This window comes from Oncorhynchus masou, chromosome 32 (genome assembly GCF_036934945.1).
Source record: "Oncorhynchus masou masou isolate Uvic2021 chromosome 32, UVic_Omas_1.1, whole genome shotgun sequence".
NCBI lineage: Eukaryota > Metazoa > Chordata > Actinopteri > Salmoniformes > Salmonidae > Oncorhynchus > Oncorhynchus masou.
In genome coordinates, this window is record NC_088243.1 from 22,430,722 (window position 1) to 22,502,810 (window position 72,089).

At 43.0% G+C, this 72,089-nt stretch overlaps 3 protein-coding genes and 1 pseudogene across 5 annotated transcripts in view; 2 read left to right on the forward strand and 2 right to left on the reverse strand.

The window, feature by feature from the left end:
• Nucleotides 1-232: 232 nt before the first annotated feature.
• On the forward strand, nucleotides 233-8,160 carry spata7 (spermatogenesis associated 7). Its single transcript, XM_064953513.1, has 12 exons — nucleotides 233-444; nucleotides 4,152-4,223; nucleotides 4,356-4,445; nucleotides 4,553-4,600; nucleotides 4,697-4,833; nucleotides 5,008-5,462; nucleotides 5,704-5,752; nucleotides 6,387-6,514; nucleotides 6,618-6,668; nucleotides 6,851-6,928; nucleotides 7,352-7,409; nucleotides 7,573-8,160. Exons 1-12 carry the CDS (start codon nucleotides 405-407, stop codon nucleotides 8,158-8,160), a joined length of 1,794 nt encoding a protein of 597 aa, XP_064809585.1. The 5' UTR covers nucleotides 233-404.
• A 689-nt stretch (nucleotides 8,161-8,849) lies between these two features.
• Nucleotides 8,850-32,463, forward strand: LOC135525716 (tyrosine-protein phosphatase non-receptor type 21-like; annotated as a pseudogene).
• A 4,987-nt stretch (nucleotides 32,464-37,450) lies between these two features.
• LOC135525718 (protein FAM98B-like) lies at nucleotides 37,451-44,478 on the reverse strand. The gene is made up of 8 exons (XM_064953514.1): nucleotides 44,275-44,478; nucleotides 42,055-42,203; nucleotides 41,822-41,950; nucleotides 40,911-41,077; nucleotides 39,734-39,814; nucleotides 39,037-39,153; nucleotides 38,724-38,891; nucleotides 37,451-38,021 (listed from the first exon to the last, which is right to left on the reverse strand). Exons 1-8 carry the CDS (start codon nucleotides 44,310-44,312, stop codon nucleotides 37,836-37,838), a joined length of 1,035 nt encoding a protein of 344 aa, XP_064809586.1. The 5' UTR covers nucleotides 44,313-44,478; the 3' UTR covers nucleotides 37,451-37,835.
• Nucleotides 44,479-52,231: 7,753 nt separating this feature from the next.
• Nucleotides 52,232-72,089, reverse strand: part of LOC135525719 (sprouty-related, EVH1 domain-containing protein 1-like) — an 88,649-nt gene continuing 68,791 nt past the window's right edge. For all 3 annotated transcript variants that reach the window (XM_064953516.1, XM_064953517.1, XM_064953515.1), the window contains exons 5-7: nucleotides 67,420-67,466; nucleotides 61,035-61,199; nucleotides 52,232-56,831 (exon numbers count right to left, since the gene is read on the reverse strand). In XM_064953516.1, coding sequence (XP_064809588.1) covers nucleotides 56,133-56,831; nucleotides 61,035-61,199; nucleotides 67,420-67,466 — 911 coding nt within the window. In that variant the 3' untranslated portion in view covers nucleotides 52,232-56,132. The remainder of the gene's footprint in view (nucleotides 56,832-61,034; nucleotides 61,200-67,419; nucleotides 67,467-72,089) is intronic.

The window sequence follows — 72,089 nt, forward strand, 5'->3', positions numbered from 1 at the left end:
AGGTCCCATCCCTCCATAGGTTGCTACTGATCAAACAAGCCACAATTAAAAACAGGTCAATGTTGCACATTCCAAACATCAATCATGCCTGTTTTCAAGAGACAACTACACACCAAGACAGCTAAACATAAAAAAAATGTGTTCCAGAGAAATGTATAGTGCGCATGCTTTAGAGTTTTTACAAGTGAAAAACTTTACGCATGTTCTATGTATAGCGTAATGACGCAGTCATAGCAACCGGCATGGAGACAAAGAAGCTTCCTAACCTAATCTTGCGGAGTCAGCGGCAGTTCAGGGATTTGTTAGCTCGACTCCAGAAATGTGAGGGTTTAAAATATGTAAATCCATAACCTAGCACTTGGTAAATCAACCTATACACAATTGATCTATCTGAAGAACATGGTATGAGCATGGGATACACCGAGTATATGGATCCAAAAAGAGGTTGGTAGATACGGTTTGCTAGCTAACGTTAGTTTACTAACCGTTAGCTAACCACATGTTAGCCAAGGTTCTCTGAAATGTGCTCATGTTTATTTCAACAAGTCACAAGTTTACGGTTAGACAAGGCAAGTAACGTTAGTCATGTCACAAGTGTATGGCAAAACTGTAACTATCAAATTGTGTTGGCTACTTTTAGCTGCATGGGGATTTATTATGTAAAGCTGGCTAGTTAGCTCGATAGCTAACTTAACAAGGCAAATGAAATTGGATGCGCTAGCTAGCTAACCAGGTTAGATAGGGCATGATCAGTAACGTTAACTGTTAGCTAAATATTTTAACTACAGTGCCATAGTGTGCTTAGGTTACACGATTACATTTTTTTTTTTTTTTTTATCTAGGTAAATATAGACCTGAACTGGGTAGGCTACATACACTCCAAACAGAGATACCCCCAAAAAATATAGCTTAGTTTTATTACAAATAAACTAGCTAGTTAAAATTTACAAGCTTAGCTGTATGCTGGCAGGCTTGGACTGCCACAAAAAGTTGTTTACATGTTTAGTCTCAAAACTCTCAGTACAACAGGTCTGCTACAATAATTTAGTGGTTACATGCTATATTAATTTATCATCCAGCAGATCTGCCTTGTTTCCCTTTCTGTCCTCTGGCAGGAAATGCACCACCATAGGAAACCGGAGGTGGAGGAGGTGTACCTGCTGCAACCAATCCGAGCATACAAACTATTATTTCAAACGGACCAATAACCTCACAGTTCCAAATCACTGAATACCATCATTCACTTAATTGAGGCTCCTCCACCCTCTTACCCTAAACTAGCTAGATCTTATTTATTTTATAAAAGTCACCTTGTCCGAGAGAGATTTACATGGTTATGAAGGCGTCACACCAGGGGGGTTTCTAAAATCCTGTACGGGATTCTTTTTTATTTTTTACAATTTTCCCTGTTTGACGGCTAGGTTTTATGGGTATTATCACACCTCCACTGTGGGGCTCTATAGCAGGTGCAGTGAAAATCATTAATTTAAATATTTTAATTTAACCTTTATTTACCTAGACAAGTCAGTTAAGAACAAGTTCTTATTTACAATGATGGCCTATCAAAAGGCCTCCTGTGGGGACGGGGGCTGGGATTAAAAAATATAAGACAAAACACACATGACAAGAGACACCACAACACTACTAAAAGAGAGACCTAAGACAACAACACAGCATGGTAACAACACCACATGACAACAACAGGGTAGCTACACAACATGGCAGAAGGACAAAACATGGTAGAAATATTGGGCACAGACAACAGCACAAAGGGCAAGAAGGTAGAGACAACAATACATCACACGAAGCAGCCACAAGTGTCAGTAAAAGTGTCCATGATTGAGTCTTTGAATGAAGAGATGGAGATAAAACTGTCCAGTTTGAGTGTTTTTTGCAGCTGCTGCAAACTGAAAAGAGGAGCGACCCAGGGATGTGGGCACTTTGGGGACCTTTAACAGAATGTGACAGACAGAATGAGTGTTGTATGTAGAGGATGAGGGCTGCAGTAGGTATCTCAGATAGGGTGGAGTGAGGCCTAAGAGGGTTTTATCAACCAGTGGGTCTTGCGATGTGTATACAGAGATTACCAGGTTACAGAGGATTATACAGTGCGGTGATGCGTCCTATAAGAAGCATTGGTGGCAAATGTGATGGCCGAATGGTAAAGAACATCTAGCCGCTTGAGAGCACCCTTACCTGCTGATCTTTAAATTACGTCTCCGTAATCTAGCATGGGTAGGATGGTCATCTGAATCAGGATTATTTTGGCAGCTGGGGTGAAAGAAGAGCGATTACGATAGAGGAAACCAAGTCTAGATTTAGCCTAAGCCTGCAGCTTTGATATGTGCTGAGAGAAGGACAGTGTACCGTCTAGCCATACTCCCAAATACTTGTATGAGGTGACTACCTCAACCTCTAAACCCTCAGAAGTAGTAATCACACCGGTGGGGAGAGGGACATTCTTCTTACCATACCACATGACCTTTGTTTCAAAGGTGTTCAGAACATGGTTACGGGTAGAGAAAGCTTGTTGGACACTAAGAAAGCTTTGTCGTAGAGCGTTTAACACAAAACCCGGGGAGGGGCCAGCTGAGTAGAAGACTATCATCTGCATATACATGGATGAGAGAGCTTCCTACTGCCTGATATGCTTACCTTACTAGCTCCTACAGTGCAGTAAAATGTCTAGCGAATACACAAATAATTAAAGAAATCAAGAAATTTCAGAACGAGTCCAATTAACAACCCAAGTAGATACATTCTAAAGAAAGCAGTGTTAGAATCCAGAATAGAAATATGTGTGTGATGTGTATAGATGACAGTATATCATTTGGAAAACAAAATGGTATATACAATGGGACTGTAACTGTAAGCGTTTTTGAACACCTGTATCTGCCATTTCCTTTTACATAGTGGCGCAACCAATACACAAGGTGGCGCAGAGCCCCTCTTACATTCTTTGGGGAGAAACCTGCACATTGAGTGAACAACACTATGTGAAGTGAGAAGTGTTCAATGTCTCTCTATACATGGGGCATCAGTCTCAAGGTGCAGGTAGCTGGCTAGTGATGGCTGTTCAACAGTCTGATTGAGAAGACTCATGAGACCATAGGCTTACTGGTAAAAATGCACGAGGGGGTACTTCAGGGGTACTCCAGGCAGGGCAAAATTCAGTTGTTGGTACCGTAATCGAAAAAAGGTAGGGAGCCACAGATGGGAGCAAAGTGAACAGACAGTGGCTTGGGTGGCGGAGGTCCCTAATGATTTTCTTGGCTTTCCTTTGACACTGAGTGCTGTAAATGTCCTGGAGGGCAGGCAACGTGCCCCCGGTGATACGTTGGGCTGACCGCACCACCCTCTGGAGAGACATTCATGCTGACGTAATGCTCTCAATAGGGAACCTGTAGAAGTTTGTGAGGGTCTCAGGGGCCATGCTGAATTCTTTCAGCCGCTTGCGCGGGTGTAGAAAAATGCTTGTGTTTCTAGCTCCAACAGTGCAGTAATATCTAACAAGTACTATCTAACAATTTCACAACAATACACACAACACACACAAATCCAAAGTAAAGGAATGGAATTAAAAATATATACATATTTGGAGGAGCAATGTCGGAGCGGCGTAGAATAGAATACAGTAAATACTTATGAGATGAGTAATGCAAAATATCTAAACATTATTAAAGTGACCAGTGTTCCATTACTAAAGTGGCCAGTTATTTCAAGTCTATGTATATAGGGCAGCAGCCTCTAAGGTGCTACAGCATTGTCACATAGGTATTCATCTTGTCCAGGTGGGATAGGGAGGTGTGCAGTGCCACAGCAATTGCGTTGTTTGTGGATCTGTTGGGGCAGTATGCAAATTGTAGTGTGTCTAGGGTTTCGTGTAAGGTGGAGGTGATATGGTCCTTGACTAGCCTCTCAAAGGACTTCATGATGACAGATGTGAATGCTACTGGGCGATAGTCATTTAGTTAATTTACCTTAGCTTGCTTGGGTACGGGAACAATGGTGGACCTCTTGAAGCAGGTGGGGACACCAGACTAGGATAGGAAGAGGTTGAATATTGCATTACTCCTCTCACTGACTGCTAAGCACTCCTTTAACCAATGTTAAGGTAACATTGACTAGCTAACAAACTAATTCACTTTTAGGTAATGCATCGCCTGGCCCAGGCCACAGTCTGACTGGACCGCCCAGAGGACAGATGAGTTTAAAAAGCAGCCGTAAGTATTAGGCTATAACAATGTGTACAATGTAATGTATACCTCAACATACAGCTCCACACCACACGGGGGTGATATGTGTTTACTTGCTTCAATCTCCACATTCCGCTCATGTTTGTCTTGGGTTTACAGCGTTCTGCCCTCGGTCGTCGAGCAGACTAACTCAGTGCATTATTCAAGACCATATGGTGTCCCATTATAAAAAGGTATATTCAGCTAAAGGTAAGGGATACAACCGGTGAAGTAAAATAACTTGTGTGTCCTCTAGAATTTCAATCATATGCTGACTTTGGTTATTGACATAAATATTCTCTTCCAATGTCTTTCAGCTGCCATTGATTCATCAGTACCCAAAAGTATGCTAAGCAGTGTAAAATGTACGTTTTTTACATCTGAAATCAGAAAATCTAAATAAATTGCACATAGGCTATATGATCTGATTTAGTTGATCATTGTTGTGTGTACATTCACAGACAATGACCAGATACGGCGGGAGCAGTTGAGGAAAGATGCGTCTAGGTCTGATAGACGGCCTCAGTCAGCTGGTTCACACTCACAGAGGAGCAGCAGAGCCAACACCAAAGCCTCCTGCCCATCACAAAATACACAAGTAAGAAGGCACTGCAGTGATTTCTGCATGTAGTTTAGTTATCACCTCATTTTAAATCATTCTTGAAGTGTAAACTGGCACTCACACCGTCATTATAAGTGTGTAATATTACATGGAAATAGATGGTAAAGATTATTGTATTGATTTTAATGATGGGTCTCTCTTGCCTTTCAGAGTGGAGCAGGTCAAGAAAGTGCCTATTTCTACCTGGGAAGCTCAATGATTTCTACTCCAAGAATCAACACCTCCTTTCACGCCAAGCAAATAGTTTACCCGTCCCAAATGGTCGGAGGGTCTGGGAGCCCCCCGCACTTCTTCCACTGTGCATCAGAGTACAGCTATAGGAGCCCAAACTCCCAGAGGCAGCAGCTAGCCCGCTCCACCACAGGTACCCAGAGTGGCTACAAGGCCTTTCAGGACCCTGTCCAGAAGACCTACAGTGGGGACCTGATTCAGAAACACGCCCACCGCTTCACCCAGGACAAGCCCTTCACTCCCAGGACTCTGAAGTCAGACAGCAGGTCCTATCTGTCTCAGTATCGCTACTACACACCTCCTCGCTGTAAACCAGCCCTGGACCAGGAGAGGACCATCCCCAGGATGACACGGCAGGAGACCTATCATGGAAGGTAACGTGTTTCCCTGTTTGACAGCACAGGTGTCTTATTTTTCTGTTTGTGTGAATGAGGTGAGAGAAAGAGAGAGATGTAGACAGGATGAGAGGGTGATACCATGGAAACATTGGCTAATTAACATCCTTTCATATAATTGTTTCACCTTTGAACAGGATCTAATAATATGAGCATGCTCATCATTCACACACAGCAGCCAGTCCAGACAGTATCCTGAATCCTGTTTCTTTTCCTGCAGCACACGAACCAAGGAATGCTCATCGGCTGAATGGGATGATCAACCCCTGGCAAGTTCGATTAAACCCTTCATCCCTGGAAGAACATATTGCAGTATTATAGGATATAGTCGGGGAAAAAGTGTGGTAGAATTAGTTGATTATATTTGCTGTTATATTGAGAGACAGTAGTGTGAATAGAGGAAGTAAAAAGAGAAGTCTTTCAAGAGCACCTACCACAAATGAAAGACAATGCAAAATCAGCATCCATTACAATTAGGTCTAAGTGGTGTTCGGAAATGCTAAGGAGATGATAGACAAGAAGTAGGATTGGCTGAGAATTGAGACAAATATGATTGATATGGATGCAGTGCCAAGGTCTTGCCATAATACAGGTGGAGATGACTAAGCCAGCATCCATCATATTGACAGCCTGGTTTGGCTTGGAGTAGCAAGGAACGGCATCCAATAAAATACTCTTTCAAATTGAGAGAGGTGCATTACACTAGCTTTACTGCAAGGTCAATGTTATTGGAGTGACTATAATATTTCAGATGCAGAGTCACCAACTCTGGTCTAAATAAGGAAACAAACTCATAAACAATGATCAAATCCAGAGCAGATTATACTTGTAAATATTATACAGCTTAATTAAACACATGGAGCCTGATTAAAACTGAATGAATTGATCACTCTGTTATTATAGGGACATGGTACAGAGCATGAGTGGTCGGATGCAGACGATGAGTCCCATACACTGAATCTGTCAGCATTTGGACAACGAAGCAAGGGAAACAAGAGCGTAAGCAGCGATCACTTCCATCCCTCATTCAGGTAATGTTTATACTGGTTTCAGACTATGTGCTGTGGTATTGTACCTGTGCTTCTTGTACAATAAAAAAAAAAAACGTATTTAGTCTTGATTGGCTTCTTCCAGGGTTTCACCAGAAGGAATGACATCTCCTATCATGAAGAGGGTGTCTGCAGAGTAAGAACCATGTTTTAACCTTGTCACCTTTAACCACTAGTTTTCTATAAAATATAGAAAAAGATGATAGGCTGATATAATAAATTCATGATTACTGCTGAACCCTAGCAGTTCCAAGCAGTCTCACTTATGTAGTTTCCCTGTAAAGTTACCATTCTGACTTACCATTCCTTTCTCTACAGGGAGGAAGAATTTATGTACCTTGAATTTATTGCTGATGTAACAAATGAAATCTTGTCCAGGGGCCTGTACTCTGACAGGTATGTCACTTTTATATGAACTGTTTTTCTCAGGACATGAGACCTTGTAGCTACAGTGTAGCACCGTGTCTGGTATTTATGCTAGGCTATAAATCACAAGTGATGGCCTCAATGATATTCGTAATAATCCCACCTGATGAAACCAGTAATAGGGGGCATCTTAATGTTGCTGCACTGCTCTCTGGCTGCTTTTTACACAGGCAGCCAATTCTGATATTTTTTTCACTAATTGGTCTATTGACCATTCAGGTCAGTTCTGAAAAAGTGCTGACGTTAAAAGATCTCATGCGATTGGTCAAAAGACCAATTAGTGGGGGACAAATATCAGAATTGGGCTGCCTGTGTAAACGCAGCTTGTGTGTCACTGAATATGAATGTGTTACCACAAGTAGGTATTCATACCAATTCATTCTCCTTCTAAAGGGTCTTAGAGCGGGTGTTTGAACGTCACGTTGACAAGAATAAACATCTATTGGATGAGGTGGGTGTCGAAACTTGACATGGGTATCTGCACTGGCAGCATGTTTTTTACACTAATGCTACATTCAAAATGGCAAAACGAGAACAAAAAAAGCTGATATGTTCTGTACTTAAAATTAGAGATCTGTCAGGGTCATAGTGAACTGTTTTTGTTCTTTTTTAAGGACAAAATGTGCCACCTTCTGGAGACTCTGCGCAATGACTTGCAAAGTCCAGCCAACACACCTACCTTTAGTGCAGAGCCTAAGAATGGTGTGGAGACAGAGCTTGACCTTCTTCATAGTCATCTACAGGGTCTGGAGTCTCTGGACAGAGGAGCACTATCAGAAACCAAAGAGGACAATGACCTTTTTCCCTATGCATTGTTTAACCAGGACAGTGGTGGGCTGGAGAATGTTGTTCCGTTGTCAGTGTCCACACCGTTATATGGTAGCCCTCCTAAGAGGACTGACTCTGACAGTCTGCCTGTTGGTTCACCTGATGCTGATGGAGGTGCAGAGGGCCTGGATGAGCACAATCATGACAGGGAAAATGACTTTCCTCCTTTACTTGGTGAAAATACCCCTCTGACCCTTGAGGAGGACCACAATCAAAACCTAGAAGACAATTATGATGGACTATCCAAAGACCTGGAAGATCTCGAGAGAAATCTTTTCGAGTCGTTGCATGTTTCCAATGCACCTAATTCCGCAGGGCCAGTAGTCACTGAGAATATAAACACAGTAGCCTCTTTCAGTGATGATGAGTTCTGATTTTATTAGTATTTTAGGGATGAGTTTTGTGAGCTTTGTTGTCAAAGGAGACTATTTTCGATAACAACAATTTGATATAGGTTTTTGCATCTTAAATGTGTTTTATAAATGGGAGCTGATAGGTATATTTCATACTTTTTGCCTATTCCTGTTCTGGGCACCACTGCCATGTGTATTTCCAGTACAAAGTATTGACCAATATATATTTGGATTATTGTTACACAATGATGAGAAGGAACTAGACCGTATATTCATATTTTACAGCAACCTGGCATGAAGTAATTAAACTGACAGTTCATAAATTAGTGCAATATGAGCAGAACTATAGATTTGCAGTGATGGTGCTGAATAAGGTAAATCAAGCAGGGAGGCAGCTGTCCCATTTCTGTACTTGGCATTCCGGCTGTGTGATGTCATGGCCTCAATTTGCCGTGTATTACGCTGTTGTTGAGGAACTACTCAAACTTCTATACGGAATACAGCCGATTAAACCATTGCCAGTGGACCTGAATTATTTTATTGTTCGTAGTTTTGTTTGTGCATTTAAATCAACGTAGATCAGCAGATGTAGCTAGAGATTCATACACTTGATGCTCTTTCGGTAGGAAGTGAAGCACGTTAGCTGGCTTAGTCTGATTTTGGCATGATGCAGGTTAAACTTGAAACAAACTACACTTTATTTTATATTGGACATGTGTATCACCTATTATCACCGATAGCCGCTTTGGATATGCACAATTTACAAATGGACTCATTTGGTTTTGGCGGACATCAATAAGGTAACGGTGATAATATCAGCTAGCTAGTTATTTACAGGGATTTTGTTAGGTGACGCCTGGAGAGAAGAGCCCGTTTTGACGCCGACGACGTTCACGTTAGCAATGCTAGTCTGCTTGCTAATTAGCTAGTGTACTTACTAGTTTGTAGCTAGCCAGCTAACTAGATAACGTTACGTAGCCACACGTTTCGGTTGTTTTGGAAGCTTCTCTGATTTATAACAGTATTGGTAACGTGCTGCTTCAACTGAAGTTAGCTTGTTGGCTAACGTTGATAGGGTCAATGAGCTAGCCAACGTGCTAATTTGGCTATAGTTAACGTCAAATAAGATGCTGATATATGATAGAGACTGTCCGTTTCTACCATCTAACCTGTATTAAACGTTGTAATAGAATGTTGGGTATTAGAAAAAGTCGTTGATCTCTTTGTAACAAGCAAAATCTGGAGCTCACTGCATTGTCAAAAATCAATGTTGATCTGTTATTCCACTGTAATGAAAGTGTCCTACTGATAACTTTTGGATGGAGAACCAATGCCATCAAAAAAGGTACAGAGTTATCGCAGCACATTCTGAAATCACTGACTGACTTGTACCAATAAGTCAGATGCTCCCTGTCTAGCTAGTGAGCTAAATGGATTAACACTACCAATAAACTATTATCTCGAGGACAGATTCAATTTTGCGAGAATCTTACTTCTGGGTAACCGAGATTACAAATAAACTGTGTTCTTTAAAGGGCATATGTTTAATGTGAAGGGACCGTACATACATACAGTGCCTTGCGAAAGTATTCAGCCCTCTTGAACTTTGCGACCTTTTGCCACATTTCAGGCTTCAAACATAAAGATATAAAACTGTATTTTTTTTGTGAAGAATCAACAACAAGTGGGACACAATCATGAAGTGGAACGACATTTATTGGATATTTCAAACTTTTTTAACAAATCAAAAACTGAAAAATTGGGCGTGCAAAATTATTCAGACCCCTTAAGTTAATACTTTGTAGCGCCACCTTTTGCTGCGATTACAGCTGTAAGTCGCTTGGGGTATGTCTCTATCAGTTTTGCACATCGAGAGACTGAATTTTTTTCCCATTCCTCCTTGCAAAACAGCTCGAGCTCAGTGAGGTTGGATGGAGAGCATTTGTGAACAGCAGTTTTCAGTTCTTTCCACAGATTCTCGATTGGATTCAGGTCTGGACTTTGACTTGGCCATTCTAACACCTGGATATGTTTATTTTTGAACCATTCCATTGTAGATTTTGCTTTATGTTTTGGATCATTGTCTTGTTGGAAGACAAATCTCCGTCCCAGTCTCAGGTCTTTTGCAGACTCCATCAGGTTTTCTTCCAGAATGGTCCTGTATTTGGCTCCATCCATCTTCCCATCAATTTTAACCATCTTCCCTGTCCCTGCTGAAGAAAAGCAGGCCCAAACCATGATGCTGCCACCACCATGTTTGACAGTGGGTATGGTGTGTTCGGGGTGATGCGCTGTGTTGCTTTTACGCCAAACATAACGTTTTGCATTGTTGCCAAAAAGTTCAATTTTGGTTTCATCTGACCAGAACACCTTCTTCCACATGTTTGGTGTGTCTCCCAGGTGGCTTGTGGCAAACTTTAAATGACACTTTTTATGGATATCTTTAAGAAATGGCTTTCTTCTTGCCACTCTTCCATAAAAGCCAGATTTGTGCAATATACGACTGATTGTTGTCCTATGGACAGAGTCTCCCACCTCAGCTGTAGATCTCTGCAGTTCATCCAGAGTGATCATGGGCCTCTTGGCTGCATCTCTGATCAGTCTTCTCCTTGTATGAGCTGAAAGTTTAGAGGGACGGCCAGGTCTTGGTAGATTTGCAGTGGTCTGATACTCCTTCCATTTCAATATTATCGCTTGCACAGTACTCATTGGGGTGTTTAAAGCTTGGGAAATCTTTTTGTATCCAAATCCGGCTTTAAACTTCTTCACAACAGTATCTCGGACCTGCTTGGTGTGTTCCTTGTTCTTTATGATGCTCTCTGCGCTTTTAACGGAACTCTGAGACTATCACAGTGCAGGTGCATTTATACTGAGACTTGATTACACACAGGTGGATTGTATTTATCATCATTAGTCATTTAGGTCAACATTGGATCATTCAGAGATCCTCACTGAACTTCTGGAGAGAGTTTGCTGCACTGAAAGTAAAGGGGCTGAATAATTTTGCACGCCCAATTTTTCAGTTTTTGATTTGTTAAAAAAGTTTGAAATATCCAATAAATGTCGTTCCACTTCATGATTGTGTCCCACTTGTTGTTGATTCTTCACAAAAAAATACAGTTTTATATCTTTATGTTTGAAGCCTGAAATGTGGCAAAAGGTCGCAAAGTTCAAGGGGGCCGAATACTTTCGCAAGGCACTGTACCCCAACCAGAAATCCATGGATTACAGCCAGCTGCCGCACTGAGCTAAAGGTTAGAGCTGCCGCTTTCAAGGAGCGGGACTCTAACCCAGAAACTTATAAGAAGTCCCGCTATGCCCTCCGACGAACCATCACAGGCAAAGCATCAATACAGAACTAAGATTGAATCGTACTACACCGGCTCTGACGCTCGTCGGATGTGGCAGGGCTTGCAAACCATTACAGACTACAAGGGGGAGCACAGCCGAGAGCTGCCCAGTGATGGGAGCCTACCAGACGAACTAAACTACTTCTATGCTCGCTTCGGGGCAAATAACACTGAAACATGCATAAAAGCACCAGCTGTTCCGGAAGACTGTTGAGAGCAGGTTGAGAGCTTCAAGTTCCTTGGCATCCACATCACCAACATGGTCCAAGCACACTTGAAGAGGGCACGACAAAACCTATTCCCCCTCTGGAGACTGAAAATATTTGGCATGGGTCCTCAGATCCTCAAAAGGTTCTACAGCTGCACCATCGAGAGCATCTGGTTGCATCAATGCCTGGTATGGCAACTGCTCTGCCTCCGACTGCAAGGAACTACAGAGGGTAGTGCGAACGGCCCAGTACATCACTGGGGCCAAGCTTTCTGCCATCCAGGACCTCTATACCAGGCGCTGTCAGAGGAAGGCCCTAAAAATTGTCAAAGACTCCAACCACCCTAGTCATAGACTGTGCTCTGCTACCGCAAGGCAGGTGGTACCGGAGCACCAAGTCTAGGTCCAAGAGGCTTCTAATTCAGCTTCTACCCCCAAGCCATAAGACTGCTGAACATCTAGTCAAACGGCTACCCAGACTATTTTCATTGATACCCCCCCCCCCCCGTCTTTACTCCACTGCTACTTTCTGTTGTCATCTATGCATAGTCACTTTAATAACTCTACCTACATGTACATACTACCTCAAATAACCGGTGCCCCCGCACATTGACACTGTATCGGTACCCCCCTGTATATAGTCTCGCTATTGTTCTTTCACTGCTGCTCTTTAAATACTTGTTACTTTTATCTCTTATTCTTATCTGTATTTTTTTTTTAACTACGTTGTTGGTTAGGGGCTCATAAGTAAGCTTTTCAATGTAAGGTACACCTGTTGTATTCGGCGCATGTGACTAATAACATTTGATTTGGTTACGTCTTCCAATTGGCACTGGTGGTCAGGGATTGCAGGCTTTTCTTCCAGCCAAGCACACTACACAACTGAATCAATTTATCAATGTTGATCACTAAAAGCCTGCACACCCTGTACCTTTCCAGATCCAAAGTTGGTGATTCAGCATAACATGTAATACTATTTAGCTTATATTGGGATTTCACATTTATCATAAGCTAGGCAATGTGTTTGTCTGGAAAATGTCATCTGGAATTAGCTGGAAAAGGTGTGTTAGTTATGAATAAATTATTCTTTAATAACATTAATAACAATTTGTCTCTCTCTTTTCGCATGGATACATGTATCCAACGTATGGGTGGCCTCATATCCACTCAATTTTTGAAGGGCCAAGTTTAGAGAGACAGCAGGGCACATATTTCTGCATCAAAGTTTGAAACATGCCCTTGCCATTTGGTTTAAAACTCAAAAGATCTCGAAGGTATACAGTCTCAAGCAAGAGCTGTCTGGTCACTCGCATTCAGCTACTCAATAGTGAATTTTTTGAGTTTATGCTTTTTGTGGAGAGCACCGGCCAGGAATGTTTGGAGTTAAGAGCCATTCTTGTGATTATTGTGACTTTGCCATTGTAATTGTTTGTAAGCTTGTGTAGTCTAAAATTAATCTATGATCGTATGCTATCCATTTGTTGTTTGTATGCTGTTCTTTGTATGCCATTTTAATATTTGAGAATTAACCAATGATATTAGGCCACTCTTGGCCATGATTACAGACACCTGTCTTTTGACACTATATAAACGAGTCATCCCGCAGTGTTTGTGATTATACCCTGATGAAGACGGCTTGGCTGTCGAAACGTTGGTAATTACATTTTTGCATCTGAGCTCCTGGAGTGTGCGGCTCTCTTTTATTTTCAGATATACGCTTAACACTAGCTACTCGCTCAGGCTGCTTCTCCGGATAAAACGAGACACCTTCTCAGGCCAAAACATTGTCTCCTTCATCTATTCCCTGGTTAACTCGAAGCCACATAGTTCACACCATATTGATTTTATTTATCCATTCCTATTGGATCAGTCAAATGTAGTGAAAGGAATGCATGTGTCCTACATGCCAGAGGATTTGTCATACTCCGTACCTTAGCAGATAATTCCTATATTGAACTTTGTTTTTATTTTACCTTTATTTAATTAGGCAAGTCAGTTAAGAACAAATTATTATTTTCAATAACTGCCTAGGAACAGTGGGTTAACTGCCTGTTCAGGGGCAGAACGACAGATTTGTACCTTGTCAGCTCGGGGATATGAACTTGCAACCTTTTGGTTACTAGTGCAACGCTCTAACCACTAGGCTACCCTTCCGCGCCGGTTACTCCTCAGTATCATCTTAGTAATGCGTACTGAGCAACACAGTCCAGTACTATAGGTTTTTCTGTGTGTGGTCACCCACCACAGTATGACATCACATCTCTAACTGGCCGTTTGAATGGAGGGGTCAAACCAAGATTAACCAACTGCCTCTACCTCCCTACAGATATCAGTATTACCTCCAGTTAAAGAAGGATGTTCTGGAAGGCAGAATCCCTTGCTCCATAGAACAAGCCATCCGTTTGCATCCGTTTGGCTGGCTTGGCAGTGCAGGGTATACATGTCAATATGTAACACCGGCTCTGAATGTGAAACTCTGAGTACTCTATAATCTACTGATAGAAGACTGAGGATCACCACCTGTTCAAACTGTGGTGACAGGTTAGGTCCTGCCATAAGCAGCCACAGCAGGTGTTTTGGCACCACACACACACACTGCTGTCATGGCCTGTTGTAAATTCCACACCTCATGTTTTATTGATCCTGAGGCTGTTGACGGTCCACCAGAGCAGCAGGAGTGATGTCATTAAGAGTATGGTCTCAAGGATCATTACTGAATCTCGACTCGGGACTCGTCGGGTGTCTCATCATTGGATTTCAAAGTGTACCTAGGGAAAATGGGAATTTTAAACCTGAATATTTTCAGTTGGTATTCAAGAGAACATAATTGTTGTTTCAATGTACTTATGAAATACAATTTTCTATTATCATCCCCTTGTTTCTATAAAAGCCTGGTCAAGCACTGTATTTTGGCTTTATTGAGCTTTTCACAAGTCTGTTAATGTAGGACACACTGTATATAGATTTGTTCTATTGTGTTATTGACTGTACGTTTGTTTATGTAACTCTGTTGTTTGATTTTGTCGCACTGTTTTGCTTTATCTTGGCCAGGTCGCAGTTGTAAATGAGAACTTGTTTTCAACTGGCCTACCTGGCTAAATAAAGGTTAAATCTTTTTTTTTTTTAAAGGAACCTTACGAAGCCCATACCATCCAATAAACTGGTCTCCAGCTTGACACTTCCGGGCTTGCACATTTTCCCAGCCATCTCAAACACTACTGGCAAAGTTAAATCAGGCAGTGCAAGTTACTGGCCTGGGTGTTAACATAGCACAGCAACTGAGATCACTTACTAGTGCAACCCAGGTTCAAACTTCTGCTGCCCAACTGGCATAGCAAGCTAGAACAAAATATCATCCCAGTAATACTGAACGTTTTGAGAAACCTCCAAAGAATTTTCTGACTTAAAAATGCTCTGCTCAGTTTGCTTTTGGTTTTTGCTTGGAATATGAATTATTTTTACCTCGCCGCTGAGATTAAGGGCTGGTGGGGGGCCTGGCCGGCAAGGCCGTAGCTGTTTAGCTAGCATGACTAATGCCTGGCATACTCAACATAGTTGTGAACATAGCTGGTGGGCAGACTGAGATTGCTGGTAACATTGGACCACTCTGGTTTCAGATGCTAAAGCAATCCCAAACGGGTTTCCTGCTTTTCTTAAATTAGCCCGCTTTGTCATTGTATACTGAAACCGCTGAAAAAGCATCACGCCATTCTGAAAATCCATGCACGCTTTCAGTCTGCCTTGCACTAATTGCAGAAATAGACACATTACGGACTTTGACCTATTTAAAGAAAAGCTATCTGTTTTTTAAGTCCGGTTTTCACTTCTAGGAAAAGCATTACTGTACTGTTATTTACATGTATTCATCCAGTCTACAAAAAATGTGATTATATTTGATTATTTTGTGTGTTTCAGCTGACTTTGGAGACTTCAATCGTTATGATTCGCAGGAGTTTCTTCAGACGTTTGTGCTGTTTCCTATCGTAAGAAGTTTTATTTATTTTTGACTTGCAGCTCAAAGTTAATGTTTTACGTTGTGTAGTCATATGTTCATGAATGCACAATGTAATCTGTGTTTCCCCATCTCTACAGGGAGAGGGTGGCTCTGCTTTACCAGAACTACAGGTGAGAAACCTTCAGATGTTCTTCCGCCTGATTTTTCCATCCGTGGAAAAGAAGACATGCCTTTCATTCTCCACAGAAACCCCCTTCATATCTCCTGAGGCTGACATACACAGTGCCTTTAATTGATTCCAGGTTCCATACATGCATTGGGCAGTCCATGGTGCATCTATCCTATCTGTCCCCAATTAGCAGGCCCGCCAGTGTTCCTTGGCTGTTATTTACAGTCAGGTAGATAGATGAAAAGGCCCGAGCTGGGACTGGCCTGGCACTAAGCCTGCACACTCCTCCAGTCCAAGGCCAGCTGGTTTTCATCCCCCCCTATCCCTTCATCCCTCCATCCCAACCTGCAGGTTTCCAGCCTTCTGCTCATCCCCCATATGGGCTGTCTAGATAGATGGATAGCTGGAAAGAGCTGTTTAGATTCTTACCTTGGCCCTGGCTACAGGGGAGGTAGGTGTCAGTGGGTTCTGAAGGTGAGAGGTGAGGAGTTGACACTTGCCTTGATGTTGGTCTGTATGAAATGGTTTCACTGTATTGTGTGTCAAACAAGGTGCAGTGAGACAGATGAACTGAAGATGGAGGTGATGGGGGAAAGAACATAGCAGCAGCTGATCATGCTGGTTGTTGAACTAGACTGACACCGGTTCAGTTTGCTGAGATGAAAGGTGTGAATATGCCATCAATTCTGTTTCAGAATGTGACCACGGTGTGTCATTGTACTCTCTGTTTGTGCTGGTTAATGGATGCTGGTATCTCCGTGTCTGCCTGCGTTGGAAATGTATATGGTTTATGTTAACTTCTATTGCCATATGTGTGTTTCTCTCAGGGGGTTGCCTGCCCGAGAGGCTGAGGTGTTGTACATGCAGGAGGTGGAGAAGATGGAGGGCTATGGCCAGGAGAGTACTCCAGCTAAGGTGAAAAACTACACCAAACTACAGTAACTGCTCCCCCAAAGCCTCACTGCACTACTCCATTGCTATATCAAATACAATTTGTCATATGCGCCGAATACAGCAGGTGTAGACTTTATCATGAAATGCTTACTTACGATCCCTTTCCCAACAATGCAGAGTTGAAAATAATAAAAAATAGGCTAAATAAAAAAGGAAATTGTAACACAATAAAATACGATAACGAGGCAAGGAGTACCATTACCAAGTCAATGTGCAGGGGTACGAGGTAATTGAGGTATTATGTAAAGTACCAGTCAAAAGTTTGAATACCTACTCATTCCAGGGTTTTTCTTTATTTTTACTATTTTCTACATTGCAGAATAGTAGTGAAGACATCAAAACTATGAAATAACACATGGAATCATGTAACCAAAAGTGTTAAATCAAAATGTATTTTATACTTCAGGTTCTTCAAAGTAGCCGTCCCTGATGACAGTGTTGCACACTCTTGGCATTCTCTCAACCAGCTTCATGAGGTAGTCACCTGGAATGCATTTCAAATAACAGGTGTGCTATGTTTTAAAAGTAAATTTGTGGAATTTCTTTCCTTAACGCGTTTGAGACAAAAAGTTATGTTGTGACAAGGTAGGGGTGGTATACAGAAGATAGCCCTATTTGCTAAAAGACCAAGTCCATATTATGGCAAGAGCAGCTCAAATAAGCAAAGAGAAACAACAGTCCATCATTACTTTAAGTCAGTTAATCCAGAACATTTCTCTAACTTTGAAAGTTTCTTCAAGTGCAGTCGCAAAAACCATTAAGCACTATGATGAAACTGGCTCTCATGAGGACCCCCACAGGAAAGGAAGACCCAGAGTTGCCTCTGCTGCAAGGACAAGTTCATTAGAGTTAACGGCACCTCAGATTTCAGCCCAAATAAATGCGAGTAACAGACACACCTCAACATCAACTGTTCAGATGAGACTGCGTGAATCATGCCTTCATGGTTGAATTGCTGCAAATAAACCACTACTAAAGGACACCAATAAGAAGAGACTTGCTTGGGCCAAGAAACACGAGCAATGGGCATTAGACAGGTGGAAATCTGTCCTTTGGTCTGATGAATCCAAATCTGAGATTTTTGGTTCCAACCATCATGTCTTTGTGAGACGCAGAGTAGGTGAACGGAAACATGGATGTGTGTGGGTGCTTTGCTGTTGACACTGTCAGTGATTTATTTAGAATTCAAGGCACACAACCAACATGGGTTCCACAGCATTCTGCAGCGATACGCCATTCCATCTGGTTTGCGCTTAGTGGGACTATCATTTGTTTTTCAAAGGTACAATTACCCAAAACACACGTCCAGACTGTGTAAGGGCTATTTGACCAAGAAGGAGAGTGATTGAGTGCTGCATCAAATGACCTGGCTTCCACAAGTACCTGACCTTAACCCAATTGAGATGGTTTGGATTGAGTTGGACCACAGAGTGAAAGAAAGCAGACAACAAGTGCTCAGCATATGTGGGAACTCCTTCAACACTGTTGAAAAGCATTCCTCATGAAGCTGGTTGTGAGAATGCCAAGAGTGAACAAAGCTGCCATTAAGGCAAAGGGTGGGTACATTGAAGAATCTTATATCTCAAATATATTTTATAACACTTATTTGGTTACTTCATGATTCCATATGTGTTATTTCATAGTTTTGATGTCTTCACTATTATTCTACAATGTAGAAAATAGTTAAAAAAATAAAGAAAAACCCTTGAAAGAGTAGTTGTGTCCTAAATTTTGACTGGTAGTGTATATGTAGATAGGGATAAAAGTGACTGGGCAATCAGGATAGATAATATTATGTAATTTAAAAAAATTAATTTAACTAGTCAAGTCAGTTAAGAACAAATTCTTATTTACAATTTACTCCCAATCACGGCCGGTTGTGATCCAGCCTGGATTCGAACCAGGGTGTCTGTAGTGATGCCTCAAGCACTGAGATGCAGTGCCTTAGACCGCTGCGTCACTCGGGAGCCCCGCCTATAGACGGAAACAATCAACATAGTAGCAGCAGTGTATGTGAAAGTGTGTGAGGCATCAATATTTATGTGTTGGAGTGTCAGTGTAGTGTGTGTGGGTAATGTGCATAGAGTCAGTGCAAAAATAAAAAGTGGAGTCAATGCAAATGGTCTGGGTAGCTACTTGATTAACTGTTCAGCAGTTATGGCGTAGGGATGGAAGTTTTTCAGGAGCCTTTGCATCCCAGACTTGGTCCCAGGCGCGCCGGTACCGCTTGCCATGCAGTAGCAGAGAGAACAGTCTATGACTTGGGTGGCTGTAGTCTTTGATCATTTTTAGGGCCTTTGACAGCGCCTCGTATAGAAGTCCTGGATGGCAGGAAGCTCGGCCCCAGTGATGTGGACCATGATAGGTCCTTAGTGATGTGGACACCAAGGAACTTGAAGATCTTGGCCTGCTCGACGTGAATGGTCGGCCCTCCGTTTCCTGTAGTCCACGATCAGCTCCTTTGTCTTGCTGACGTTGAGGGAGAGGTCTCACTGCCATAGCCTATAGGGAGGAGTTCAGAGACCTGTCTCATCGTCGTCATTGATCCCCAGTTCTAATGATTTTCTGTCAATACCTCTATTTGAACTGGATCAAGGAACAAATTATTTTTCAGTTAAAAAATCAGCAGATTCTGGTGCTGATATTCTGGAATATATTCATAAAAGGATGAATGTAGACCACCCAGCACACACAGAACAAACAGGGCTCTGTGAGGTCCCCATTTTTCATTAGCTATAGGTCTTCAATTGATTCTTCTTTTCTATTTCCATTCCCACAAGACACCCAAGGCACTGATATCCTCCTTGGGGCCTGCCTGGACGGCATCTTTGTCAAGCGCAAAAACGGAAGGCCACCCCTTCTATTCAAGTAAGGCTGGAAAGAATTGTTCATTGTTAAGCATAATAAAAAGGTTTGTTGCTAATACCCCAGTCCTGCAGTATGATCTGCCTCTAAATATGAGCTGTTTGAATGAATCATGTCTGGTATTTGTGTGTCTGAAGCCTGTAGCAATGACTGCATATTGAGTCTGGTTCAGTCCACAGCTAGCTAGCTACTATTCTTAGATGCCGTGGAGGTCTCTTGCTATTTTCAGATGTGATGTTCAATAAATAGGGCCAGGGGGGTTCCTGACCATGTGACCTGGCAAGGAGAAACTAGGCCTCGGGTCACATGATCAGGAAAACCTCCTGACATTCTATCAGTGTTTCCCAATTCCTGTACCCCCAACAACATGTTTTTGTTGTAGGCCCTGAAACTCACCTGATTCAACTCATTGGGGGTTGATTATTAGTTCACAATTTGAATCATATTTGCTGTTGGGGCAATTGAGTTGGGAAAGACTAATTTATATAATAACTGAAATCTTGAATTTTACCAAGAGGAAGTCTCATTTTGTGTAGAATATCCTAGTCTAAATGCTACTAGCAGTGTTGAATGTAGACACTTCTCTTACTATTGAATCAGATATGGTTTCTATTTACGTCACTACCCTCCCACAGTCCAGTTCTAAATGTGACCACTGCCATACCACTGCCTCATGCTCTCGCCCCTCTCTATTTTAATTGGCTGTGTAGGTGGAATGAAATGAACAACATGACTCACAAGAAGTCCTTCTTTGCCCTGGAGCTGGCCAACAAAGAGGAGAGCGTGCAGTTCCAGACCGTGAGTCTCAAACCACCACCACCACACACTGCAATGATCCTCTTCCCATTCAACACATGGTCCTTTAATCACACCGTGCATGCTGTGGGAATGTGTATTGACTTATCAAGGTAAACACACATGTATGTGTGCTTGTATGGTGGTAACTAAGTCCCATGCCTATAGGGTCAACAACCGCTGGCTAAAGCCCCATGCAGTTTGATGTTATTCTTTATTAACACAGACCCCAAAGCAAATCAGGGGGAGGAAAATCAATTCATTTGAGAAGGACAGATCATAGATGTTATGCTAGGAGGTAGATGGTCATTCTCCCCTGTCCTCAGTGATGCTCTCTAGTGATTCTCTCCTGTGATTATCTCTCCAGAACAAAGGGACAGGAGGTAGTTTATAACCCAGCCCTAGCCTGTGGTTGACCAATTTAGAAGTCCTTGCAGTACAACTAGGCCAATGGTCAAATAACAAGTATCCTATTTCAGACTCAATATATAGACAAATTCCTCCCATGTCTCTGACCCATTGATAAATCATTTCCTATTACAGAAAAAACATTATTTCCATTGATCGTTAATTCTATTGACTTCTCGTCCACATGACCTCGTGTACTCTGTCTCTGCGTTGTGTATGTATCTTCGAAATATTCATAGAAGTTGTATTTGGGTTGGTGAATAAGTAGTGGACCACCACCTGTCCAGTGTACTGAATGTCTGAAATTGTAAATGCTTTCTTTCCCCTCTACAGGAAGACATGGAAACCTACAAATACGTGTGCCGGATGTGTCTGGCCAGGCACAAGTTTTACAAGATTAACAAGAGCAGCCTGTAAGTGTGTCTCTCTCTTAATGAGTCTAGCCCAGTTCCTGTGTATGTGGAACTCTCTTTGAGTGTGTGTGCTCTCCTCATTCCATCCAAAAACCATCCAGAGCCTCCAAAACACCCTAACTACATTTAAATGACGTGCACCAATAATCACCAATCCTCTCCTCACCACTTTTGAAACATTTTGTGTTTGGGCGAGGAAAGATGATGTATGTGAAAGAAGAACGTCAGAAAAGGAGTTCTCTCCTGGATACTGCTCCTGTCTTTCATTGAGATGAAGGGAGATTTCATTTAACAGAGAAGAGTTGATCTGAGCTATTCAGCCGAGTCCCTTTCAACTTCAAAGAAATCCTTTTTTGTTTTTTCTACCTGTTTGTTTCATTGTTGTTTTTGTGTTCCTGTTCTCAGCCAAACCCAGCCTACTGCTGTGAACCCAGTGTACCGGTGATCCTCCACCAGGATGTCTCTGGTATCCCGGCAGTGAAACACAAACACACATATGCTTTCTCTCTAAAACACACGCTCGCCCTCTGATCTATGGCCTGTAAAAATGCAGCACATGACAAACATCACAGTCCCTGGCCAGCTCTTCAGCACACTATTAGATTTGTGTGTAATTCCAATCTGTTGGGCTGCATTAAGATCATGTCTGTAGTAACTGAATGCTGTTGTTTGATCCCTCTCTGTGCAGCCTAAGCCCCCGGCCTACATGATGCCCCCGCCACAGATGCCCTACAATGGTCACTTCACTGAGCCTTACACATCCTCACAAGGTACTTATAGAGTCTGACCTCACCAAGATCACTGGTGTCTCACCCAAATTGAATCTTTATTTGAGCTTAGTCATGCAACAATGCTTTGATTGCTGGATTATTTGAATGGGTATGTCCATCCTAATTACAGGTCGACCGATTAATCGGAATGGCCGATTAATTAGGGCCGACTTCAAGTTTTCATAACAATCGGAAATTGGTATTTTTGGGCGCCGATTTTCCGAATGTTTTATTTAATTAAAAAAAATATATATATTTGTTATACCTTTTATTTAACTAGGCAAGTCAGTTAAGAACACATTATTATTTTCAATGACGGCCTAGGAACGGTGGGTTAACTGCCTTGTTCAGGGGCAGAACGACAGATTTTCACCTTGTCAGCTTGGGGGATCCAATCTTGCAACCTTACAGTTAACTAGTCCAACGCATTAACGACCTGCCTCTCTCTCGTTGCACTCCACAAGGAGACTGCCTGTTACGCAAATGCAGTAAGCCAAGGTAAGTTGCTAGCTAGCATTAAACTTATCTTATAAAAAACAATCAATCATAACCACTAGTTAACTACACATGGTTGATGATATTACTAGATATTATCTTGCGTGTCCTGCGTTGCATATAATCTGACTGAGCATACAAGTATCTGACTGAGCGGTGGTAGGTAGAAGCAGGCGCGTAAACATTCATTCAAACAGCACTTTCGTGCATTTTGACAGCAGCTCTTCGTTGTGCGTCAAGCATTGAGCTGTTTATGACTTCAAGCCTATCAACTCCCGAGATGAGGCTGGTGTAACCGAAGTGAAATGGCTAGCTAGTTAGCGCGCGCTAACTAGAGGGACGGAAGCTATACTGTTTCACTGGCAATACTAAAGTGCCTATAAGAACATCCAATAGTCAAAGGTTAATGAAATACAAATGCTATAGAGGGAAATAGTCCTATAATTCCTATAACTCCAACCTAAAACTTCTTACCTGAGAATATTGAAGACTCATGTTAAAAGGAACCACCAGCTTTCATATGATCTCATGTTCTGAACAAGGAACTGAAACGTTAGCTTTCTTACATAGCACATATTGCACTTTTACTTTCTTCTCCAACACTTTGTTTTTGCATTTAAACCAAATTGAACATGTTTCATTATTTACTTGAGGCTAAATTGATTTCATTGATGTATTATATTAAGTTCAAATAAGTGTTCATTCAGTATTGTTGTAATTGTCATTATTATCGGCTTTTTTGGTCCTCCAATAATTGGTATCGGTATTGGCGTTCATAATCATAAATCATAATCGGTCGACCTCGTAGTCCTAATACTGTAGTTCTAACATTACCTTTTGTCTTATCTCTCTCCTATCTCTCAGACAACCTGTACATGAACAGTCAGCACGGCTGCTACTACCACTCCCAGACCCAGCCTGGACCGCTCACCACTCGAGTACCGCAACAGTGGCGTTGTGAACGGGCAGCTGCGTAACGGCAGCGTGTACAGCGCCCACAGCACCAGCTCCCTCACCAACCCCCAGCACTACATGCAGCCCTTGCCCATGTCCTCCAACCCCTCCATCACAGGAAGTGACATCACCCGACCTGACTACGTGCCCTCGCACCGCCACAGCGCTCTCATCCCCCCCTCCTACCGCGCCACCCCGGACTACAATTCAGTCATGAGGCAGAAGAACCAGGGAGGAGGGATGGTGCACGCCCACGAGCACCGCAGAGCCTCTCCATGAGGAACCTGAACATTGGGAACTCATACGCCTACAGCAGGCCCGACCCCTGGTCTACAGCCAGCCTGAGATCAGAGGAGAGCATGGTGGAGGAGGAACGCACCATCACTACCCTTTCCACCTCAATTCCAGCTTCCACAGCCCCTCCCCATACTCCTACCCAACGGAGAGGAGGCCGGTGGCGGGGGCGGTCAGTGTGCCCGAGCTGACCAACATCCGGCTGCAGCAGACGCAGGAGTACCCTGCGGCAAACATCATGAGGACCCAGGTGTACCGCCCTCCACCCCCCTACTCATACGGTGCCCACCCGCGGCCCGCTAACAGCACACCAGCCCTGTCTCACCACCTGTACGTAAGCAGCAGCAACCCGGACTTGATCACCATGCGGCGCGTGCACCACTCTGTCCAGACCTTCCAGGAGGACAGCCTGCCTGTAGCCCACTCCCTGCAGGAGGTATCTGAACCCCTGTTCATGGCTGGACCCCCACAAAACCACCCCCCCCCAACAAAATGCACACAAACGTAACTCCATTGAGATCGCCATCCTGGCTTACAGCTTGGAGGGCATGAGGGTCAATGACCCCCCTTCTGGCCCAGCATGGACCCTCCTCAAGCTCCCAGCTCAAAGTATTCCTGGAGAGGACCAAGTCAGATGACGGGGGAGAGGGGAAGGAGCACGTGTGCATGTTGGTGCACAGCAGTGAGGAGGAGGAGTTTGAGGATGAGAGCGGACACCACACCCCCAATCCCCCGATGCACTATTTTCTGGGTTTGACCCGCAGCAGCTTCTAACCAATCTGGGCCAGATTCCCCTGGAGCCCCCGCCCGCATATCCCATTGGCTCCCCCCTTACCCTGTCTTGTCTGGCCTCCCGGCCTATCAGATGCACGCACTGATCCAGGAGGCGGAGCCGGTGTACCTGTTGGCGCATGGGCAGCCTGTCAGGATGCTTCCCTCTGTGTCTGACGGTGACATCAGTGGGCAGAACAAACAGAAGGCCAAGAAGGACTTCATCAAGAAGAGGCCCGTGTCAGACGTTCCTGCTGGGAAGAAACCCATCGATGGCCTGCCTCCTGCCGTGAGACTTGCCCCCTCACTTCTGCCATAGTAGCTCCAGTTTCCGCTGCCTCACTCGCTGTGTAGTGTAGTTTTTTTTTAAGTACATTTAATTACAATATTTGACTAGAGGTGTCAGTGTGTATTTCATAGTTCAAGGAACAGCTGTTACCCAATCGTCATGTCATGGAGACTTCTTAATTTCTTTGTCAGTTAAGATATTTTTTTCCTCATAGCTAAGATGTCTGACATTTGAATGATCTTCTCATTTACACCACAATGTCACACAACACGTAGTGGAATGTCCCAAAGGCCATTTCAACCAATATCAAACACTCTCTGTTGGTCAGGTGACTTAACATGTGACAGGAATGTGGCTGGCGACCGCAATAGCTGGTCCGGTAGCATTCCACAGAAAGGCATAACCAGGCTATGTCGTATCTGTCCTTCCCCCTCATCTCCCTCTCTGACACTGTCAACTTCACTCTCTCTCTGTCCTCCAGGGCATGAAGAAGCGGGGTGAGCTGAAGAAGATGGGTCCTCTGAAGGTGGCAGCCCTCAACGGCCTGACCCTGTCCAGGCTGCCACTGCACGAAGGGGGCGAGGAGAAGCCTGAGACCTCCAACCACGAGAGGGTAGGCACTGGCATTGTTCTAGACTGGTGTTGTCCCTTTAACACGGTTTGCTAAATTGGGTTTATTTTATGCTTGGTTTTAGGAGGAACCTCTTCAACATTTCTTGTGTGTTTTGGTTTGCAGCTCGAGAGACTGGTTTTGTAACCACCGATGCTCAGAGGCCCTGTGGTATTTTACATGAACAGTATTATAGAGAAGGTTTGCTCTAGGGGTGGATACTGTAATGTTGTCTGTAGAATCTAGACATTGATACTGCTTTACATTTGCAGAGTTTTGGATTTGATTGCCAAACAGAATAGCAGGCAGACAGAGTAATGTTTTATCCAAATGTTATTGTCTTGCATCTATTGCAGAACATAAGACTTAGTTAATGGAGCTCAAAACAGTATGTTATTTAAAACAGAACAAAAAGGTGTTGAATGGTAGTGATGAAATAGAACAGTTCTACCAGGATAATATTGTCCTACTATTTTATATCGGTTTTAGTTGAAACTCCTGAATGTGTTAGTTGGTGCATCATTTGTTTGTTCAATCAGAATTCAGATACTGCTACGCTGTTTCCAGCTGTTGTTAACTCAAAATGACACAACGACTAGGTTCCAGTTTAACAACGTTTACTTGACCGTATTACCACTAAACATAGTCGCCATCACACTCCAGGCCAGGTCCATCTCCAGTGACACTTCTTCGCAGGCATACTAATCAGAGTGATAGCACTGTAATAACAGCAATGTAGGGGACCTTAACAGCTGTCAGGAAAATGTACTTTATTTCTTGCAGAGTTACTCACAACACTGCAGCATTTCAATCATTTTATACCTACCGGAACAATTCCAGGTCTCTGTCATTAACCCTTGTCTGTGTGTCTCTCTCTCAGTGTAAGGAGCTGCAGCAGCGTATGGAGCAGGGTATGGTGTTCCAGGAGTACGAGCAGGTGGCCAAGCGGCGTCCGGCAGGCGACTGCAGCATCGCCCAGCTTCCCGAGAGTGGCGAGAGGAACCGCTTCCAGGACGTGCTGCCCTACGACGACACGCGTGTGGAGCTGGTGCCCAGCAAGGAGAACAACACTGGCTACATCAACGCCTCGCACATCAGGGTAATGGACACACTAATACCCTTTTCACAGTACCATGCCGACCCGAACCCGACCATGCTGGCTTGGATATTTTCTCCCCGCCTCCCCGTCTTTTCCTGCATGGTTCCAGCATTTTATGGTGGATGCGTAACTAGTCCAGAGTAGTATGGCTTTGCTCGGCTCCATAGTGCGAACCAACCCAGTGAACCGACGGTGATAGCTAGAAACACCATGGTAGCCAAAATAATGGCCTGCCCAGCATTTTTATACACGACCCTAAGCATGATGGGATGTTAATTGTTTAATTAACTCAGGAACCACACCTGTATGGAATAGAGGTCGACCGATTATGATTTTTCAAAGCTGATATCTATTATTGGAGGACCAAAAAAAAGCCGATACCGATTAATCGGACGATTATTAAATTTTTTTTTGTAATAATGACAATTACAACAATACTGAATGAACACTTATTTTAACTTAATATAATACATCAATAAAATCAATTTCGCCTCAAATAAATAATGAAACATGTTCAATTTGGTTTAAATAATACAAAAACAAAGTGTTGGAGAAGAAAGTAAAAGTGCAATATGTGCCATGTAAGAAAGCTAATGTTTCAGTTCCTTGCTCAGAACATGAGAACATATGAAAGCTGGTGGTTCCTTTCAACATGAGTTTTCAATATTCCCAGGTAAGAAGTTTTAGGTTGTAGTTATTATAGGAATTATAGGACTATTTCTCTCCATACCATTTGTATTTCATTAACCTTTGACTATTGAATGTTCTTATAAGCACTTTAGTATTGCCAGTGTAACAGTATAGCTTCCATCCCTCTCCTCGCTCATACCTGGGCTTGAACCAGGAACACAACGACAACAGCCACCATCGAAGCAGCATTACCCATCGCTCCACAAAAGCCGCGGCCCTTACAGAGCAAGGGGAATAACTTCTCCAAGTCTCAGAGCGAATGACGTTTGAAACGCTATTAGCGCGCACCACTCTAACTAGCTAGCCATTTCAGATCGGTTACACCAGCCTAATCTCGGGAGTTGATAGGCTTTAAGTCATAAACAGCTGCTGGCAAACGCAGGAAAGTGCTGTTTGAATGAATGCTTACGGGCCTGCTGCTACCTACCATCGCTCAGTCAGACTGCTCTATCAAATCATAGACTTAGTTATAACATAACACACAGAAATATGAGCCTTAGGTCATTAATATGGTCGAATCCGGAAACTATCATCTCGAAAACAAGACGTTTATTCTTTCAGTGAAATATGGAACCGTTACGTATTTTATCTAATGGGTGGCATCCATAAGTCTAAATATTGCTGTTACATTGCACAACCACCAATGTTATGTCATAATTACTTAAAATTCTGGCAAATTAGGCGGCCCAAACTGTTGCATATATCAAATTGATTTGTCACATACACATGGTTAGCAGATGTTAATGCGAGTGTAGCGAAATGCTTGTGCTTCGAGTTCCAACAATGCAGTAATAACCAACGAGTAATCTAACCTAACAATTCCAAAACTACTACCTTATACACACAAGTGTAAAGGGATAAAGAATGTGTACATAAAGATATATGAATGAGTGATGTTACAGAACTATACACTGACTCTGCGTGCAATGAACGCAAGAGAAGTGACACAATTTCACCTGGTTAATATGGCCTGCTAACCTGGATTTCTTTGAGCCAAATATGCAGGTTTAAAAATATATACTTCTGTGTATTGATTTTAAGAAAGGCATTGATGTTTATGGTTAGGTACATGTTGGAGCAATGATACGCACCGCATCGATTATATGCAACGCAGGACATGCTAGATAAACTAGTAATATCATCAACCATGTGTAGTTAACTAGTGATTATGATTGATTGATTGTTTTTTATAAGATAAGTTTAATGCTAGCTAGCAACTTACCTTGGTTTACTGCATTCGCGTAACAGGCAGGCTCCCCGTGGAGTGCAATGAGAGGTAGGTGGTTAGAGAGTTGGACTAGTTAACTGTAAGGTCGCAAGATTGGATCCCCCGAGCTGACAAGGTGAAAATCTGTCATTCTGCCCCTGAACAAGGCAGTTAACCCACCATTCCTAGGCCGTCATTGAAAATAAGAATGTGTTCTTAACTTCTTGCCTAGTTAAATAAAGATGAAATAAAGGTGTGATTTTTTTTTTTTTTTTACGGTGTCCAAAAATACAGATTTCCGCTTGTTATGAAAACTTGAAATCGGCCCTAATTAATCGGTGGACCTCTAGTATGGAAGTACCTGCTTTCAATATACTTTGTATCCCTTATTTACTTGTGTTTCCATTATTTCGGAAGTTACCTGTACATACACCATACATTTATGAATGTCTTTGCTCTAGTGCAGTGTTTCCCAGGTTAGGGTTAACTTCCCAGAAATGCCTCCTCTCCGCTTGTTCTTCATTCCAGATGACTGCTGATGGCTTAGAACTTTATGCAGTCATTGTCTCTTTGATAAGCATATAGTGTAGCAAATAGTGAGTCAGGGTGTTTTCAGCACTGTTATTTATATGACTGATCAACATAATTGTCAGGTTCACTCTTCAGCAGAAATATATAGTGAGCAATATGTTTGGAACATCAAATACCAATAAAAATCAGTGTTGAATTGCAATACATATAGAATTGTGAGCAGTGTAATACGTATCCGCACCAAAGTATCGTGCTAATATCGTATTGTGAGTCCTGCCTGTTTCCACCTCTTTCCTCCAGATGCTGGACATCCCGACCGTTCTCAACATGCTCCGGCAGCAGCGTATGATGATGGTGCAGACCATCTCTCAATACAGCTTCATTTACAAAGTTCTAATCCAGTTCCTCCGCAACTCCAGGCTTATCTAAGTGCAAACCTCAGCCCCACTCAAACATTTGTTTTGGGGCACGAGGTACCAATATTCTCCAAGTTTCCTCAATGCTCATGCCAAACTTCAGTGCGTTGGAGCAACTGTGGCCTCTGGCTCCAAAAAGGGCGGTACTAGCAGATGGCCCTTTTTCAAAGTGTTAATGGAGGCGAGACTGCAACCTGAGGAAAGGATCACAGGACTTTGTGTGTGTCCCTCTCAAACAGTATTATTGAGATTTCACTGTGGAGTTTTTACACTAAACGATTACTGAGATGAAACGCAGCACTTTTTCAGTACAGTACCTAGCTGTATATAGTGAAACCATGTTGAAGTTGCAATTAGAATCTAAATCAGATTTTTGCATATCAGTAAAATTACAGATCCATTTTTTTGTCGATTTTTCCAATGTGCACACTGGATGATGTTTTTTACAATGAAGGACTTGACTAATGTTTTGATTTAGAATTTAGAAAGAACTTAAAATCACTCTTGATTACAATGGACTGCTGTTGTCTGCTTGACCATGGAAGATGACAAAGATTTCATTTTTAAAATGAAATCTATCTTCGGTGCAGTGCACTTGCATCTGAGGAGTGTAGAAGTGTTGCCATGTTCCCCCTGTGGTGGTTTAGGATTTCTCCTTTGCTCTTCTATTTGACCTAGTAATAGGCCTGACACAGACCATTATTTTGATTCACAAGGAGTTCATTTTATGATGTTGCCCACATGGTACCAAAAAAAACACTTTGTGGAAACCTGGGTCTTCGTAACCAAAGAGCTGTAGTCATTCAATAGCCACACACATGTTGAGTTTTTAAGCTTGATTATCTAAATATGATAAATCATTAAAATAACTTTTTTTACATATCGGCGGGGGGATAATTGTATTCTTTTAACATACACACACCAAATTATGAAACAAGCATTGGATTTTTTAATTCTGTAAAGTAACTGTGGAAGAGGTGAAAAGCCACCGGGGTCTGCCAACTTGGATGGAAAATTGCTGAGGATAATAGTGGACGATATTGCCACATCTTCAATTTAAGCCTACTAGAAAGTGTGCCCTCAGGCCTGGAGGGAAGCAAAAGTTATTTCCCTACCTAAGAATAATAAAGTCCCCTTTACTGGCTCAAATAGCTGACCAATCAGCCTGTTACCAACCATTAGTAAATGGTTGAAAAAAAATGTGTTTGACCAGGTACAATGCTATTTTACAGTAAAAAAATTGACAAGACTTTCAGCACTCTTATAGGGAACAAGCACAGCACTTATACAAATGACTAATTGGCTGAGAGAAATTGTGGAGGCTATTTTGATAGATTTCAGTGTGGCTTTTGACATAGATCATAGTCTGTTGCTGGAAAAACGTTTTGGCTTTACACCCCTTGCTATATTGTGGATAGAGTTACCTGTCCCAACAAAACACACAGAGTTATTTAATGGAAGCCTATCCAACAAAATCCAGGTAAAATCAGGAATTTCCCAGGGCAGCTGTCTAGGCCCTTTTACTTTTTTCAATATTTACTAATGACATGCCACTGGCTTTGAGGACAGCCAGTGTGGCCATGTATGCGGATGACTATAAACGTCAGCTACCACAACGAATGAAATGACAGCAACACTTAACAAAGACCCGCAGATAATTTCAGAATGGGTGGCAAGGAATAAGTCCTAAATATTTCAAAAACTAAAGGCATTGTATTTGGGACAAATCATTCAATTAACCTCAACTAACTATTGTAATGAATAATGTGGAAATTGAGCAAATTGAGGTGACTAAACTGCTTGGAGTAACCCTGGATTGTAAACTGTCATGGTCAAAACATTGATACAATAGGAACTAAGATGGTGAGAAGTCTGTCTATAATAAAGCACTGCTCTGCATTCTTAACAGCATGTGCGCAACCATGGGGCAAAACGGATGAGGTTGGCTTAGATTGTTGACATGCAAATTATATTTGGTCTCCAATGTTTATTGAAAACATAAATACATTTGCACAATGACCACTTGTCTCTCAAATACATCATTACAGTTGTTGGTTAACTAGTGAATTTGAGCTGTATTAGCATTGACATGAATTCAGTCAAAACACCTCAAAATAAGACATGGTATCAATAACCGGAAACGAGCCACTTACGATTTCCCACATGGTAGTTTCTTGCTATTCTTGCTAGCAATCTGGCCATCCAGAATCACAAAAACAGGCTGACTTCTGCCCCATGGATGTGTGCGCATAGTTTTCATGACATCGTTAGCCAACCCATCTATGGAGACATAACATGCAGTTTGAGCTACTCCAGGAAGTGACTTTGCAGACGAGCTCAGTGCTGTCTCCCTCATTGAGGAACTCAAGTTGAAGGCCGACCGGGGTACTGCAAGCTGCCATTAGCAACAAAATTATCCTTAACTTATTGCATGCAATTTAAAAATAATCGGTTTAAGATCATACATCGAGCATATTAGAAGCAATTGTTGGTATCATGATAGACTTCAAAAAAGTGCTTTATTTACACGAAGATCACAAAGACATTTTTCCATTCACTATTATGGGGGATACTGTTTTCGGCTAACAAAGCCTGCAGTACCGGAGTCGGCCTTGAACTCCCCTAGTCCACCTACAAATGCTTATCCAAGATGTTACACTGAACATTAGGCCTTATTTGATTAATATTCTTGAAGAGGAACAGTCCCTTTAACATTGAAATGGATGAAACGGAAAATAATATTTATTCCATATAGTACTACACTTGAGGTGACTCACACATACTGTGACCTAAGTACATTCCATTCTAGCCATAGTACTTGAATAGTACTAAGGGGATTGTTTTGAAGGTGCAGTTGAAATGAATTGCTTTCAGAGTTTCAGAAATTGTATGGACTGTCATTGATTTCCTTATGAGGACCATCTCGTAGAGCAGGAATGACCGCCAGTTGCCGATCTCTGATATAGGCCCATCTGGGGAAAATCATCTGCAATCGTCTTCTCATAAACCATACATCAGATTCACTCTAGACATGGTGCCATGAAATGTGTTATGTAAACCATATGTGTATGCCCTTAGAAGCTGCGTAAATATAAAGTCTCTGCAGCCTTAGATGGCGGCACTATAGATGTCATTGGCATCAGTGGATACTAGAGCAATAACTTGATCAAGTAGAGTTTGTCTCATGCAAATGAATTGCAAAATATATATAGTGTATTCAGAACCCTTGACTTTTTCCACATTTTGTTACTGTACAGCCTTATTCTAAAATGGATTAAATTGTGTGTGTCCCCTAATCATTCTACACACAATACCCCATAATGACAAAGCAAAAACAGGTTTTTAGAAATGTGTGCAAATTTACACCAGATATTTTATTTGGGAAAATGAGAACAGAATTCCTGCTGCTTGCGCATTCAGCTGATCTATATAGATGGATAAACTCAATACATTAAGTAATGGTTTTAAGAATGATTACCTAGACAAAACTTCACTTGCATCATCCTTGTGGTTTGAGAGATTAACATGGTAATGCTTTCACTGATTGTCATGTAGGAAAGGAGTTGCTTGCTTTGTTATCCAACTGATTTGTGTCCTTACTGTCATCCTGTGTTTTATTGTTCATTGCTACTAGCAGCTATAGTTTATTTTTGTGATCTCTGGAACTCAGACCATATATATCCTGCCACCCACTGTACATATAGGAAACTGCATTTACTCATCATCAGGGTCACCTCAGCAGCAGATAGGACCGAGTTCGGAAAAGTTCATCTAGGGACCCCAAGTGGTGCACGTTTTTTTCAATAGCACTACACAGCTGATTTAAATCAAAATGTGATGAGTTCATTATTTAAATCAGCTGTGTAGTGCTCGGGCAAAAAACTAAAAGTGCACCCCTTGGGAAACAGAGATAATGTAAGTGACGGTACAGCCATCTAACGCCATATCACTTTTATGCCATATACAATACGTGATAATGCAGCTTGTTATTTCAAGTGCTATGAATAGCCTAAGTAAATAAATCTGGAGTTTTGTAAAAAAATATATAAAACAAATACAGAAGAGGGGATGGAGATATTCAGAAAGGAAGAGGTATATAGATTAAACAATAGTAAAATAGGCTTTGAAAAAATCATCTTCCTGAATCCTAAGCAGTGGCGTAAAGTACTTTAGCACTTGAATGTATTTTTACTTAAGTATCTGTACTTTAATATTTATATTTTTGACTACTTTTACCTCATTCCTAAAGAATATTTACTTTACTCATTTTCCTTGCTACCCAAAAGTACTTACATTTCGAATTCTTAGCAGAACACGAACATGGTCCATTCAGGCACTTATCAAGAGAACATCCCTGGTTATCCCGACTGACTCTGATCTGGCAGACTCACTTAAACACACATGCATTGTTTGTAAATGATGGAGTGTTGGCGTGTGCCCCTGGTTATCCAGGTCTGTGCCCAAACAATTTGAGCTTCTACTTTTAAAAATCCACCTTTCCAGAAACAAGTCTCTCACCGTTGCGGCTTGTTATACACCCCCCAGCTGTGCCCTGGACACCATATATGAATTGATCGCACCCTGTCACTGTAAAATCCATGGAGAATAAGAACACCTCCCAGCTGCCCACTGCACTGAAGATAGGAAACACTGTCACCACCGATAAATCCACTATAATTGAGAATTTCACTAAGCATTTTTTTACGGCTAGCCATGCTTTCCACCTGGCTACCCCTAACCCGGTCAACAGCACTGCACCCCCCACTAGAGGTCGAATGATTATGATTTTTCAACGCCGATACCGATTATTGGAGGATCAAAAATGCTGATACCGATTAATCTGATGATTTTTTTGGTAATTTATTTGTAATAATGACAATTACAACAATACTGAATGAACACTTATTTTAACTTAATATAATACATCAATAAAATCAATTTCGCCTCAAGTAAATAATGAAACATGTTTAAATAATGCAAAAACAAAGTGTTGGAGAAGAAAGTAAAAGTGCAATATATGCTATGCAAGAAAGCTAACGTTTCAGTTCCTTGCTCAGAACATGAGAACATATGAAAGCTGGTGGTTCCTTTTAACATGAGTCTTCAAAATTCCCAAGTAAGAGGTTTTAGGTTGGAGTTATTATTGGAATATAGGACTATTTCCCTCTATACCATTTGTATTTCATTAACCTTTGACTATTAGATGTTCTTATAGGCACTTTAGTATTGCCAGTGTAACAGTATAGCTTCCGTCCCTCTCCTCGCTCCTCCCTGGGCTCGAACCAGCAACACAACGACAACAGCCATCATCGAAGCAGCGTTACCCATGCAGAGCAAGGGAAACAACCACAGGCTCAGCCAGTGAAGTTTGAAACGCTATTAGCGTCCGCTAACTAGCTAGCCATTTCACTTCAGTTACACTAGCCTCATCTCGGGAGTTGATAGGCTTGAAGTCATAAACAGCGCAATGCTTGACGCACAACGAAGAGCTGCTGGCAAAACGCACAAAAGTGCTGTTTGAATGAATGTTTACACTCCTGCTTCTGCCTACCACCGCTCAGTCAGATACTTGTATGCTCAGTCAGATTATATGCAACGCAGGACAAGCTAGATAATATCATCAACCATGTGTAGTTAACTAGTGATTATGATTGATTGTTTTTTATAAGATACGTTTAATGCTAGCTAGCAACTTACCTTGGCTTACTGCATTCGCGTAACAGGCATGCTCCTTGTGGAGTGCAACGAGAGAGAGGCAGGTCTTTATTGCGTTGGACTACTTAACTGTAAGGTTACAAGATTGGATCCCCCGAGCTGACAAGGTGAAAATGTGTCGTTCTGCCCCTGAACGAGGCAGTTAACCCACCGTTCCTAGGCCGTCATTGAAAATAAGAATGCGGTCATAACTGACTTGTCTAGTTAAATAAAGGTATAAAAATATATATTTAAAAAATACCGATTTCCGATTATGAAAACTTGAAATCGGCCATTCCGATTAAAACGGTCGACCTCTACTCCCCACAGCAACTCGCCCAAGCCTTTCCCATTTCTCCTTCTCCCAAATCCAGTCAGCTGATGTTCTGAAAGACCTGCAAAATCTGGACCCCTAAAAATCAGCCGGGCTCGACAATTTGGACCCTTTCTTTCTAAAATTATCTGCCGAAATTGTTGCCACCCCTATCACTAGCCTGTTCAACCTCTCTTTCGTGTCATCTGAGATTCCCAAAGATTGGAAAGCAGCTGCGCTCATCCCCCTCTTCAAAGGGGGAGGACACTCGACCCAAACTGCTACAGACCTATATCTATCCCACCCTGCCTTTCTAAGGTCTTCGAAAGCCAAGTCAACAAACAGATTACCGACCATTTCGAATCCCACCATACCTTCTCCGCTATGCAATCTGGTTTCAGAGCTGGTCATGGTTGCACCTCAGCCACGCTCAAGGTCCTAAATTATATCTTAACCGCCATCGATAAGAAACAATACTGTGCAGCCGTATTCATTGACCTGGCCAAGGCTTTCGACTCTGTCAAACACCACATCCTTATCGGCAGACTCGACAGCCTTGGTTTCTCAAATGATTGCCTCGCCTGGTTCACCAACTACTTCTCTGATAGAGTTCAGTGTGTCAAATCGGAGGGCCTGTTGTCCGGACCTCTGGCAGTCTCTATGGGGGTGCCACAGGGTTCAATTCTTGGACCGACTCTCTTCTCTGTATACATCAATGTCGGTCTTGCTGCTGGTGAGTCTCTGATCCACCTCTATGCAGATGACACCATTCTGTATACTTCTGGCCCTTCTTTGGACACTGTGCTAACAAACCTCAAAACGAGCTTCAAAGCCATACAACTCTCCTTCCGTGGCCTCCAACTGCTTTTAAAATACTAGTAAAACTAAGTGCATGCTCTTCTACCGATTGCTGCCGCAACCCTCCCGCATGACTACCATCACTACTCTGGATGGTTCTGACTTAGAATATGTAGACAACTACAAATACCTAGGTGTCCGGTTAGACTGTAAACTCTCCTTCCAGACTCACATTAAGCATCTTCAATCCAGAATTACATCTAGAATCGGTTTCCTATTTTGCAACAAAGCCTCCTTCACTCACCAAACATGCCCTCGTAAAACTGACTATCCTACCGATTCTTGACTTTGGCGATGTCATTTACAAAATAGCCTCCAACACTCTACTCAGCAAATTGGATGCAGTCTATCACAGTGCCATCTGTTTTGTCACCAAAGCCCCATATACTACCCACCACTGCGACCTGTATGCTCTCGTTGGCTGGCCCTTACTACATATTTGTCGCCAAACCCACTGGCTCCATGTCATTTATAAGTCTTTGTAGGGAAAGCCCCACCTTCTCTCAGCTCACTGGTCACCATAGCTTTGGGTCGGATCGAGTGGAGCCGCCACCTCCACTTTCGGTCTCCTCCTCAACGGTGCATCGCTTGGCACACTGCTCAAGTTCTTTACACTGCGCAGTTTCCTCAGTGAGAGATGGAGCCCTTTTCCCGGGTGCAATGGAGCTGTGTTTTGCCAGCGGCTTTGGCTTCGGTAATTCCATCATACAACTTATTTAGCCTCTCAGACAACAGCAGGATGTGAGAATTACATTTTCCCACTGAGTTTTGCATCTCCTCGATCAACTCACCCTTGTGAAAAAAAGTGATTTGGTCTTTAAATGGACAGATCACCCTTCAATTTCAATCTGCATTTTCTGTTGACTACGCATAGGCGGCTCATGTGAATTAAGTATCTCTGCCCGATCGATGCTGCTACCGTCTTTCACTGAATGTTTGCCCCATCCAGTGTCTCGCTGTGGATGTCGAGAGCACTTGCAGGTGTACTTGAAGCACTATACCGCCAACGTTCAAGCCACTGGCTTTGTAAAGTCACGGTCATTATGACATAAATCACGCCAAACTTCTGATACAAGAGGCCAATCCATGAGGGTGAATGAACTCAACTCATGTAAAACTAATTAAATATCTATGCATAAGGAATTACACAAGACAAAGTACACACACACACACACACACACACACACACAGGGAACCTAGACATTTAAATCTGAAGAAAGCATTTTATTATTCAAGTCTTCAAATCAAAAAGTTAATTACCATAATTCAAATTTCCGAAAAGTTAATTTGATAAAACTATCAACATACAATAGGAAAATACGTAAAACTATATAAAAATGGTCAGTGAGTTTGACTTACTGTCGGTATTGCTTCTACAACTCTCCACAGCAACACAGTTCATAAGAACTCTGAAAATGAACACAAATCAGTGACAAAAATTGGAGGTCATACAGTAACATTCTGTACCTATCACTCCAAATAAGCAATGCCTTAGTGTTGCACTTAGCGACGCATATAACCATGGTTAGGTTTCAGTTCACCTATTGAACACTGTCTGGCTTTTCAGTTTTTTAAAAAACCTGGTAAGTTAGTATTGATAACGTCCTCTCTTTCCTCCATGACCCCAACCAGCTCCACCACCTCGCCAGCCACTCTTACCCCCTCCCCAACCCCCTCCACCGTCTTGTCTCTTCTGCCAGGCTGGCATTTCAGGGAGAGGGGCGTCTATCTCAGAGGGCCGGCCACCTCTATCTGGCACCCTACCCATCAGGATCTATAGAAGAGAAATACAATGGTAGGTCAATGGATGGAGAATATTTTAGTCATTCCACCTAAGAAGTACTTCCACCTAAGAAGTACCCCACCCCAGTGTGTCGCCTGTGTTTTATGTTAATGCTAGCTCTAGTATAATTGTGTTTCCATCAGGAGTGTGACACTAAATACTTGGGGCAAGGATACTCAACAACCTCTGCACCATGGGCTCCCGAGTGGCACAGCGGTCTAAGGCACTGTATCTCAGTGCTAGAGGCATCACTACAGACCCTGGTTCGATTCCAGGCTGTAACACAATTGTCGCAGCGTCGTCCGGGTTATGCTGGGGTATGCCATCATTGTAAATAAGAATTTGTTCTTCACTAACTTGCCTAGTTAAAGGTAAAAAAAAACAAAGAAGAGTTGCTTTGTGAGGTGTTAAGGTTCACATGTATCTATTGTTATGTAAATGACAGCTGAAAAATACCAGTAGCTTGGCTTTGGCCCCAAGTCAGAGCCATGGTCCAGTGAGACACAGGTGCCAGTCCACATAAATGGAAACAGAAAAGTCTGTGCCTTTTGGGTAAATCTAAGATGGAAACTCAACATTACTGCAATTCCACTGCTGGGTACTTGGCCTAAATGCTCAAGACTTATGTACACTCATTAGACATTTGGAGACAATGTACCTTGGGTCACATTCCAGTCTGGAAGGCTACAGTACCTTATTGACAGCACAGGCAGTATTCTCTCTGCTGGAGCCACTGCTGGTCTTCACCACGTTGCATATGTCCTCCCTGGCTGCCAACAGGTGAGCCATGCCTATAGATGAACTCTGGGCCAGGGTGTGTCTCTTAGGCTGGTAGGCCCTGGCCATGCTATCAACTCTCTCCTAACAGACAGACAAGACAGTTTGTTGAGCATAGGACACGGACAATGACGTTCTGCATAGAAAGAGCAGAAAGGGAGTAGCCTGCCGATTTTAAGGGGGTCACTAACATTGAGACTATCAAGATACACCAGAGCACTCCACCTGCCTTGGCTCTCTCTGACCAGCCGAAAGACTGCACAGTGACGTCGAGACGTTTGATCAGCATCCTCCGTCGGCACTCATACTCTGAGGACAGGACCATGTTGATCTGCTCCAGCCGCTCCTGTGGAGACAAGGCCCATATTCAATGCACACTTGGCATCCCCCCTTTGCAGGAATTATACCCTTTGCATCCACAAAAATGGGTGACATTCTGAATGCAGTCTGGTAAGTCTAAGAGCTTTCCACACTTGGATTGTGCAACATTTGCCAATTATTATTTTCAAAATTCTTCAAGCTGTCAAATTGGTTGTTGATAACTGCTAGACAACCATTTTCAGGTCGTGCCATATAAACTGTAACTTGGACACTCAGGAACACTCAGTCTTCTTGGTAAGCAACCATTGTAGATTTTGCCTTGTGTTTTATGTTATTGTCCTGCTGAAAAGTGAATTAATCTCTAAGTGTCTGGTGGATAGCAGACTGAACAATGTTTTTCCTTTAGGATTTTGCTTAGTTCCATTCCCTTTATTCTTTATCCTGAAAAACTATTATAAACATACCCAGAACATGATGCAGACACCACTATGCTTGAAAATATGGATAATGTGCTATATTTTACCCAAATATAACAGTATTTTGGACTAAAATTTCATTGCTTTGCCATATTTTCTTCAATACTCCTTTAGTGGCTTGATGCTTACCCACTGTTCACTGTCGAGAGAGTTCTTCAGAACAGGCTTTCCAATGTGATCCTTTGGAAGCTCTTGAAGCACTGCGTTTATCTGGAAATACACAGTGCTTTCAGAAAGTATTCATACTCCTTGACTTATTCCACATTTTGTTGTTACAGCCTGAATTTAAAATGGATTAAATAGATGTCTCATCCATCTACACACAATACCCCATAATGACAAAGTGAAAACATGTTTTTAGAAAACGTTGCACATTTATTCAAATACAGAAACAATTTCATAAGTATTCACACCTATGTCAATACTTCGTACAAGCACCATTGGCAGCCATTACAGTTTTGAGTCTTTCTGGCAAACAGAATGCATGTTTTGGAGTATTTTTATTTTGTACAAGCGTCCTTTTCACCCTGTCAACTAGGTTAGTATTGTGGTGTAGCTACAATGTTTTTGATCCATCCTCAGTTCTCTCTTATCACAGACATTCAATTCTAACTATTTTAAAGTCAACATGGTGAAATCCCAGTACGGTTTCCTTCCTCTCTGGCAACTGAGTTAGGAAGGACGCCTGTATCATTGTAGTGACTGGGTGTATTAATACACTACCCAAGGTGTAATGAATAACTTCACCATGCTCAAAGGGATATTCAGTGTCTGCTTTTTATTTACCCATCAACTTATTGCCCTTCTTTACAAGGCCCTGGAAAACTTCCCTGGTCTTTGTAGTAGAATCTGTGTTAGAAATTCACTGCTCGTTTGAGGGACCTGTACCTCCAGAGATGAGGTAGTCATTCAAAAATCATGTTAAACACTTATTGCACACATATTGAGTCCATGCAACTTTTTAAGCATGTTTCCTACTACTTATTGACTTAAGACATTTCAGCTTTTCATTTGTAAAGATGTCAAAGTACATAATTCAACTTTGACATTGGGGTATTGTGTGTAGGCCAGTGACAGACAAAATCTCAATTTAATCCATTTTAAATTCAGGCTGTAACAACATTTGGAAAAAGTCAAGGGGTGTGAATACTTTCTGAAGGCACTACAAGATACAATGTCTGTTGAATACAAAGATAGTGATAAAATCGATGGCTATGCATTCGGGACATTCTATTGAGTTAACGAAGGCTGTTTTTGCAGCTTTTGTATACCAAACCTTCTGAGCTCTGAGAGGAAGTGAACACACCTTTTTCCCTATCCCAGAGAACAGCTCTGCTACTCCCTGCTCTCTTAGCTCTGGGAGCTTCAGTGTTTCACAGATTGCCTGGAGATCGTTTCGGTCTTTGTGTTCTTTGTCCTTAGCAGGTCGTCTCTTTACTATCTGTGCAGCTTGTAGCTCAGAGCATAAAAACACTGCAGAATAAAGATAGGAGCCACAGGTTAAAAAAACAAACATGCAAAATGAAAACTCAAGACCAAAACCCTGCTATTATGCAGAAGGTGAGGTCAGTACAGGTGGATCAAAGCTGGGACCGAGAGACTGAAAAACAGCTTCTATCACTGCACTGAACTTCGTCACTCCACTAGCCTGCTACCACCCGGTTACTAAACCCTGCACTTTAGGCTGCTGCCCTACTGTATGTACATAGACATGGAATCACTGGTCACTTTAATCATGTTTACATACTGTACTCTAGTCAATGCCACTGACATTGTTCATCCTAATATTTATATATTTAATTCCATTGTTTTACTTTTAGATTTGTCTGCATTGTTAGATGTTGGAGCTAAGAACAAGCATTTCGGTACACCCGCAACAACATCTGCTAAATATGTGTATGCAACCAATAAAATTTGATTTATATTAGGAAAGGTGTAAGTCTGAACCATGGCAGAGCCGCAACATACCAAAAAGGGTATCATGGGCAGCAGGTAGCCTAGTGGTTAGAGCGTGGGGCCAGTAACCGAAAGGTTGCTAGATCGAATCCCCGAGCTGACAAGGTAAAAATCTGTCGTTCTGCCCCTGAACAAGGCAGTTACTGTTACAAGGACGGCCTAAGAATTTGTTCTTAACCTTAATAAAGGTGAAAAAAATATAATAATAACATGATGGTCCTCAGCCCAGGATTCTGGACAGATGGCCAATTCAATACTTACATACGAGCTTTAGATAGTCTTTCTTATTCTGCAGCCTTTCCTGTATAATCCCGGAAACAAGGCCTTGATAAGGGCACTGCAACTCCTTCAGCATGCCACTCATCTCAAACTGAAGGCCATCAGTGTCACCTAAACACGCGTTTCAGAATTAACTTAGCAATGGCAATAGTATCCAATTTAATAAAACAAATTTCGATCAAATGGGACAGTAGAGGTGATGTCTTTTGGCTAACCTGAACCTGAAGAAATGCTCTCTTCCAGATCACATAACGGTTTCAGACGGGATGCTAACCACATGCATAGGTTGACATACTCCGTTGATAAAAGTCCACCTTCACATGCTCTGACAAGCCTCTCCTCAGTCTGCAGAGGTCCTTCATACCTGCGCACCAACAAACAATATGATCGAGCTGTACGCTAGCATTGAATCATAGCTATAATAGCACTTGGATGTTGTATGGATGCTTTTGCAAGGGAATAAGCAAAGGACCCTTATATTTTTCTCCCACTGGCTAGAATGACTACACTAGTTAAGCATACTGAACAAACATAAAACTCAACTTGCAACAATTTGATTGATTTTCCAGAGTTACAGTTCATGAGGAAATCGGTCAATTTAAATAATTTTTATTAGGTCCTAATCTATGGTTCACGTGACTGGGAGTACAGACATGCATCTGTTGGTCAGATACCTCAAAGAAAAACAGGCCTCAGTATTTTTGTGCAATCAAAAAAATCGGCCACTGGGTTGACATCAGCTCGTACACACAACGCCAAACACGTGGTCCACGGTTATGAGGCCGGTTGGGCCTACTGCCATATTCTCTAAAACAATGTTGGAGGCAGCTTATGGTAGAGACATTAACATTCAATTCTCTGTCCCCAGCACAAGGTGAACTGTATAATGATCATGCTGTTAAATCAGATTCTTGATTTGCCACACCTGTCAAGTGGATGGATTATCTTGGCAAATGAGAAATGCTCATTAACAGGGAAGTAAACACATTTGTGCAGAATATTTTAAAAGAAATAAGCTTTTAGTGCATATGGGACATTTCTGGAATCTTATATTTCAGCTCATGACACCAACACTTTACATGTTGCGTTTAGTTTTGTTCAGTGTATATTGCAGTGTTGGGGAAGCTACTATGAAAATATAGGTTTACCAAGCTACCAATTAATTCACACTGGACGAAGTTAAGCTACACTAAAGCTCTAGTAAATAGTTTACTTAACTAAAACTACTATGAAAAAGTAGTTGACGACATCCAAACTACTTAGTGAAAAGTTATTATATGTAAATCAAAAACACTTTGGGGTCATATGTTAACAGAAAGTGTAATAAAGCACAGTATGAGTCATAAACCCATAAAACCTAGAGTTCAAACAGGAAAATGGTTCCAATAGTTTTTTCACCATTAATTTTTCCCATAGGGGATTTTAGAAACACTTAAAATAAGGGCTGTGTTTTGTGTAGGCTTACCCTGGCCTGACGTTCTGATAACCATGTAAATCTCTCGAGGACAAGATAACTTTTATCAATATATTCACCTGTATTAACCCCCCCCCCTTCCCCCAAAAAAGAAAATGAAATACTAATTAACTGCGAATGTCGCTATCATATAGGACCACAAATGCCATGATCATCTGGACAAGACTGCCAAATCGAGGCAAAGGTAAGAATCTCTGGATTAACAATCTAATGTTAGCTAAATGTAGTAATGAATAAATTGGCAACATTTCTCTAAATGGACAATTCTGTGAACTGTCATGTGCAGGTTTTAAATTGACACAACTCCTGTTAGCAAAGGAGTCTGCTAGAGATTACGTGCAGGAGCTTGCAGGGATTTGTAGTTTTGCATTATGTCTACTTTGATGCGAATGAGCATTTTCGAATCTGAGAGTTAATAAAGCTGAATATATTGATTAAAGTCACCTTGCCCGAGAGATTCACATGGTTATCAAAACGTCACGCCGGGATAAGCCTACACAAAACACAGTTGTTCCCTTATGGGAAAATTGTATTGTGCAAAGACAATTGGAACCATGACCTGTTTGACCGCTAGGTTTTATGGGTATTACTATACCTCCACTGTTACTCTATTTAGTCCATTTAAACACAAAAACTGTTTCAAGGGAGAATTGGGCCGGTCTGATGCCGAAAGAGAAAGGAAATGATTTTCTACTTAACCCTAAATTTATTTTTGCACAAAAAGTGTCGTTCCAGTAGTTAGCTAGCTCCACCGATACTCTATATGGCAAATTTATTAAAACACTAAAGTTAGCTAGATACCTATATTTGAATCTCGTTAAACTACCATCAGCCTACTGCAAATGTAGTTAAATTACTAGTTGAAATACATGTAGTTCACTACTCCACAACACTGTTATATTGTTAACACCCATGCTAGCGGACAGCATCATCGGTGGTGGTATTGTGCATATTTGCTTACCCAACTTGTTCCAGCGCATCTAACATATCACTTTCCATTGTGGTAGACAACAATAACAGAAAATTCCTTTTACTTTAAAGATGTAACCGATAGAAGCTTGAGTGTGACAATGTGATACAAATATATCATTATCTACGAACTAACCCAGCAACGCCGTTTTGAAAAACATGCCGCGAGTTAGGTGTAGTGAAAATTACATCCGTAATGGAACATGCATCTTGGTTAGTTACATTCCGCCGAGTGTTTTTGTCACATCTTCCGTGGACTAAAAAAGTATAATAATATAATCAAAAAGCGCACTTTGAAAAGGTGACATCCCATTCTGAAATATAATTTACCATTCATTTATGTGAATGAAAATGTTTAATTTGTGTTATGCCATGGCCCATGATCTATAGATAATGCTATCAATTTACTATATAACCATAACTATCGGTCAGGTAATTCAACAAAATACTATTATAGTATATGTGACGTTCACATGGGGAAACCTTATCCAATGCATTTCACTTGAAGGGAAGGAATTGGTAATATAATAAAGCCATCCCGCTTACCAGTTTTGATATTTGCTCAATGAAAAATAACATAAGTACAAGTTACCACGAGCTTGGGATAGCCTAATACCTGAAAAATATCCCTGGTTAAAGGGAAGCTCAACTCCAAATACGGCCTTTGTCCAACCCCTTCAAATAAAAAAAATACATTCAGGTGAGAAGTTGTGGGTGGGGGCAATTGTTCGTAAGTATTCATTTTGTGAGAGGGTTAAAGTAGTTGTACCTGATGCCAATACTTTCTCACCAAAGCATCATGAGCAAATATGGCTCAGACAGTTAGCACACAATCATTGATCTCACTCTCAACCCTGTTACATGACAATTTTGTCATACATTTTGTAAAGGTTATGAAATATGAATTTGATGTTTGAGCTCAGTCTGAAATGTTTAGAGCAATCATGAGAATATTGATTTTAGTTCAAATTCTGAAGTGAAACAATACTTTTGATAAATTAAGAGGCCACTGACAGAGTCCCTTTCAGGCTTTGGTATAGCAAAAGTGAGATTTTATACTTGTAATTATTTAATTAATTTGAGGGGCATATGATTAATACAAAAAATGTTGATTTTGTTACAAATATCTTTTATAATCATATTCAGACTACTTCCATAGCGTCCATTACAGGGTTGAAGACAAATGGTGTCCATATCAGAAAAGAATGCCAAGAGTGTGCAAAGCTGTCATCAAAGCTAAGGGTGGATACTTTAAATGATCTAAAAATCTGTTTTAATATGTTTAAAACGGTTTTAGTTACTACATGATTCCATGTGTTATTTCAGTTTGTCTTCACTATTATTCTACAATGTAGAAAATAGTAAAAAATAAAGAAAAACCCTTGAATGAGTAGGTGTGTCAGCATTTGACTGCTCCTGTGTATATATATATATATAGCTCAAAAAAACAAAGGGAACACTAAAATAATACATCCTAGATATGAATTAATGAAATATTCTTATTAAATACTTTTTTCTTTCCATAGTTAAATGTGCTGACAACAAAATCACACAAAAATTATCAATGGAAATCAAATTTATCAACCGATGGAGGTCTGGATTTGGAGTCACACTCAAAATTAAAGTGAAAAACCACACTACAGGCTGATCCAAATTTGATGTAGTGTCCTTAAAACAAGTCAAAATGAGGCTCAGTAGTGTGTGTGGCCTCCACGTGCCTGTATGACCTCCCTACAACACCTGGGCATGCTCTTGATGAGGTGGCGGATGGTCTCCTGAGGGATCTCCTCCCAGACCTAGACTAAAGCATCCGCCAACTCCTGGACAGTCTGTGGTGCAACTTGGCGTTGGTGGATGGAGCGAGACATGATGTCCCAGAAGTGCTGAATTGAATTCAGGTCTGGGGAACGGGCGGGCAAGTCCATAGCATCAATGCCTTCCTCTTGCAGGAACTGCTGACACACTCCAGCCACATGAGGTCTAGCATTGTCTTGCATTAGGAGGAACCAAGGGCCAACCACACCAGCATATGGTCTCACAAGGGGTCCGAGGATCTCATCTCAGTACCTAATTGCAGTCAGGCTACCTCTGGCAAGCACATGGAGGGCTGTGTGGCCCCCCAAAGAAATGCCACCCCACACCATGACAAACCCGCCAAACCAGTCATGCTGGAGGATGTTGCAGGCAGCAGAACGTTCTCCACGGCGTCTCCAGACTCTGTCACGTCTGTCACGTGCTCAGTGTGAACCTGCTTTCATCTGTGAAGAGCACAGGGCGCCAGTGGCGAATTTGCCAATCTTGGTGCTCTCTGGCAAATGCCAAACGTCCTGCACGGTGTTGGGCTGTAAGCACAACCCCCACCTGTGGACGTCAGGCCCTCATACCACCCTCACGGAGTCTGTTTCTGACCGTTTGAGCAGACAAATGCACATTTGTGGCCTGCTGGAGGTCATTTTGCAGGGCTCTGGCAGTGCTCCTCCTTGCACAAAGGTGGAGGTAGCGGTCCTGCTGCTGGGTTCTTGCCCTCCTACGGCCTCCTCCACGTCTCCTGATGCACTGGCCTGTGTCCTGGTAGCGCCTCCATGCTCTGGACACTACGCTGACAGACACAGCAAACCGTCTTGCCACAGCTCGCATTGATGTTCCATCCTGGATGAGCTGCACTACCTGAGTCACTTGTGTGGGTTGTAGACTCCGTCTCATGCCACCACTAGAGTGAAAGCATCGCCAGCATTCAAAAGTGACCAAAACATCAGCCAGGAAGCATAGGAACTGAGAAGTGGTCTGTGGTCCCCACCTGCAGAACCACTCTTTTATTGGGGGTGTCTTGCTAATTGCCTATAATTTCCACCTGTTGTCTACTCCATTTGCACAACAGCATGTGAAATGGATTGTCAATCAGTGTTGCTTCCTAAGTGGACAGTTTGATTTCACAGAAGTGTGATTGACTTGGAGTTACATTGTGTTGGTTAAGTGTTCCCTTTATTTTTTTGAGTAGTGTATATACACAGTGGAAGAACAAGTATTTGATACACTGTTGATTTTGCAGGTTTTCCTACTTACAAAGCATGTAGAGGTCTGTAATTGTTATCATAGGTACACTTCAACTGTGAGAGATGGAATCTAAAACAAAAATCCAGAAAATTACATTGTATAATTTTTAAGTAATTAATTTGCATTTCATTGCATGACATAAGTATTTGATACATCAGAAAAGCAGAACATAATATTTGTTTGCAATTACAGAGATCATACGTTTCCTGTAGTTCTTGACCAGGTTTGCACACACTGCTGCAGGGATTTTGGCACACTCCTCCACACAGACCTTCTCCAGATCCTTCAGGTTTCGGGGCTGTCGCTGGGCAATACGGACTTTCAGCTCCCTCCAAAGATTTTCTATTGGGTTCAGGTCTGGAGACTGGCTAGGCCACACCAGGACCTTGAGATGCTTCTTACAGAGCCACTCCTTAGTTGCCCTGGCTGTGTGTTTCGGGTCGTTATCATGCTGGAAGACCCAGCCACGACCCATCTTCAAGGGAAGGAGGTTGTTGGCCAAGATCTCGCGATACATGGCCCCATCCATCCTCCCCTCAATACGGTGCAGTCGTCCTGTCCCCTTTGCAGAAAAGCATCCCCAAAGAATGATGTTTCCACCTCCATGCTTCACGGTTGGGATGGTGTTCTTGGGGTTGTACTCATCCTTCTTCTTCCTCCAAACACGACGAGTGTAGTTTAGACCAAAAAGCTCTACTTTTGTCTCATCAGACCACATTACCTTCTCCCATTCCTCCTCTGGATCATCCAGATGGTCATTGGCAAACTTCAGACTGGCCTGGACATGCGCTGGCTTGAGCAGTTGGACCTTGTATGCGCTGCAGGATTTTAATCCATGACGGCGTAGTGTGTTACTAATGGTTTTCTTTGAGACTGTGGTCCCAGCTCTCTTCAGGTCATTGACCAGGTCCTGCCGTGTTTAGTTCTGGGCTGATCTCTCACCTTCCACATGATCATTGATGCCCCACAAGGTGAGATCTTGCATGGAGCCCCAGACTGTGGGTGATTAACCATCATCTTGAACTTCCATTTTCTAATAATTGCACAAACAGTTGTTGCCTTCTCACCAAGCTGCTTGCCTATTGTCCTGTAGCCCATCCCAGCCTTGTGCAGGTCTACAATTTTATCCCTGATGTTCTTACACAGCTCTCTGGTCTTGGCCATTGTGGAGAGGTTGGAGTCTGTTTGAGCGTGTGGACAGGTGTCTTTTATACAGGTAACGAGTTCAAACAGGTGCAGTTAATACAGGTAATGAGTGGAGAACAGGAGGGCTTCTTAAAGAAAAACTAACAGGTCTGTGAGAGCCGTAATTCTTACTGGTTGGTAAGTGATCAAATACATATGTCATGCAATAAAATGCAAATTAATTACTTAAAAATCATACAATGTGATTTTCTGGATTTTTGTTTTAGATTCAGTCTCTCACAGTTGAAGTGTACCTATGATAACAATTACAGACCTCTACATGCTTTGTAAGTAGGAAAACCTGCAAAATCGGCAGTGTATCAAATACTTGTTCTCCCCACTGTATATATATATAGAACGCGTCTCCTTCCTGAGCGGTATGACGGCTGCGTGGTCCCATGGTGTTTATACTTGTGTACTATTGTTTGTGCAGATGAACGTGGTACCTTCAGGCGTTTGTAAATTGCTCCCAAGGATGAACCAGACGTGTGGGAGGTCTACAATTACTTTCCTGGGGTCTTGGCTGATTTCTTTTGATTTTCCCATGATGTCAAGCAAAAGAGGCACTGAGTTTGAAGGTAGACCTTGAAATACATCCACAGGTACACCTCCAATTGACTCAAATTATGTAAATTTAGAAGCTTCTAAAGCCATGATGTCATTTTCTGGAGTTTTACAAGCTGTTTAAAGCACAGTCAACTTAGTGTATGTAAACTTCTGACCCACTGGAATTGTGATACAGTGCATTAGAATAAGTGAAATCTGTAAACAATTGTTGGAAAAATGACTTTTGTCATGCACAAAGTAGATGTCCTAACAGACTTGCCAAAACTATAGTTTGTTAACAAGAAATGTGTGGAGTGGTTGAAAAACAAGTTTTAATGACTCCAACCTAAGTGCATGTAAACTTCTGGCTTCAACTGTATGTTTGCAGTAAGAAGAGTTTTGATAAGTAATAGTTTCCCCATCTTTATTTAATGTAACAGATTTGAGGTCGATGACCCCAATCTAACAATACAAATCAATGAAATATAGATATACAATAATTTGATAACTTGCCATTCTTTGCCCCATATTGTTCAGAAGACTTGTATGATGGCACTTCCAGTTGATATTGTCACATAAGTATAGTATAAGTTCCCTATTTTTATGGGGGAGTTTGGTTGGTTCAACAGGGTTGAGGGTAGACTGAGGTACGCAACTAAATATTGTGATTTTAAATCAAAATCATGCATTTATTTGGAAAAAATACATTCTTAGCAAAATAACACAAATAGATGTTTATATCAATGGCAAAATGTATAGGTTATATATATCCTAAGTACAAATTCAGTGAAGGCCACAGGGGACATGACAAAATGCTCAGTGTCAGTTGAAAACAAGATATCTTCTGATAAAGATTAAGTTCATGTTATGTTTCTTACACTTCATTACAGGGACATATCAATTTATATATAAAAAAGCTTTTTAAATTAGATGGTGACACAATACTTAAAATATTGGACTCAAGTCCTACCGTTTCATGGAATGACCCAGATGTGTAAGAAACAAAGTGTGCCTTTTGAATTTTGTGTAATGTCAGTCTGGTCAAGGAAGCATCATGCAAATTACAATGGCACACTCCACTTACCAAGACCATTACCAGGCACGAGGTCACCTGCTTTTATAGTGAGCCTTGAGGTGGTACCACCCAGCACATCTTGAAGGGAGTGTATTTTATACCAACCCCTCCCTTGAGGTGGGACCACCCAGCACATCTAGAAGGGAATGTATTTCATACCAACCCCTCCCTTGAGGTGATACCACCCAGCACATCTTGAAGGGAGTGTATTTCATACCAAACCCTCCCTTGAGGTGGGACCACCCAGCACATCTAGAAGGGAATGTATTTCATACCAACCCCTCCCTTGAGGTGGTACCACCCAGCACATCTAGAAGGGAATGTATTTCATACCAACCCCTCCCTTGAGGTGGTACCACCCAGCACATCTAGAAGGGAGTGTATTTCATACCAAACCCTCCCTTGATATGACAGGAGCACTATCACGAGTTGAACTGCTAGGGGAAAAAAAGAGCTAGATGTACTTCCTAAAGGACCAAAATATCTCACTTCTGCAACGAACTGTCAAAATGAAAACCAGAATTTTTCATTGCAGTTACTTACAGTGCCTTGCGAAAGTATTCGGCCCCCTTGAACTTTGCGACCCTTTGCCACATTTCAGGCTTCAAACATAAAGATATAAAACTGTATTTTTTTTGTGAAGAATCAACAACAAGTGGGACACAATCATGAAGTGGAACGACATTTATTGGATATTTCAAACTTTAACAAATCAAAAACTGAAAAATTGGTCGTGCAAAATTATTCAGCCCCCTTAAGTTAATACTTTGTAGCGCAACCTTTTGCTGCGATTACAGCTGTAAGTCGCTTGGGGTATGTCTCTATCAGTTTTGCACATCGAGAGGCTGAAATTTTTTCCCATTCCTCCTTGCAAAACAGCTCGAGCTCAGTGAGGTTGGATGGAGAGCATTTGTGAACAGCAGTTTTCAGTTCTTTCCACAGATTCTCGATTGGATTCAGGTCTGGACTTTGACTTGGCCATTCTAACACCTGGATATGTTTATTTTTGAACCATTCCATTGTAGATTTTGCTTTATGTTTTGGATCATTGTCTTGTTGGAAGACAAATCTCTGTCCCAGTCTCAGGTCTTTTGCTCAATTTTGGTTTCATCTGACCAGAGCACCTTCTTCCACATGTTTGGTGTGTCTCCCAGGTGGCTTGTGGCAAACTTTAAACAACGCTTTTTATGGATATCTTTAAGAAATGGCTTTCTTCTTGCCACTCTTCCATAAAGGCCAGATTTGTGCAATATACGACTGATTGTTGCCCTATGGACAGAGTCTCCCACCTCAGCTGTAGATCTCTGCAGTTCATCCAGAGTGATCATGGGCCTCTTAGCTGCATCTCTGATCAGTCTTCTCCTTGTATGAGCTGAAAGGTTAGAGGGACGGCCAGGTCTTGGTAGATTTGCAGTGGTCTGATACTCCTTCCATTTCAATATTATCGCTTGCACAGTGCTCCTTGGGATGTTTAAAGCTTGGGAAATCTTTTCGTGTCCAAATCCGGCTTTAAACTTCTTCACAACAGTATCTCGGACTTGCCTGGTGTGTTCCTTGTTCTTCATGATGCTCTCTGCGCTTTTAACGGACCTCTGAGACTATCACAGTGCAGGTGCATTTATACGGAGACATGATTACACACAGGTGGATTGTATTTATCATCATTAGTCATTGAGGTCAACATTGGATCATTCAGAGATCCTCACTGAACTTCTGGAGAGTTTGCTGCACTGAACGTAAAGGGGCTGAATAATTTTGCACGCCCAATTTTTCAGTTTTTGATTTGTTAAAAAAGTTTGAAATATCCAATAAATGTCGTTCCACTTCATGATTGTGTCCCACTTGTTGTTGATTCTTCACAAAAAAATACAGTTTTATATCTTTATGTTTGAAGCCTGAAATGTGGCAAAAGGTCGCAAAGTTCAAGGGGGCCGAATACTTTCTCAAGGCACTGTATGTACAATTTGGTTGCACAGTGCATATGTAAAGTCTGCACCATATTAATATAACACCATGGACTCCCCTCGGATCATAATGAAACCTGAGGAGGAAAGAGAACGATTGAAGTCTTCAAAAGAATCCCACAAGATTAAAACTCACCATTTTATTATGATAATGTTATTTGATATGACAAATTACAAGTGTATGCATATTTACATTATATATTTATGAAAAGTAACAAGTTACATCTGTATAAAGAAAATACAACTATGACATGAGTTATTGAACTATACATTTTACATCATATACTTAGAATTTTCAAACCATGGTAGAAATACCTAGACATATATAAACCAATATAACCAGAACAAGAGCTGTTAAGTTTTAGATGGAAACTATGATGGACGTGAGGCACTTTTTCAAGGTTGTCAGGATGTGAAGCCAATGGCACTAAGAAACTGAAAGAAAAGAGGCATGAGAAAGAAAGGAAACAGGCAGTGTTCACAGAAGAATTAAGAGTACCATTTATACTGCAATTTACAAAACACAAATGTTTTCCACAATTTAGAACTAATCACAGAAATGTTACATCATCAAGCGCTGTAAGAAAAAAACCTACATACATCATCAGTGCACCAAAGCATTGGAGAATTGAAAAGTAACCACTCAACTGCTGTGAAAAGAAACCCTTTTAAGCAATACACTGAACACGTTTATATAGGCATTTCTTTTTAACGCAGACAAAGTCAAGAATGTACATTTTTAAGCATTCCAAAAATATGCACACTTTCCAAGACTGAAAGAAGAATAAAAGACTAGCAGCAAAGTGGTTAAGAACTGAAGTCTTATGCAAAGTTAACTGACAGGTAAAACATAAATATATTAAAGCAGACAAACATGTTGCATATATAATACAGTACATGATAGCGAGTTACACTGTGCTGGTTAATGCAGAATGAAACAGATGATTTCAGTATCTCTCAGCTAAACTTGTATGAATGTACGTCCTACACTTTACTCCTCAGCCAGCAAGTTTTTAAAATCGGGTTAATCTAATCTTGGGTTCAGCTTGAAATATGCAGGGCAATCCAAATTACAATATGGGAGAATAAAAACATTGATAAACCAACCAAATGAGCGCACACACACAGTTATATGCGGTCATAGGAACTAGGTGCTGACTTTTCTCTCAAATCAATAAAAATATTAGTGATTGTATCTAGCAGCTTTATATATATATATAAACTTTTTTTTTTTTTTTAAATAAGTGGACTGCCACAACTGTACCATGTTAGCATTCTAGCCTTCCTCCCTTCATAGAAAACTAGAATGAAACTCCATTAAAAGCTCAATTGTCATTTCCATCACGAACGCCCTCCACTTTCAATGTGAAATAATACTAAAAGGTGACCTATGTACATGAAGCTACAGTATATGCTGACAGCAATGACAAATACATCTCTTAATTTCCAAAAAACAAAATGGGATTCTGATCCGGTATTTAAATATAGTGTTACTTATTTATAGGTGCTTGGAGTTTAGTACCTGGGGTAACGTCTACATAGCGTTAGTAAAGTGTCCTGTCACTGACTCAGTGTGGAGAGGTCTATGTGTTTCTCATGGTCAACAGTTTGCATAGAAAGTAAAGAGTGTTGGTTGGTACCTCGCATGGGGCATAAGAGAGGGATATGGAAGAAGTTGACTGCCCCCATACAGTCTGGCGACGACTGGGTTGCCACGTCCTTCTCAAGAAGGGGTGGTCCGGGGGATGGTGTGCATATCTATTGGTTACAGTACAGGGCTGTAATGACAAGCTTTTTAAATAGGCGTGATTTTAAATCCTTTTGATAATGATTTTGTCTAAATCACATGTCAAACTCATTCCATAGAGTGTCTGAGGGTTTTTGCTCCACCCTTGTACTTGATTGATGACTAATTAGTAAGGAACTCCCCTAACCTGGGTGTCTAGGTCTTAATTGAAAGGAAAAAAACAAAAACCCACAGACACTCAACCCTCCGTGGAATGACCGACACCGCTGGCCTAAATGATCAAAGAAACAAATGTCTTTGTTCTCAAAAACAATTCCGGAACACAGGCAGACAGATTTCTTAAAACAGTGGAATTAGCAATAACATACTGTCTTTTAAAGACGCAGCATCAAATGAATACAACCAGAGGTATGTCTACAGTTATTGTGGCTATGTTCCTCGGAGTGAAATATGGATTTCAACAAGGACCTTCATACTGCATCTCCCCATCAGCTTTCAACAAAGTCAGGTTTGTAACAACGAGTCAACATAGTTATCAGTTTCTATGATCACTGTGCTTGACATCTCACTGCATATGAAGACCTATGCACATATAGTGTGTAACAAACAATCATACCCATATGCTATAATTACCTATAGGCAAATGCCCTTTGACATTTAAAATGAGGTACCTGTTCATTCATGACTTGGCCAATGTTAAACTATGTATTCTCTGACTTACCGTGGACAAGCTGCAAAATGACTTAACAGTAGTACATTTGACTCGTTACAAATGCTTCAAATCACAAGGGGACAGACATCAAGTACTTTTGAAATTTGAAGATGGTGCTGTAACCAAAGCTTGGAGACCAGTGCTTTCAAGGTTGGCTTTTCGCACACAAAAAAAGAGTTTTAGTTGTTAAATTCTAGTTTCAGACTAATAAAAACAAACGGTTTTCCCCAAACTAGTCTAATTTAAGTGCCTTGTTCAACAAAGGGGCACTCAAGACCCCTTACTCACCAACATTAAACAGAAAAACTTGCTGGTTGAGGAAAAACTTCAGCTTTAAATAAAAAACAACAGTTTTACCATGAAGCGAAGATGTGATGGAGTCAAAATAGAAAATCTGGTAAAGTACCTGTAATTTTGGTCTCATGGAAGGTGAGTCAAGAAGTGCTAACATTAATTCTTGACTAGTTCGGGGGATGGAGGACTGCAAAAGACATTACCATATTTTCGCTCCTGCTCATGGAATTGATCACTATGTTGGAATGCAATTAAGTGGTCCAAATCACCTTACCAAAACAAGGAAATCATTCTAACATCTAGCTATGTCAGACTGTACCAGCAAAAGATAAAAAGGTGTTACCTTCTTTTTTTGTTCAACATTTGATGAATAGGAAAAATAAGGACACATACACATCCACCACAGCAACTGTTAAATGACTCAATAAGAATGGTCTTAGGGTTAATGTACCATTAGAATTGTGTGAAGGTGGATAAACATTTCTAGTGCACCTTCTCTAACAATTACACCGTCAGCGAATGCTCGAGTCATAAAGCACCTGCCAATGTTACCCAACTACAAGTTCACAACAACATATCCCTTTTAGCAGACTTCAAGTTTGTTTTCTGTATGCACAAATGTTTTGTTTTCTGTATGCACAAATGTTTCGTTTTCTGTATGCCTGTATGCACAAATGTTTTGTTTTCTGTATGCACAAATGGTTTGTTTTTTGTATGCACAAATGTTTTGTTTTCTGTATGCACAAATGTTTTGTTTTCTGTATGCACAAATGTTTTGTTTTCTGTATGCACAAATGTTTTGTTTTCTGTATGCACAAATGTTTTGGTTTCTTTTTTTGCTGTTGTTATTGTGTTGTTGCTGCTCTCTGTACAAAAGACAATATTCCTTCATAAAGTTACACATTAATTGTAGGGAGAGTGACATGGTGGCCTGGTTGTTGTGTGTATTATGTACGAGTGTGAGTAAGAGTGCGTTTGTTTAATAATATTTCCATGTCTGCTAGTCTCAATGCCTTCTCCTCGCGTTCAGCTCCTGAACTCTACTTCACGCTCAGAGCCCGTAAAGCACAAGGTTAGTCTTCCGCTGCTCTCTGCGTCGAAGGACACAAAAGACCTCCAGAGCCCGGCGTCTACAACAACATGTCACCCCCTCTGAGGTGAATGAAAAACAAGGTTGCCGGCAGTTGACTACCCAGCTTTTTTCCGCTTTCCTGTGTCAGCTAGCTGTGTTGTGGGTAGGTCATCCCGGGTGAGGGGTCAGAGTTCAGTCAGGTCACCCAGCGGCCTTGTGCTTGCCCCCGCAGCATCTACAGGCCTCCCCACAGTGGTGGCATGCTCTCAGAGGCAGGTAGCAGCACATACAGGGAGCGATGAAGGATAGTGCCGTCAGGGCCAACCAGCGCAGGCAGAACTGCTCGTCAGCCGTGTCACACGAGCACGGGTCCGAGAAGTCTCCCTCCGAGTCGGACATGCAGTGGTACAGCATGCTCTCGGCACAAAGCATGCAGCTGACTTTATAGATGCACTGCTTGATGGGGTCAGGAGCATCCTGGCACTGGCCCCGCTGGTTGTCCTCATGGTTAAACATTTCCCGGCAGTAGATGCAGCGAGAACGCTCCCCGTCTTCCCGCCTCCGCCGCCCTTTTTTGGATTTGAGCAGTGGTGAGGGCTGCACCTTGGAGGAGTCTTTACCCAGCCCCAGCTCCAGTCCTGTGCCCATGCCCATACTCCCAGGGCCTGAGTGGGACTCCATGCCCGGCCCCTCGGGGAAGAGGTACTCACACTTCTTGCTGTCCAGTTTGTGGAACAGTGCAGGGAAGTCAGGGTCCTCTCGCTCTGCCTCCTGCTTCCACATGACTGGGTGGCGGTAGTCCTCATAGCCGCGAATCAGAACATCCTTACGAGGGTTGATCCTTACAATCTCCTCCTCATCCATGTGAAAGCTCACATGGCGCGTAGACTGGAAGGACACCTGATGGAGACAGTGTTATTTTATTTAATTCAGTTCAGAGAACACAGACATTTTAGCAGTGTCAGTATATATTTAATTTATTTGAGTATGCATCGTTAATGATCTTTACTGTCCTTCCATGTCATGTAGGACATTCTTCAGAATTAGTATACCTTATTAAACTAGATCTAACATGGAGGTTTAATCTCCAGTGATAATACAGGGCTATTCATATACTGTAATATAGTGGGTCACGGGTCCAACTTAGGGAATGGAAAGTGACATTCCCACCTGACCTGATATGAATAAATTAACTTTATAAAAATGGAGACCCGTTTCCGAATGAACCCGAGGACTGTCAGACACGTTCTGAAAAGGCCCGTGGAGAAACAGACCCAAACAAACGCCTCCCGATCTGGATCCGAAGACCAGTCAAGATCCGAGAGCAGAAAGAAACCTCAGACTGGACGCTGCCAACGCCATCAATAAACAAGTGATATCGGCCAAATGATCAACAGTTATGTGTCCTTAACCTGCCTATAACAAATAAAACTTTGTAATTTTTGATGTGTAGAATATGAAAAACTTTATAGCCTATTGTTATATTGGTTTTTACTTTCCTAAAACAATAAACTGTCCACCTCACAGCTCAGCTGTCAGAGATGTGAGTGCTATATGCGCCAGGGCATTGCATACATATAGGCTTATCGGTCTAGGTGTCCACTGTATGATATTAATATTTAAAAATATATATATAAAAAAGTAAGATAAGCTTAGGCCTAGCCACACAGAAACAGAGATATAGAGTTCCTATGTTCACCTGGACAAGAGGAACACCTACGTGAGAATGCTGTTATAATTCAACGTTCAACAACACGGTGCCCTCCAAGCTCATCACTAAGCTCAGGAACCTGGGAATGAACACCTCCCTTTGCAACTGGATCCTGGACTTCCTGACTGGCGGCCCCCAGGTGGTGACAGTAGGCAACAACACATCTGCCACTGACCCGCAACAAAGGGGCCCCTCAGGGATGCGTGCTTAGTCCCCTCCTGTACTCCCTGTTCACCCACGACTGTGTGGCCACGCATAACAACATATTCAATAAGTTTGCACGGCACAACATGGTTGGCCTGATCACCAACGACAATGAGACAGCCTATAGGGAGAAGGTTAGTGACCTGGCAGTGTGGTGCCAAGACAACAATTTATCCCTCAACGTCAGCAAGACAAAGGAGCTGATCATGTACTACAGGAAATGGAGGGCTGAGCATGCCCCCATCCACGTGGCCGTAGTTGATCAGGTCAAGAGCTTCAAGTTCCTAGGTGTCCACATCACTGAGGAATTATCATGGTCCACACACACCAACACAGTTGTGAAGAGGGTATGACAACACCTCTTCCTCCTAAGGGGGCTGAATTTTTTTGTCATGGACCTTCAGATCCTCAAACAGTTCTACAGCTGCACCATTGAGAACATCTTGGTATGGCAACTGCTTGGCATCTGACCACTCAAGGATTTCACCATGAGGTCAATGGTGACTTTAAATCAGTTACAGAGTTTAATGGCTGTAATAGGAGAAAACTGAGGTTGAAGCAACATTGTAGTTACTCCACAATACCAACCTAATTGACAGAGGGAAAAGAATGAAGCCTGTATAGAATACAAATATTCATGCATCCTATTTGCAACAAGGCACTAAAGTGATACTGCAGAAAAAGCAGCAAAGCAATTCACTTTTTGTCCTGAATACAAAGTGTTAGGTTTGGAGTACCACACTCCATTTTTAAGCATAGTGGTGGCTGCATCACAGTGGAGGCTGGCTCATAATAATGGCTGGAACAGAGCAAATGCAATGGCATCAAACACATGGAAACCATGTGTTTGATGTATTTAATTCCACTCCAGCCATTACCACGAGCCATCCACCTCAATTAAGGTGCCACATTATGTTATGGGTATGCTTGTAATCGTAAAGGACTGGGGAGTTTCAGAATAATAAAGGGAATGGAGATAAGCACAGGCAAAATCGTAGAGGAAAACCGGGTTCAGTCTGCTTTCCACCAGACACAGGGAGATTAATTCACCTTTCAGCAGGACAATAACCTTAAACACAAGGCCAAATCTACACCGGAGTTGCTTATTAAGAAAACAGTGAATGCTCCTGCGTGGCCAAATCACAGTTTTGACTTAAATCTACTTGAAAATCTATGGCCAGACCTGAAAATGGTTGTCTAACAATGATCAACAACCAATTTGACAGAGCTTGAAGAATTTATTGAAGAATGTGCAAATGTTGCACAATCCTGGTGTGGAAAGCTTACCAAGAAACACTCACAGCTGTAATCGCTGCCAAAGGTACTTCTAAAAAGTATTGACTCAGGGTTGTGAAAAAATGTCAAAATTAGATTTCTGTAATGAATTTTCAATAAATTAACTAAAATGTCTAAAAACCTGATGACAATTATGAGATATGGTGTATAGAGGGGTGATATTTTTAATTTATTTAATCCATTTTGAATTCAGGATGTACCACAATAAAATGTGGAATAAGTCAAGGGCTATGAATACTTTCTGAATGCACTGTATATTTACATATCTACCTCAGTTACCTCGAACACCTGCACATTGTCCCGGTACTGTGTACTTATTCCTTGTGTAATTATTTATCTTTTTCTCCCTACCCGTTCTTCCTCTCCGCCCTACCCGTTCCTCCTCTCCGCCCTACCCGTTCCTCCTCTCCGCCCTACCCGTTCCTCCTCTCCGACCTACCCGTTCCTCCTCTCCGACCTACCCGTTCCTCCTCTCCGACCTACCCGTTCCTCCTACCCGTTCCTCCTCTCCGACCTACCCGTTCCTCCTCTCCGACCTACCCGTTCCTCCTCTCCGACCTACCCGTTCCTCCTCTCCGACCTACCCGTTCCTCCTCTCCGACCTACCCGTTCCTCCTCTCCGACCTACCCGTTCCTCCTCTCCGACCTACCCGTTCCTCCTCTCCGCCCTACCCGTTCCTCCTTTCCGCCCTACCCGTTCCTCCTCTCCGCCCATCTTAACTTTAATTTTGTACTCCGTATTTTATTTTAACTTAATTTTAGCCAACAAAATGAAACATTGCATATTTGGTTTCATTCATAAATAAGTCTACAATAATAATAATGACAATGATAAAACAAATAATAAACACAAAATTAAATTAAACCCCAAAAGCAAGTTGCACAGAGTCCATTAGGCCACATCAACATTCTTCTCATCTTTGTCCACTACAACATTAAAACTTAAAACACTCCCCTTGTTGGCATCTTTTCACTATACTCTCTCTCTTTTAACTTCAATTAAAACCTGTTGCGACTCTAGGGGCAGTAGTTTCATTTTTGGGGGAAAAACAAATATTTTGTCAGGAAAAGATGCTAGAATATGCATATAAATGACAGCTTTCGATAGAGTGTTTTCTAACGTTTCCAAAACTGTAAAGATATTGTCTGTGAGTATAACAGAACTGATGTTGCAAGCGAAAGCCTGAGAAAAATCCAATCTGGAAGTGCCCCAGGTTTTGAAAGCGCTGCGTTCCAATGACTCCCTATTCAGCTGTGAATGTACCATCAACGAGCTTACGCATTCTACGTATTCCCCAAGGTGTCTACAGCATTGTGACGTAGTTTTACGCATTTCTGTTGAAGAATAGCCGTAGGCGAGCACATTGCGTAAGTGGTCACATGGGGGCTCCGAGAGAGATTCTCGCGTAAAGTACAGAGGTAGCCATTACTCCAATCGGTCCTAGAGAAAAACTAATTGTCCCGACGGATATATTATCGAATAGATATTAGAAAAACACCTTGAGGATGGATTCTAAACAACGTTTGCCATGTTTCTGTCGATATTATGGAGCTAATTTGGAATATTTTTCGGGCGATTTCTCAGCCAAACGTGAAGAACAAACGGAGCTGTTTCGCCTACAAAAATATAATATGTATAATTTTTAACCTCACTAGAGGTTAAAAAGACCATCTTCGCAATCAACAATGGCCTAGGCCAAGGTTCCTTTCACTCGCTCCCTGTCTGTCTGTCTCCTCAACAGCAGGAGCATGTGAGGCGAGTGGCGGGAACCACTTTTAGCTGGACATAACTTATGTTTTATTGAGTTGCAATTTGCTGACAGATAAAAAAAAAAGGTTCCAGGTCTGTTGTACCCGTGAAGACTTCCAGTCTAGAGGTGTTTGGTACTGACCTGAGGCGGCAGGTAGTGGTGGTTGCTGGAGGGAAACTGGTCAAAGGGCTGAGCGCGGACGTAGCAGCCCCGGTAGGGTTCAGTGGACACCACATTGTGGACACTCAGGGGGGAAAAGGGCTCCTTCATTGGCGTACAGATGGAGGGCAGCGCCTCACACAGGGGCTGCAACACAACGACAGAACTTCTATATCATTCATTTTTCACATTAATTATACAAGACACCATTATTATATTTCACAAGTAGGTATAAGAAGCATATCACTGACTCACATTAGCTATAGACACCATTGATATTCTAACTATATTTGTCCCACATTTGTCCACCAGGTAGCGCCCAGAGAACACATTTCTCCCTGTGCCTTTGCCTGTGATATGAGATGACTCAAGCCCCTTCTGTAGAGAACTCAAGAGTTCCTTTCAGCCTCCCATGTGTTCTCACAGGCATTTTATTGATGACAAATCCTAGTCAACTGTATTGGACAACTACTGTTGAGAACTCGAACACACACAAATACATGTATACATACACCCACCAGCCTATTAGGTGACAACAATGGACTATGAGCTCTGAGCTAGAACCGGTGCGACGGAGAAGAGCTAGAACCGGTGCAGAGGAGAGGTAGAACCGGTGCGGAGGAGAGGTAGAACCGGTGCGGAGGAGAGGTAGAACCGGTGCGTAGGAGCGGTAGAACCGGTGCGGAGGAGCGGTAGAACCGGTGCGGAGGAGCGGTAGAACCGGTGCGGAGGAGAGGTAGAACCGGTGCGGAGGAGCGGTAGAACCGGTACGGAGGAGCGGTAGAACCGGTACGGAGGAGCGGTAGAACCGGTACGGAGGATAGGTAGAACCGGTACGGAGGATAGGTAGAACCGGTACGGAGGATAGGTAGAACCGGTACGGAGGAGAGGATAGGTAGAACCGGTACGGAGGAGAGGATAGGTAGAACCGGTACGGAGGAGAGGATAGGTAGAACCGGTACGGCGGAGAGGTAGAACAGGCCTAATGGTGAGTTCTTAATGATGGCCAGCACATTTCAGCACTCACACAAGCATGGAGCTCGCATCTGCGCACGTACACACAGCCACACACTTAGACATGCAGTCGCACACAAATTCTCTCACACATATTGGTACACAAACTTATACGCAGTAACACAAAGATGCATATTCTCACACAGATAAGCATACACTTTGTATTTGAAACACAAGCAGAAACACACCGTTCCTCATTCAGGCCTCACACTGCCTCGCTCACTAACATTGCCTCGCTGACTGCGTGTGGAGGAGGCTGCTGGCTCTGGTTAGTCAGTGCTGTGTGTAAAGTAGCCCACGCCAGTGTTTTAACACACAGCGGAAATCTGGTTTGCTCCCAGCTGCTGCTACAGTAATTACTGTCCTGTGGTTGCTAAGAGATGCTTCCTTTGACCCCCCCACCCCCCTTCTTTCTCTTTTTACCCTCCTCTCCCCCAGACTGCTAAAATACTGTGGTGTGTGTGTGTGTGTGTAGCAGTCTGAGCAGGAATGCCAGTATTAGGAGAGGGGAAAGAAGAGAAAGAACAGAACAGGGAAAAATAAAAAAGTGTGTGTATGTGAGTGTGTATGCATGTGTGAGAGAGAGAGAGCAGGGCCAACAAATCTGCTGAGGGAATGTCATAAACCAACTCCAGCTGGAGAAATGCAGGCCAGTATTTAAAATGCCAGATGACAGCTGTGTGTGTGTGTGTGTGTGTGTGTGTGTGTGTGTGTGTGTGTGTGTGTGTGTGTGTGTGTGTGTGTGTGTGTGTGTGTGTGTGTGTGAAAGAGCGAGAGAGGGGGTTAGGGGGATGAAATTGGAACCAGACTTGGGCTTCCTTTTAAAGCGCTGTGCTGAGCCCCTCCATTCAAAAGGCATGCGTGGATGCCAATCTGGTTCCGATCTGACCCCAGAGATGTGGAGGTGGTGGGGGGTGACCTGGCTCAGGACCAACATACGAGCTCCACGCGGTTCCACCCTCCCAGGCACACACAGGGGAAGGGGCTGGCCTGCTGTTTGTGCGTTGTATCAGTGACTCAAAGACTTCCAGGTCCAAACATCTGCATGTTCATATCATTTCATTGTGAAGCATCCCAAGAAAAAGGAATTCAGATGTGTGTTAGAGAGGGAGAGAGGAGGAGGGTAGAGAGTGGGATTGTGTATGAGTTCTTCAGTGTTACGGATGATGACTCATCCCTAGAATGCAACCTCGTAATGCTGCTCAGCCCTGCTCTACAAGGATTCTACTGGGGCTTCTCCCCTGTACGCTTTCTCCTCAACCAAACAACCGGACTAGAACATGCCAGGTGCCATTTGACCCACATTTGGGGTATACTTGTTTAATCTCTCCAGGACTATGGCACCCCACCTCCTCTCAAATACTTGGTGAGTTCAAATCGCACCAAACACTACATTTCTACAAGTCCTTTATCTATTTAAGATGGAGAGAAGCTCATCTATCCCCCTCAGCGGATATCGTGCAATACAAAACAGATGTTCTCAAACACCTGTCAAATGTTGCACCTAAACAGGGTTCGGCAAGGAGGGTGGGGGGTGTATGCAATTTGTGCAGTATGTCAGCCTTTGAGTGTGTATGTATGTGTAGACTGTGTGATTATGCATGTGTGTGACTGGCTGTGGGGTGTGCGGTGTCGGGGTGAGAGGAAGACTGTGGCGTTTTGGTGGGGGTGCTGAACCCTGCTGGGCAGGATGTGGGCTGATAAGAGGGTCCTACACACTACACACACAGCAGGTTAAGAGGTTCCAGAAACCAAGAGACCTGGCTGGCCATTGATGTCTGCATTGGCTCAGAGCTTCAGCTTATAAGGGGAAAAGCAGACATCCCTCCCAAAACACTACTTGGCAGACATGTCACTAGGCCAGTCCAGCTTAGAGAAAGACTACACTAAATCCAAACGAGGCTCCAGAGTGCCCTCCAGCCCATGTCAAAGTGACTCGTCTCGTGGCTCTCGGCTGGGCAACAGCACAAGGTCACTTTCAACTAAATCAATTAATGTCAGACCTTTGATGAATAAATGAAACTGAACAAAAAACTCTGAACAAATGTTTTGTCTGTGTACACAGTTCTCATCATTGGAGTCATATTCTGTGATGCAGCCAAGGCTGGAACGTGTTAAATTACGAAGAGGTGCAGGCTAATGTCACACATTGTGTGGTGGCATTTAAGTGGAGCGTTCGTTATCTCTCTCTAGCTGGGTGGCTTGGTGTTAGAGTGACTAGCCTCACGGTTTCTCGTCCGTGTAGCTCAGGTCACAGACCGCAACACTCGGATGCCAAATTACCATGGCGACACCCTCAGTTGCTCACTCACTGAACCCCCCCTTTCCCTCCCACCGCCTGCTCTTCTGCTGCTTAGCAACAATGCTGCTCTCCACATGAACAGATTCCCCCTCCCTCTCACGCCCTCTGACCTTCTCTACGCCACTCAGTGAATGAGGTCAGATACCGAGGGGTCAAAGGTGACTGCAGCCCAGCCACCGGGTCACTGATGGACACAAAACTAACAAATACTGAGAACTAAAGAGCAGCAGGAGCTACTAAATGATTGGCTTGGCAGGTCTTCTGAAACAAGGACTTTCTTTAAGGGGTTCAGTTTGCCATGTAAATATCAAATCACATTTTATTGGTCACATACACATGGTTAGCAGATGTTAATGCGAGTGTAGCGAAATGCTTGTGCTTCCAGTTTCGACAATGCAGTAATAACCAACGAGTAATCTAACCTAACAATTTCACAACTACTATCTTATACACACAAGTGTAAAGGGATGAAGAATATGTACATACAATTATATGAATGAGTGATGATACAGAATGGCATCGTCAAGATGCAGTAGATGGTATAGAGTTCAGTATATACATATGAGATGAGTAATGTAGGGAATGTAAACATTATATTAAGTGGCATGTTTAAAGTGGCTAGTGATACATTTTTAAATACATTTTTCCATTATTAAAGTGGCTGGAGTTGAGTCAGTATGTTGGCAGCAGCCACTCAATGTTAGTGGTGGCTGTTTAACAGTCTGATGGCCTTGAGATAGAAGCTGTTTTTCAGTCTCTCGGTCCCTGCTTTGATTCACCTGTATTGACCTCACCTTCTGGATGATAGCGGGGTGAACAGGCAGTGGCTTGGGTTGTTGTTGTCCTTGATGATCTTAATGGCCTTCCTGTGACATCGGGTGGTGTAGGTGTCCTGGAGGGCAGGGAGTTTGCCCCGGGTGATGCGTTGTGCAGACCTCACTACCCTCTGGAGAGCCTTACGGTTGTGGGCGGAGCAGTTGCCGTACCAGGCGGTGATACAGCCTGACCGGATGCCCTCGATTGTGCATCTGTAAAAGTTTGTGCTTTTGGTGACAAGACGAATTTCTTCAGCCTCCTGAGGTTGCGCCTTCTTCACCATGCTGTCTGTGTGGGTGGACCAATTCAGTTTGTCTGTGATGTGTACGCCGAGGAACATAAAACTTACTACCCTCTCCACTACTGTCCCGTCGATGTGGATGGGGGGGTGCTCCCTCTGCGGTTTCCTGAAGTCCACAATCATCTCCTTTGTTTTGTTGATGTTGAGTGTGAGGTTATTTTCCTGACACCACACTCCGAGGGCCGCCACCACCTCCCTGTAGGCCGCCTCGTCGTCGTTGGTAATCAAGCCTACCACTAGTGTCGTCTGCAAACTTGATGATTGAGTTGGAGGCGTGCATGGCCACGCAGTCGTGGGTGAACAGGGAGTACAGGAGAGGGCTCAAAACGCACCCTTGTGGGGCCCCAGTGTTGAGGATCAGCGGAGTGGAGATGTTGTTACCTACCCTCACCACCTGGGGGCGGCCCGTCAGGAAGTCTAGTACCCAGTTGCACAGGGCGGGGTCGATACCCAGGGTTGATTAGTTTGGAGGGTACTATGGTGTTAACTGCTGAGTTGTATTTGATGAACAGCATTCTCACATATGTATTCCTCTTGTCCAGATGGGTTAGGGCAGTGTGCAGTGTGGTTACAATTGCATCGTCTGTGGACCTATTGGGGCGGTAAGCCAATTGGAGTGGGTCTAGGGTGTCAGGTAGGGTGGAGGTGATATGGTCCTTGACTAGTCTCTCAAAGCACTTCATGATGACGGAAGTGAGTGCAACGGGCGGTAGTCATTTAGCTCAGTTACCTTAGCTTTCTTGGGAACAGGAACAATGGTGGCCCTCTTGAAGCATGTGGGAACAGCAGACTGGGATATGGATTGATTGAATATGTCCGTAAACACACCAGCCAGCTGGTCTGCCCATGCTCTGAGGACGCGGCTGGGGATGCCGTCTGGGCCTGCAGCCCTGCGAGGGTTAACACGTTTAAATGTTTTACTCACGTCGGCTGCAGTGAAGGAGAGTCCACAGGTTTTGTTAGCGGGCCGTGTCAGTGGCACTGTATTGTCCTCAAAGCGAGCAAAGAAGTTGTTTAGTCTGTCTGGGAGACATCCTGGTCCGCGACGAGGCTGGTTTTCATTTTGTAATCCGTGACTGACTGCAGACCCTGCCACATATGTCTCGTGTCTGAGCCGTTGAATTGCGACTCTACTTTGTCTCTATACTGACGCTTAGCTTGCTTGATTGCCTTGCGGAGGGAATAGCTACACTGTTTGTAATCGGTCATGTTTCCGGTCACCTTGCCCTGGTTAAAAGCAGTGGTTCGGGCTTTCAGTTTCACGCGAATGCTGCCATCAATCCACGGTATAAATACCACACATTGTACCATCGTGTCACAAATCTGATGGGGTTTTCTACTTGAAGTGTTAAGGAGCTGTATTTTTTCTACACCACAAAATCAACTTGGGTGTGTAGTCATATACCTGTACTCCCACTTGTTCAGATTGAGAAAACCTTTCTAACCGCACCTGTAGCTTGTGAAAGCTCAGACTGAAGAGGACAAAGTGATAACCAACTCCTTTATCAATTTACCAAAAAAGCACAGCTCAATCTATTAACAGACGAGGAACATGAGTAAATACAAGTGGCTTCCGATAATCCACGCAATTATTTTTACACAATTGGGTTCCCCCAGGTATCAGTTTTGACCAGATGACAGATGCACACACCTAAGCCGTGGGCACACTCGACAACTCCCCAGCAAAGGAAGGTAAGGCCCTGGCTGTTCAAACAGACTCAAATCCTAAAGACAACTGGCAGAGTAGAAGACAGAAGGGCCTGAAGCAGTACAGATCTCCCTCTTCCCTGCTTCCTGGATTCAAGCACCAGCAAGAGAACTCAAACACACACTAGACTTGTGAGAAGTGGAGTTAGTCCTACAGCAAACCTCAGTGCTAGCAAATAGAGACACAAGTACATGGAGAATATGAGGACCCCAGTCTTTGGACTCACCTGTAATCCATCTTCAAGAGAGTCCGAGTCGTCAAACGCAGGACAGCCTGGAAAAGAGAAGATATAATAAAATCAGATATTCAAGACTTCCATTTACACAGATACAGGTGAGCTCCAGAGAGAGACAGAAAGAGTTCTCATAATACACAGTATGTCCACACGTCACCAAGTCCCTAAAAATGACTTCCCCACAAGTACGTCACTGGTGATCGAGGAAAGAGAGACGCCATTAAGGGAGGTATGGTTGGCAAAGACTTCCATTCACCCGAGAACAGCTAAAAGGTAAATGAAAGTGTTGTGTTAGTGGGACACATGGCCTAATGAAATCGACTCTCTACTTGTAAAAGTGCAACTTGAGTCGAGGCTAAAAAGCCATGAATGTTGCATTCACTGACACCTAATGTCAAGTAAGTACTGATGAGAATACGAAGTCAATCGTTTTGTTGAACTCGTACCCGACTCTTAGCAACATGTCTAAAACAAGCTTATCCTGAAATCTTGGGGAAAATAAATTAGTCCAAAGTTAAATGTTGGCAGTAGTGTAGAAAACAGATATTAGCTCATTTCCACTGGGACGGACGAAGAGGAAACTGTTTGTACCGGAGGCATCAAGAGGCTCTTTTAAGACTCCTAGTTCACTTAATTAGGATCACTAAGACCTCATTTAAAACGAGCCAGGCAGGCAGCAGGAGAAACCAGGCCTCCGTTTTTTTTTACGTCCGTCTGTGTCTCTCTCCGTTAGTTTAGAGAAGACTGAAGAATATTGTTGGAGCATTGAACAGCGTGTGGGTAACCATGTTCCTGTCTGTCAGTCTGCTACGGTGAGACCCAGGCCGTCTGTCTGTCTATAGCACGTTGAGACAGAGACGACTCTGCCAGTGCTGGGTCACGGAGCTGCCTGGGCCATGTGTCCGCTGTTCCCATGGCAACAGAGGACCGCAAGGCTGACACACCACATACTCAAACACACACTAAGAAGAACACACACACACTGCAGACCGGCAGCAGAGCGATGCAACAGGAATACAAAGGAACCTGCCTGTGTGGAGAAGAGGTATTACACAACACTGGCGGAAAACAGAGGAAGCTAGAACAGATCAGAGGATACAGAGAGGAGAGGAGTAGAACAGGCACTGAGAGCTAAGCAGCAGTCTTATTAAAAACCCATGACTGACAACAAGACCAAAGACAGGTAGCCTAGCAGTTAAGAGAGTTGGTAGAGTAACCGAAAAGGTCGCTGGTTCGACTCCCCTAGCCAGCAAGGTGGAAAAATCTGCCGTGAGCAAGGCAGTTAACCACTAACAACAAATGCTCCCTGGGCACAGATGATGATGTCGATTAAGGTAGCCCTCGCACCTCTCTGATTATTGGGTTGGGTTCAATTTGGAAGACAGATTTCAGTTCAATGCATTCAGGTCTGCAACTGACTAGATATCCCCTTTCCTTCCCTTTCCCATAGGCCTTTGTGCTAATTCTGCTAATATGATTGTATTGATCATCCGTACCAAAAATATCCATAGCTAGAGTTATAAGGTTCTTTGGTGTAGTCCATTGTGCTTTATTAATTTAAACAATTGTCATGTTGTTAGATCCCATCAGATTCCTCCACAGGTCTACAGGGCTGAGGACCGGAGGAGATACAGTAGAGCCCAGGCCAGGTTCTAGTCTTAAGTAACACAGGTCAACAGGGCAGAGGACTGGAGGAGATACAGTAGAGCCCAGGCCAGGTTCTAGTCTTAAGTAACACAGGTCAACAGGGCTGAGGACCGGAGGAGATACAGTAGAGCCCAGGCTAGGTTCTAGTCTTAAGTAACACAGGTCAACAGGGCAGAGGACTGGAGGAGATACAGTAGAGCCCAGGCCAGGTTCTAGTCTTAAGTAACACAGGTCAACAGGGCAGAGGACTGGAGGAGATACAGTAGAGCCCAGGCCAGGTTCTAGTCTTAAGTAACACAGGTCTACAGGGCTGAGGACCGGAGGAGATACAGTAGAGCCCAGGCCAGGTTCTAGTCTTAAGTAACACAGGTCAACAGGGCAGAGGACTGGAGGAGATACAGTAGAGCCCAGGCCAGGTTCTAGTCTTAAGTAACACAGGTCTACAGGGCTGAGGACCGGAGGAGATACAGTAGAGCCCAGGCCAGGTTCTAGTCTTAAGTAACACAGGTCAACAGGGCAGAGGACCGGAGGAGATACAGTAGAGCCCAGGCCAGGTTCTAGTCTTAAGTAACACAGGTCTACAGGGCAGAGGACCGGAGGAGATACAGTAGAGCCCAGGCCAGGTTCTAGTCTTAAGTAACACAGGTCTACAGGGCAGAGGACCGGAGGAGATACAGTAGAGCCCAGGCCAGGTTCTAGTCTTAAGTAACACAGGTCTACAGGGCAGAGGACCGGAGGAGATACAGTAGAGCCCAGGCCAGGTTCTAGTCTTAAGTAACACAGGTCAACAGGGCAGAGGACCGGAGGAGATACAGTAGAGCCCAGGCCAGGTTCTAGTCTTAAGTAACACAGGTCTACAGGGCAGAGGACCGGAGGAGATACAGTAGAGCCCAGGCCAGGTTCTAGTCTTAAGTAACACAGGTCAACAGGGCAGAGGACCGGAGGAGATACAGTAGAGCCCAGGCTAGGTTCTAGTCTTAAGTAACACAGGTCTACAGGGCAGAGGACCGGAGGAGATACAGTAGAGCCCAGGCCAGGTTCTAGTCTTAAGTAACACAGGTCAACAGGGCAGAGGACCGGAGGAGATACAGTAGAGCCCAGGCCAGGTTCTAGTCTTAAGTAACACAGGTCTACAGGGCTGAGGACCGGAGGAGATACAGTAGAGCCCAGGCCAGGTTCTAGTCTTAAGTAACACATGTCTACAGGGCCAAGGCCTGGATGAGATACAGTAGAGCCCAGGCTAGGTTCTAGTCTTGAGTAACGCAGGGCAGGAGGCTGGATGGCAGATTGCTGAGCTGGCAGCTCTCCTGCTAATTGGATGACTTTGCTACCTCTGGCACTACCTCTGCTAGAAATGCGTAACAGAGCCCCAAGCTGTTGTATCAACTTCAGCCCATCTCCAACCAGGTTACCACAGACTAGCTTCAGCTCATCTCCAACCAGGTTACAATAGACTAGCCTCAGCCCATCTCCAACCAGGTTAACCTAGCTTCAGCTCATCTTCAACCTGGTTCACCTAGCTTCAGCTCATCTCCAACCAGGTTAACCTAGCTTCAGCTCATCTCCAACCAGGTTAGCCTAGCATCAGCTCATCTCCAACCAGGTTAGCCTAACTTCAGCTCACCTCCAAACAGGTTAACCTAGCTTCAGCTCATCTCCAACCAGGTTAGCCTAGCATCAGCTCACCTCCAAAAAGGGTTCACCTAGCTTCAGCTCATCTCCAACCAGGTTAACCTAGCAGAGCCCAGCTCATCTCCAACCAGGTTAACCTAGCTTCAGCTCATCTCCAACCAGGTTAGCCTAGCATCAGCTCATCTCCAACCAGGTTAACCTAACTTCAGCTCACCTCCAAAAAGGGCTAACCTAGCTTCAGCTCATCTCCAACCAGGTTAACCTAGCTTCAGCTCATCTCCAACCAGGTTAACCTAGCAGAGCCCAGCTTATCTCCAAACAGGTTAACCTAGCTTCAGCTCATCTCCAACTAGGTTAACCTAGCTTCAGCTCATCTCCAACCAGGTTAGCCTAGCTTCAGCTCATCTCCAACCAGGTTAGCCTAGCTTCAGCTCATCTCCAACCAGGTTAGCCTAGCTTCAGCCCATCTCCAACCAGGTTAGCCTAGCTTCAGCTCATCTCCAACCAGGTTAGCCTAGCTTCAGCCCATCTCCAACCAGGTTAGCCTAGCTTCAGCCCATCTCCAACCAGGCTAGCCTAGCTTCAGCCCATCTCCAACCAGGTTAACCTAGCTTCAGCTTATCTCCAAACAGGTTAACCTAGCTTCAGCTCATCTCCACAGGTTAACCTAGCAGAGCCCAGCTCATCTCAAAACAGGTTAACCTAGCTTCAGCTTATCTCCAAACAGGTTAACCTAGCTTCAGCTCATCTCCACAGGTTAACCTAGCAGAGCCCAGCTCATCTCAAAACAGGTTAACCTAGCTTCAGCTTATCTCCAAACAGGTTAACCTAGTTTCAGCTCATCTCCAAACAGGTTTACCTAGCAGAGACCAGCTCACCTCCAACCAGGTTAACCTAGCAGAGCCCAGCTTATCTCCAACCAGGTTAACATAGCAGAGCCCAGCTCATCTCCAAACAGGTTAACCTAGCTTCAGCTCATCTCCAACTAGGTTAACCTAGCTTCAGCTCATCTCCAACCAGGTTAGCCTAGCTTCAGCTCATCTCCAACCAGGTTAGCCTAGCTTCAGCTCATCTCCAACCAGGCTAGCCTAGCTTCAGCCCATCTCCAACCAGGTTAGCCTAGCTTCAGCCCATCTCCAACCAGGTTAGCCTAGCTTCAGCCCATCTCCAACCAGGCTAGCCTAGCTTCAGCCCATCTCCAACCAGGCTAGCCTAGCTTCAGCCCATCTCCAACCAGGCTAGCCTAGCTTCAGCTCATCTCCAACCAGGTTAGCCTAGCTTGAGCTCATCTCCAAACAGGTTAACCTAGCTTCAGCTCATCTCCACAGGTTAGCCTAGCAGAGACCAGCTCATCTCCACAGGTTAACCTAGCAGAGACCAGC

What these genes read in the sequence shown, in the direction of transcription:
- LOC135525718 (XM_064953514.1), bottom strand. Translation starts at nt 44,312, where the DNA reads ATGGAAAGTGATATGTTAGATGCGCTGGAACAAGTTGG. An exon ending in AGACTATCTAAAGCTCGTAT is followed by an intron (nt 41,078 to 41,821) that starts GTAAGTATTGAA and finishes TTTATTCTGCAG; the next exon opens with TGTTTTTATGCTCTGAGCTA. An exon ending in GCTGGTCAGAGAGAGCCAAG is followed by an intron (nt 38,892 to 39,036) that starts GCAGGTGGAGTG and finishes TCTGTCTGTTAG; the next exon opens with GAGAGAGTTGATAGCATGGC.
- spata7 (XM_064953513.1), top strand. Translation starts at nt 405, where the DNA reads ATGAGCATGGGATACACCGAGTATATGGATCCAAAAAGAG. An exon ending in TATGCTAAGCAGTGTAAAAT is followed by an intron (nt 4,601 to 4,696) that starts GTACGTTTTTTA and finishes GTACATTCACAG; the next exon opens with ACAATGACCAGATACGGCGG. An exon ending in GCCCATCACAAAATACACAA is followed by an intron (nt 4,834 to 5,007) that starts GTAAGAAGGCAC and finishes CTTGCCTTTCAG; the next exon opens with AGTGGAGCAGGTCAAGAAAG.